This window comes from Quercus lobata, chromosome 4 (genome assembly GCF_001633185.2).
Source record: "Quercus lobata isolate SW786 chromosome 4, ValleyOak3.0 Primary Assembly, whole genome shotgun sequence".
Classification (NCBI taxonomy): Eukaryota; Viridiplantae; Streptophyta; class Magnoliopsida; order Fagales; family Fagaceae; genus Quercus; species Quercus lobata.
Window position 1 is genome coordinate 4393476 of NC_044907.1, and position 72089 is coordinate 4465564.

At 32.3% G+C, this 72089-nt stretch overlaps 2 protein-coding genes and 1 long non-coding RNA gene across 5 annotated transcripts; 2 read left to right on the top strand and 1 right to left on the bottom strand.

Annotated features, from left to right (window-relative positions):
• Positions 1–13923: 13923 nt before the first annotated feature.
• LOC115983394 lies at positions 13924–15355 on the bottom strand. Its single transcript, XR_004090043.1, has 4 exons — positions 15317–15355; positions 14888–14936; positions 14293–14345; positions 13924–14128 (listed from the first exon to the last, which is right to left on the bottom strand). It is a non-coding gene; the product is annotated as an uncharacterized LOC115983394 (long non-coding RNA).
• A 9358-nt stretch (positions 15356–24713) lies between these two features.
• On the top strand, positions 24714–28107 carry LOC115984283 (receptor-like protein 14). Of its 3 annotated transcripts, XM_031107244.1 has the most exons (6): positions 24714–25328; positions 25517–25666; positions 25918–26073; positions 26294–26368; positions 26485–26634; positions 27559–28107. In XM_031107244.1, the coding sequence occupies exons 1-6, from the start codon at positions 24959–24961 to the stop codon at positions 28002–28004; spliced, it is 1347 nt and encodes a 448-aa protein (XP_030963104.1). In that variant the 5' UTR covers positions 24714–24958; the 3' UTR covers positions 28005–28107. The 3 variants fall into 3 exon arrangements, with proteins under 3 accessions (XP_030963104.1, XP_030963105.1, XP_030963106.1); XM_031107245.1 differs by lacking the exon at positions 26485–26634; XM_031107246.1 differs by lacking the exon at positions 25918–26073.
• LOC115984282 (receptor-like protein 15) lies at positions 28022–29917 on the top strand. The gene has a single exon (XM_031107243.1). It carries the CDS (start codon positions 28113–28115, stop codon positions 29769–29771), a length of 1659 nt encoding a protein of 552 aa, XP_030963103.1. The 5' UTR covers positions 28022–28112; the 3' UTR covers positions 29772–29917.
• Positions 29918–72089: the final 42172 nt, after the last annotated feature.

The window sequence follows — 72089 nt, forward strand, 5'->3', positions numbered from 1 at the left end:
ACAATAATCGAATTTGTTTTTCTGCATTGATAAAATCTGTTTTTTGCATTAATTAAAACTGTTCACTGTTTTCTCATAAAAATTTTTCATTCTTTTCTGCATAAATTGTTTTTAGCATTGGCGCAGTTATTGCACTTATATGGTTTTTGTGTTTTTTTTTTTTTAAATATGTAACCATATGAATAATGGACAAACTCCATGAAAGAAAAATGAATGATTCGTATAAATCACCTAATGGTAAATGCCTTGAAAAATTCGAATTTGTAAAAAAGTTTGAATTAGTTGAATGTAAAACTGTTCAATAAGTAAAACTATTTTCTGCATTAAGTAAAACTGTTCAATGTTTTCTCATAAAAATTGTTCACTGTTTTCTGCATAAACTATTTCTAGCATTCTGCATAAAATTATTTTCTGTTTAGTATAATTTAAAAAATTGTTCACTCTCTTTTCTGCGTAAATTATTCTCTGTTCACTGTTTAAAAAATTGTGCATTGTTATCTCATAAAACACCTAGTGAAATCGTGTTTTTTAAATTTAAAAGCCAAATCTGAATACTTTTTCATGTTTAAATTTCACAATAATCATATTTGTTTTTCTACATTGATAAAATCTGTTTCTACGTTAATAAAATTTGCTCTCTACACATCATGTTTACTGTATTTTTGAAGCTGCTTACCGCATTCATAAAATATGTTTTTTCCATTAATTAAAACTATTTACTGTTTTCTCATAAAAATTGTACACTCTTTTCTGCATAAATTGTTTTTAGCATTGGCGCAGTTATTGCACTTATATGGTTTTTGTGTTTTTTCTTTTTTTAAATATGTAACCATATGAATAATGGACAAACTCCATGAAAGAAAAATGAATGATTCGTATAAATCACCTAATGGTAAATGCCTCGAAAAATTCGAATTTGTAAAAAAGTTCGAATTAGTTGAATGTAGAACTGTTCACTAAGTAAAACTATTTTCTGCATTAAGTAAAATTGTTCACTGTTTTCACAAAAAAATTGTTCACTGTTTTCTGCATAAACTATTTCTAGCATTTTGCTTCACTCTCTTTTCTGCGTAAATTATTCTCTATTCACTGTTTAAAAAATTGTTCGCTATTTTCTCATAAAACACCTAGTGAAATCGTGTTTTCTAAATTTAAATGCCAAATCTAAATGCTTTTTCATGTTTAAATTTCATAATAATCGAATTTGTTTTTCTGCATTGATAAAATCTGTTTCTACGTTAATAAAATTTGCTCTCTACACATCATGTTTACTGTATATTCGAATCTGCTTATTGCATTCGTAAAATCTATTTTTTGCATTAAGTAAAATTGTTCACTGTTTTCTCATAAAAATTGTTCATTGTTTTCTGCATAAACTGTTTTTAGCATTGGTGCAATTATTGTTGAAAACAGCGAACAATTTAAAACTATGTACTAATGTACTAATCATCCTAATTTGATGAAAATTTCAAAATTGTTGAACGTACAAAATCGTGAAATCTTAATGGAAAATCGAAATTGTTGAACGTACCAAATCGTGAAAATTCAATGGAAAATTGTATACATTAGATGTACAAATATTCTGGACTTGTTGAGAAATTTGATTTCGTTGAAAGTACAAAATCGTAAAAATTTAAGAGAAAATTGTGTACATTAGATGTACAAATCATTCGAATTTGGAAAAAACAAAATTTAGATGTGTAGATCATTCGAATTTGTTGATTGTATACAATCTTGAAAGTACAGAATAAAATTGTGTAAATTAGATTTCAAATTTTTCAACAAATTCGGAACATTAGTACACAGTTTTCCATTTAATTTTCACGATTTTGTAAATTAAACGAATTCAAACTTTTCAACAAATTCAGACTATCTGTACATCTAATTTACACAATTTTGTTTTGTACTTTCAAGATTTTATACAATCATCAAATTCGAACAATCTGTACATCTAAATATTGTTTTTTACAAATTCGAATGATATGTACATCTAATGTACACAATTTTCTCTTGAATTTTCACGATTTTGTACTTTCAATGAAATCAAATTTCTCAGCAAGTCCAGAATGTTTGTACATCTAATGTACACAACTTTCCATTGAATTTTCACGATTTGGTACGTTCAACAATTTCGATTTTCCATTAAGATTTCATGATTTTGTATGCTCAACAATTTTGAAATTTTCATCAAATCAAGATGATTAATACATTAGTACATAGTTTTAAATTGAATTTTCACGATTTTGTACATTTGACGACTTCAAATTTGGAAACAAATTTGGATGATATGTACATCTAATGTAATTAATTTTCCATTAAGTTTACTCAATTTGTTATGTTCTTCAATTTTCATTTGAATTTTCACGATTTTACACAATCAACGAATTCAAACTTTTCAACAAATTCGTACTATCTGTACATCTAATGTACACAATTTTTCCTTGAGTTTTCACAGTTTTGTACATTCAATAAGTTCAAATTTTTAAACAAATACATACGATCTATACATCTAACGTACATACTTTTCCATTAAATTTTCATTATTTTGTACTTTCAACGAAATCAAATTTCTCAACAAGTCTAGACTATCTGTACATCTTATGTACACCTTCACGATTTGGTACGTTCATTGATTTTCCATCGATTTTTCTAGAATTTCTACATTCAACTAATTCGAACTTTTTTACAAATTCGAATATTTAGAGGCATTTACCATTAGGTGATTTATATGAATCATTCATTTTTCTTTCATGGAGTTTGTCCATTATTCATATGGTTACATATTTAAAAAAACACAAAAACCATTTAAGTTCAATAATTGCGCCAATGCTAAAAACAGTTTATGCAGAAAAGAATGAACAATTTTTATGACAAAACAGTGAATAGTTTTAATTAATGCAAAAAACAGATTCTATGAATGCAGTAAGTAGATTCGAATATACAGTAAACATGATGTGTAGAGAGCAAATTTTATTAATGCAGAAACAGATTTTATCAATGCAGAAAAATAGATTCGATCATTGTGAAATTCAAACATAAAAAAGCATTTAGATTTGGCATTTAAATTTAGAAAACATGATTTCACTAAGTGTTTTATGACAAAACAGCGAACAATGTTTTAAATAGTGAATAGAGAATAATTTACGCAGAAAAGAGAGTGACCAATTTTTTAAATAATGCTGAACAGAAAATAATTTTATGCAGAATACTAGAAATAGTTATGCAGAAAATAGTGAACAATTTTCATGAGAAAACAGTGAACAGTTTTACTTAATGCAGAAAATAGTTTTACTTAGTGAACAGTTCTACATTCAACTAATTCGAACTTTTTTACAAATTCAAATTTTTCGAGGCATTTACCATTAGGTGATTTATATGAATCATTCATTTTTCTTTCATGGAGTTTGTCCATTATTCATATGGTTACATATTTTAAAAAACACAAAAACCATTTAAGTGCAATAATTGTGCCAATGCTGAAAACAGTTTATGCAGAAAACAGTGAACAGTTTTACTTAATGCAAAAAACAAATTTTATGAATGCACTAAGCAAATTCGAATATACAGTAAACATGATGTGTAGAGAGCAAATTTTATTAATGTAGAAACAGATTTTATCAATGCAGAAAAATAAATTCGATTGTTGTGAAATTTAAACATGAAAAAACATTCAGATTTGACTTTCAAATTTAGAAAACACGATTTCACCAAGTGTTTTATGAGAAAACAACGAACAATTTTTTAAATAGTGAACAGAAAATAATATACACATAAAAGAGAGTGAACAATTTTTTAAATAATGCTGAACAGAAAATAATTTTATGCAGAATGCTAGAAATAGTTTATGCAAAAAACAGTGAACAAATTTAATTAATGCAAAAAACAGATTTTATGATTGCAGTAAGCAGATTTGAATATACAGTAAATATGATGTGCAGAGGGAAAATTTTTATTAATATAGAAACAGATTTTATCAATGCAGAAAAATATATTCAATTATTGTGAAATTCAAACATGAAAAAGCATTCAGATTTGACGTTTAAATTTAGAAAACACGATTTCACTAGGTGTTTTATGAGAAAATAGTGAACAATTTTTTAAATAGTGAACAGAAAATAATTTATGCAAAAAAGAGAGCGAACAATTTCTTAAATAATGCTTAACAGAAAATAATTTTATGCAAAATCGTAGAAATTGTTTATACAGAAAACAGTGAAAATTTTTTATGAGAAAACAATGAACAATTTTAATTAATGTAGAAATTAAATTCATATTTTGAAATTAAAATCTCTATATTTTACAATGCTTCTATTTAAATAAATAAAAACATAAAAAAAAAAGCTACTTATTTTTATCTTAATGTTTATTTGTTGTTTATCCCCAAACAAAAAAAAAACAAAACAAAACACAAAAAAAAATAAATAAATAAAATACACGGTACTCGAGTTTGGTAAACTCGAGTACTGTAGAATTTTTTTTTTGCATTTTATTTATAAAAGGTACTCGAGCTTGGTATACTCGAGTATTGTGTTGCATGGTACTGGAGTTTACCAAGCTCGAGTACCACATAATTTTTTTTAATTGCACAAATCCAACTCAGCAATGCCATGGTGGCAAAACTGATGAGGAACTCGAGTTTCTAAAACTCGAGTTCTGGAAAAAGTGGTAGTTTGCCATTTATTTCCGAAACATTGTTTTTTTGCTAAAAATTTCCATAAAAGGTGGTATTTGGCCATTTTGGCCAGGAAAATTCTATCCTAATAAGTATTATGTTCTTGGAAAATGTTTCGTTATGATGGGTTGCCCATGCCATTGACATTATTTGAGGAGACCTAGACTCAACAAAATGAGAAATTATAAGGTTCATGATGGACAGGTGACGTGGTCCATCATTCCACTAAAAAACTCCCAAATGTTTGAAATTGCTGAATTAAAATTTTTTTTAAACAAAAACTGATTACTGACTTAGCAATTTTAAACAAATGAGAGTCTTTTAATGGAATGGTGGACAAGTGATGTGGTCCACCAGAGGACTATATAATTTCTCCAACAAAAGACCAAAACATCAATTGTCATCTCTTAACTTGTATTTATTGCCTTCTTGGAAAAAAAATTCATAATAAATTTAGTCTATATCACTAGTATAATTATGAACTTTGCGTTATTTGAGATAACTTACACCATGACAATTGAACAAAGCGCCAATTATTTTATAAATCATATCTAGTGCCTTTTCGGAAGCTCTTTCATAGTGAATACTAGTCTATATCACTAGTATTATGAATTTTGAATTATTTGAGATAGCTTGGGTCATGACAGTTGAAGAAAGCAACAATTGTCCTTTCTTAACTTATATTTATTGCTTTCTTGGAAAGTCTTTCAACACACACACAATGTAAGTCTATCATTATCCTTGATCACAATACAAGTGAAAAAATTGTGCGATCTAAATGGTGTATTTCTTACGCTGCTATCTAATATCTACCACATTTATATTTTTTCCTTGGGTATTTAGGATTTCTCTTTTCTTTGGAAAATATTAAAAATATTATGCATTTTACTACATAAATTTTTATAAATTAATGTGGTAATAAGTGTGATTGATGGATTTTAAAATTTTAATTAATGAGTGTTTGAATTTAGAATAATCCCGTTTAGCAAATATGATGAGGCTTCATCATTTAAAAAAATTAAAAATTTCTTAAAGATGCCTTGTGGGAAGAAACTAAAGCCACATTTGCTAGCAATTTTTTAAATTCTGAAAATCCAGGGTATTTTCCTTTTGTGATGACCTCTATTTATTTATTCAAATATCATTTATATATCATTATTAAATTTTATATTGTAACTTTGCTTTTAATTTCATTTTCTTACTTTTTGATATACAAAATTACTAATTATATTTTTAAATTAAATTTTTTTAACATCTACCTTTAACTTATTTTTTAAACAATTTTTAATTTACCTTAAATAAAGTGATACACATTGAAAGAAAATTGAAATCTAATTTCCAAAATTGATTTTGGTATTGAGAGAGATATCATTTGGTGTGTGGTCATGTGAAAGATTGGATGACACAATCCATTGTGTGGAAGAGAGACAAAAAAAAAAATTTTGAAATCTCAAGTCATTATAAGAAATTAACTTTAATGATAATTTGATGCATTCATATAATTTTATTTTTGTTAAAAAATTTAGGATTTCAAATGAATTGGGCTTTTATTAATCCCACCATTTTAGAGGCCTTCTTGAAGTGACGAAACTCACATTTTTTTTAATTATAAAAATAATTATAATTTAAAATTTTTGCTGCCCTAGGCAATGGCTTAAGTGGCCTTTGCCCAAGGGCCGACCTGGCTCATTACGCCATTTTTTGTTTTTTTTTTTTTTTTTTTCACATTGGAGATACATCCTTATTTATTTTTAAAATATTCAGAGCATTTTCACCTCTTTGGTGAGAGCACATATCCTTTTAGTCTTTTTTTTCTTTTCACAATGAAAATGAATAATTTTTTTCCACCTTTGATTTTTTATTGAAAAGCAAATTCCATGGTGGTTGGTGTAAAGATATAGTGAGCGCTTGGGAACTGAGTCCGCATCCAGCATTTTTGCGTTTCATGTTTTCCACATTTTTTTTCTTTTTTTTTTTCCCCTGCGTGTGAACAGTAACCTCACATGGATTCACTGTGCAGGAGACAAAAATCACTGTTCACGCATTGTTTATTACTGTTCACAGCACTGTTCACGTACTAAAAAATATTAAAAATGGGTCCCGTGGTACTATTCACACCTTTAAAAATTATTTTGCTACAGTATTTTCAGTTTTCAGTTTTCAATTTTCAATTTCAGCAACAATAAGTTCAATCCAAACGGACCCATAATGTACGTCAGAGTCTTCAACTCTGTGGTCTAAGTTCAGAATTCATAATATGATATAGAATAGCATTTATTATGAAACACTTTCCAAGAAAGCACTGGATACGAATTTATAAAGGTAGTTGGTCTGTTGAGACCTAAGTCCTGGGCATTTAGTTGAGTCCAAGTCTTCACAATTGCCCCAAAGTCTTTGGCCTTAATTTTCTTGAGTTTTGGTATTGTCAATTATTGCAAAGCTGGTACCAACAAAGTAGTCATAACTACATTTTCCAAGATAGTACATTCAAACCAAAGACTTGGCCCTCTTCTTGAGTAGGACATAACTGCAAAATTATAGACGAAGGAAAACAAATCACCTAGGTGATACCAATGCTATGGGCTAGTCATCACTACGTACAAAACATTTTCTATGAAAGTAATATTGAAATCTAAGTTTCCGGCCTTTTCTTGAGTGTGCATCTTCTCAAATAATGCAAAAACTAAGTTTTTGGCATCTTCTTGAGTTAGGGCATTCTCAAATGATGCAAAGTTTAAAATACCAATGCTATGGACTAGTCATCGCTATGAAACTTTTCTCACGAAATTAAAGCACCATTGAAACTTAAGAAGCACGGACACATGTATGGGAATGACATGACAGCACAAAATTTTTCTTAAAAAAATAAGACATGAGTACGGCAGGACAAGCCTATAACAAATTATAAAAAACAATACATTTTTATTTATATTTTTTTATATATATTATTAAGCATTTATATTTTATATAATGTTAAATATATATCAAATTAAGCATTTTTATTGATATTTTGTTTGCTTGCAAAGTATCTTCAAATCGATATGTTTTGATTTAGTGACCATTTGGATGCATCCGACGTCCGGAGTCTGGCAGTGGATCTGTCCATTGTTCATGAAACCTACAAATCTCTTTTTTTTATCAAAACTTTCATAAAAAATTGGTCCCATGGTACTATTCACACATTTAAAAATTATTTTTAGTTTTTAGTTTTCAATTTTTAGCAATAAGCGGTATCCAAACAAACCTTTAATATATATTTATAAATATATTGAAATTGGCAATGTATTTGAGAAGATAGATTATGATTCTACTTTGAAAGAATATTCAATTCTTTTTGTTTTTGTGTCCCAACTGCGTTCTGCATTTTTTTTATATTTAAAAAATGACACAGTTGGGAAAGAGTACTGGATAGTGGATACGAAAGTAATGGTATGAGCTAGTCATCATTAAACCATTTTTCAAGAAAGTAATGGATACGAAACTTGGAAAGCACCATTGACGCTAATTTTTTTGGCTACGGAGTTGAGCCAAGTCTTCTTCAGTATTTTCTCAACAAAAAACACAAGTCTTCTTGAGTAGGACCTGAATGAAAAATTAAATCCGAACGATATAGGAGTAAGTCAATTAAAGTACTTATTTATCAAAAGAAAGTGAATTATCTTTTTGGGGAAACTACTTTAAAAAATCTTAGGTCTCGTTTGGTACATGTATTTAAACACATGTTTTCAATTTTTAAACAACATTACACACATTTTTACGCACTTTTTCACCAACAGTTATTTCTAAAATATACAACCAACGTTACTAGAACAACGCTACCTAACGGCCCCTTAGATTTTAAACTTTAAAGTGTTTATTTATTTAAGTTTGTTGTTTAAACTTTGAAATGCATGTTTCATATAAAATTGTGAGCTTAATAATTAATATATGTCCCGTTTAAAAGTGTGGTGTTCTTTTTTTTTTAACGTACTTTCCCCAATCTTTTCTCCCACCTTTTTAGTTTATATTAATAAAATAGAAAAATATTATCACGGTAGTGGGTGGAAAACTCAACATATGGATGCCAACTCCTAGTTTAGGTCTTCTCAAGTATTTTCAAAGAAAGACCTAGCAAAAAAAAAGTATTTTCAAAGAAAGCATATGAAGAGTTTGTTTGTTTGTTTTTTTTTTTTTTTTAACGTATGTTTTCATTTGAACATTTTTTAAGATGAACAAAACTTAAGTATAGTATTTAGATGTTGTTTCTTAGTTTCCTTTCTTAAGATTTAGTCATGTAGCTGTACTTAACTAAAAATACAATTTCATCTCATAAAAAAAAAATAATAAAATAAAAACTACATGACTAAATCTTAAGAGAAGAGCATATAGGTACTGTATTTAAATTTAGGTACAGTACTTAAGGAACAATACTTAAACACTGTACCTAAATTTTATTATTTTAAGATATATATAGACATTTTTCCATCAATTAGGAATATTATGTAAAATAGTAAAAGGAAAATTTGAAGCTTTAACCAACACGCTATGCATTATTAAAGCAATTGTTCTCCCTCCCACCCCCCCCCCCCCCAAAAAAAAAAAAAAAAAGACAATCAATTGTTTTACTGTGACGTGGACCGGTTTTATAACAGTATATATAAGTAGGATGCTGGTGTTGTATTTTATTTGTAATACTGTGTAATGCTATTTTGCATGGACATCGAGATGGGTATGGGTACGGGATGCAACAATTCTTGAAAAACAAGAGTACAATATGTTAGGTGTTAGACAATTAATTAATATTTATATTTAGGTATATTTTAAAATATTTTTAGACATAATTTATGTTTATTTTAGATTTTAAATTAAGTAATAACAGTAAAAAACTACAATAACACCCAACGAAGCACAATTCTCCATAGTAGAGCACTTGAATTGCCTTATTCACTAGTGGAAAACTATCAATCAATCTATAAGTACTCATTTTATGTACAATATTTAAATTTAATAAAAAAACAAATTGTACCCAGTCACAACAAATGCCAAACAAAAAAACAAATGCTAAACAAAAAAAAACATAAACTTATAAAACCCAGAAAACCAAAAAATATAGTCTAAAAGAGGCTAGTACGAAAAGTTGTTTTAATTTGGTCAAAGAAATAAAATATTTTGATATCATTTCAAAATTATGGTTAATTTTATATTATATATGTACATATATGCACACATATTTAAAAGTCTTTATTATAATTATAAAGTTGGAGTACACGAATAACAAAAGACCCTCCAAGCCTAGTCTGTGCAATGTACTTGAGCCCTCCAATCTCCTACTACCAACAGACTTCTCGGAGTCATGTCTTCTCTAACTTTCCGGATCTCGCAATACGCCCGATTGCATCCGCCAAGCCTCACCGGCTTCTTTTGGCAAATCCCCAAAGCTTCCCAAGTTCCCAAACACTCTCTCGACTCTGAATAGGTGTGGGTTGGTTTGGGTACAAATCTCCTCTTAAGATATGATAATGGGAGAGGGAAGGAGAAGAGGCTAGAATGATTTCTCACTAAGGATGAATAGCTTTCTCTCTAAAAGATGGGTGTGTTGTGATGTAGAAAACCTATATAGGGTTTTTCTCTCTGAATGATCTCTCATACTTTTGTGGGTAACGAGGGTATATATAGTATAGATGAAGGGTAAGAAAGTCACACTTAAAATCCTCCAGGCATAGAGTTTTGCGAGTATCTCGCGAGTTGGCCCTTCTCGTGAGACACTCACAAAACTGACAGCCTGGCACAACTCTTCAGCTTCCAACATATGCTTCTCACGTGACTCTTTTGCAGGTAGGCTTCTTGCGAGACACTCGCGAAATCCACTTGTTCATCTAATACATGCTCGATTCTTCACCAACTTAATACAAAATCCAATACAATAAAATCCCACAAAATACAAGAAACAAAATTAAAGCAATTACAACACTTTTTTTCATGGAATAAAGCCAACATAAAACATAGTTGTAAATCACAACTTTACAACTTGAGTACCTTTCTTTCTCAAATAACAACTTCTTGATCCCATCCACATTTTCCTTCCTTTTCAACCTCTCAAATCTTAAGATCCAATTAAGTGATAACAATATATTAGCTCGGGAACTCGACTCTCTTACTTGGATTCCAACCTTCCAATTAAAGGTTTTCAATTTGTCTAATTGTTCATTTAACATTCTCAATAACACACCTCCCAAATTTCTTCTTACCAATATGATTTGGGACTAATTAATCTCTCTCATAGTAAGTTGGTCGGGCAGTTCCCTAGTTGAGTAATTGGTTGTTAGTGAACAATACAATATTGGAGGCCTAGGTTTCTATTTTAAACAATAACTCTTTTACGGGGCCTCTCAGAGTGCCGCATGATATTCGTCCCAACATTTTAACAATGGAAATTTCAGATAATTACTTACAAGGTCCAATTCCCACAAACCTTAGTCTAATTTTGAAAATTTTAAATTATTTAAAAATTTTGAAAAATGAATTTTAAAGTAGTATTCTTCTTCTTTTGGGAATTTGGTTTTCCTAGAGCGCCTAGACTTGTCTGGGAATAATTTCTCAGGAACATTATCAATACATTTCATTATGGGTTGCTAACAGTTAGAACTTCTCACATTATCAAACAACAACTTCAGTGGACAAATATTTCCTACCAATTTTAATTTGACTAATCTAAGGTTTTTACGTTTGGACAACAATCACTTCTCAGGCGTGCTTCCAATGTGGATGGGGAACATATCATCTTTAGAACATATTGTTATGGCCAAAAATCATTTTGAAGGTCCCATTCCAATTGAGTTATGCAAACTCCTTGATCTTAGATTTCTTGACCTTTTTGACAATAATTTGTTTGGCTGTGTTCCATCTGCTTCAATTCCTCAAGTATCACTTTTTTCCAATTAAATAAAAATTTCTTGAGCGGTCCAATTCCAAGTGCTTTCCAAAATAACTCCAATATACTTGTACTAAATCTTCGAGAGAGCCATCTAACTGGTGACATTCCTAATTGGATTGGAAGCCTCTCAACATTGAGAATTCTTCTCTTGAAAGCGAATTATTTAGGAGGTCAAATTCCAATTCAATGATGCCTTTTGTAGAACATAAACATTTTGGATCTTTCCTACAATAAATTTTCAAGTATGATACCTTACTGCTTGAGTAACATTACTTTTAATGCATCCACCCAAATACCTTTTTCAAGAGATTCATATATAGAGATGTCTAGGTCCAATAGTTTTTCATTTTGTTGGTACACAAAGTCAATAAATATCGAAGATCCAAATAATTTTTTATTTATGTTCAATGATGTTGTGAATGTTGACGTAGGAGTAGAGTTCGCCATAAAAAGTAGAACTTACTCCTACAAGGGTGACATCCTCGACTACATGTATGGAACTGACCTCTCGTGCAACAACCTAGCCAGTAAAATCCCACCGGAACTAGGTAGGATAAGCAGCAACATTCATGTATTGAACTTGTCACACAACAATCTATCTGGACTGATCCCTATAACATTCTCAAATCTAAAGGAGATAGAAAGTTTGGATCTTTCCTACAGTGATTTGAATGGTAAAATTCCACCTCAATTGACTGAAATGACCTCTCTAGCGGTCTTTAGTGTGGCACACAACAACTTATCAGGTATAACGCACAATAAAAAAAATCAATTCATTACTTGTGATGAAAGCAGTTATGAGGGGAACCCTCTCCTGTGTGGGCCTCCATTACATAATGGTTGCACCAAAATGAGACGATCATCTACAGTGCCAGTGGATATTGAGGGGGAAGAAGGTGATAGTTTCATGGACATGGGTATCTTCTACATAAGCTTTGTGGTGGCTTACATAACAGTCTTGTTGGAAATGGCTGCAGTTCTCTACTTAAAACCATACTGACGTAGGTTGTGGTTTAATCTCATTGAAGTGTGTATTGATACTTACCGCTGTTTTGTTGTGGTTCTTTACCGTATGTTGTTCAATTTCAGACTTGCATAGCTAATGTTTTGTTGTGGTTCATTATTGTAAGTTGTTCAATTTTTAGAGTGCATTGCCTTGCATTTTAATGATTACATGTATGTGTGTCACTTATTGTTGGATTTTGAATCCGAAGATTGAATTTTAATACTATGTTGTGCAAAATCTGTATTTGCTGTATAATTTTAATGGACTAAGAATGTTTTTTTTTTTTTTTTTTTAATTGAATAAGTGAGTTGTGCAAAGACAGAGAAATGTACCTTCCCCCAAGGGGCTAGGAGACTAGGTACGAAGTGATAGGTAATGGCAAACAAATCTTAAATCTTGCAAATTCTTTAAAAAAAATTTTGTTAACTCTCTTTTTACTTGACAAAGTTTGGCTTCAATCAAATGGCTACAATTCCTCTTAACATCTTTTTATTAAATGTGAATTTAGAGTCTTTGACAAATCCCACATTAGATTACATTTTCTTCTCATATCCTTTATACTTACAAAATTTCCAAAAAATCAAAGATCAATAGCTATACTATCAACAAATGTTTAAATTTCAAGTTTTTTGAAATATAAGATTATGTATAAAAAATAAATTCATGGATCAAATAAAAAATAACATTTGATTGACATAAAATTTAGCATGTGTTTTAAGAACATAAAAAACATACAATCTAACAATTATAATTTCAAAAATATATAATTATGTTAATTTTTTTTGTGAGTGTTGTAGCCATTAACTCCAAACATGTTTGGAGTCAAATCTTGCTGCCGTGAACTCTACCAAATTGCATCTAACATGCTCATGAATTCACAATGTTCAAAACTAGAACAGGGTCACATCCAATCCCATTGCAAAACAAGCACTCGTCAGATCTGACAGAGCCAAAAAAAAAAAACCAATTGAATAACGTTTGACTTTCTAAAAGCTTCACTACATATTTAACCTTCTATATAGTCAACCTTAAGATTTATTCCATGTGACATTAGTCATAACATAATACAAAACCCACAAATAAATTGACTTGATGTTCTTGACAACGGAAAATATTAAAGAACAATAAATAATATGTACAATAACAACTTCAATACTTTGGATGCAAGTGATCAAATTTAGCCGCCTCAAATAATACCTACCATTGTGATTTGTAAGGAAAAAATTACATACCCTTAACAACACCTCCACACCCCCCCCCCCCCCCCCCCCAAAAAAAAATACTTGGACAAAAACGACCTAGAGTCACTCCTACAAAACTTACAGAGTGGGTGGGTCTTTCAACAATTGATGCTTTTCCTTCGGTTGCCTTTATCCTTTTTTGCTAAGCTTGACTTTCTATGAATTGGCAAAGAAATGAAGCCTTTTTTGGTTTACATTTTTACCCAGATGCTCCAGCAGTAGCACACTTTTCATATTCCCTTTGCTCTTCTCTGGCAAACTCTTCAATCAATTCACTTTGCCTTGGGGTCAAATTCCTACAAAAATCAAGAATTTTAATATACTATGAAAATGAGAGGCTGCAAACACATTCTGTAGTCCACACACTCAATTGAACTGAATCATAAAGGTACGTTTTGGAAGGTGAAAAACCCTGCAAAAACAATGGCTAAGACAAGGAAACCTATGATGGAATGCTAACATTGAAGTGCACATATTGATCACCAAATGAATAAGAGTTCCTCGTCTTGATCCCTGCACAAAAACAACGAAGTCAGAGGGAATACACATAATTTTGACAAAAAAAAATTTACTAATGTTTTTTAGAATCTTAACAGAAAATAAAAAAATTAGCAATATATTTTTTTTATATAAGTAATAAAAATTAATGATATTACACCTAATAACTTGCTTAACTAGGGTAAAATCATTAAATCTCACATTGAAATGATGATTAGCAACAAATTGCATATCTAACACGACTCATATGGACTCTTTAGTCATAGAGGATACCCTTCTGTCAAAATTTCATGTTGATTCCTTACTTTATAAAAAGAAAAAGAATAAATTGTGGCAATAAGAAAAGATCAAATTGACACAAGCTGAGGAAGTTGCTTCAATTGAAATTCTGAGGGTTTATTGATACAAGGAACAAAGTGGCTAAAATGTTAAAGGACCAATTATGTCACACACTATTCTCAATAGAGAGAAGGATGCAAGTGGCAAACCAAAATAGAATCATTTATCACACAAAATTTTCTATAAATGAACGTAATGAGCATGTCTAATTCACCAACCTTTCTTCTTCAAAACTACCATTTGACCAGGCTGGGCGCCAGAGCAAACCTGAACATCATAAAATAGTTAAACCATGATACTATAGGAACTAGAACAAGAAAGAACCTCTACAAGAAGCCAGTAATCTTAGGCTAAAGGCCAACCCCATAGGAATGACATGGAGGCATAGAGAGATGCTATTTGGCTTTGGTTTTCATAGTCCCAACAAAGGGTGGACATGAAAGAACCTCAACAAACAAACCAGATCTCATTATTAACTGACCCAGTCACCATCCTATCTGGGGGTCAAGTCCAATAATCAAGTCGCATGAGTTGCATGAGTAAATTCCAAATGAAATGACAGAACCTCAACAAAGCAATCAAATGAAAATTCCAAATGAAATTTTCCCATTGCACAAGCACTAATCATATACAAACATTAAACAAACCTTGACAACTACATCTCCTATGAGAGTTGGGACCTGGATTGTTCCCCCCAAAATTGCCTGCAATCCAATAAACCCACTAAATTAAACAACTAGACCAAAGATAAAAGTTTTTATTTTTTATATATTTTTTATTTTTTTAATTATAAGTAATAAAGATTTCATTAACAGAGAAAAAAAAAAAAGTACTCTATGCTCACAATGATAAACACAAAACACTTAAAACCAAAAACAAGCAAATCAAATAGAAAGATGAATTGTAGACTCTGAACATCAAAAATCAAATAGATCAAAAATAAAAGTAACTTGAGACAAATGATACATACAACTATAGCTATCAGAAATATTGATCGTCAACTTGCAAAAAGGGACTAGGGTACCAAATTTGGTTATTGGGATTGGCTAATAAGTAAATAAAATTTTCAAGAAACTTACTAATATTAGGAGGTTTTCTTATTCCATACAGAAACAGATAAGTTTCTACAAATGTAATTCAATTATTTTTATCATTCCTCTAATGGATTTTAGATGTCTAATAATTGTAGAAACAAATCAAAAAGTACCTAAAATTTTCTGCTGCCAGAAAATTCCTGAAATATATCTTTAAGAACAGCTATCTTTACATTTATATTCCATCTTTTTTAAAACCATAATCAACCTATAGACCCTAAACCCCTCTTCCATTAATTGCTAACAGGTGACTGAGGAGGTGTTAAGAAACAGCATAACAGGTGACCTTAATGACAATATAAAGATCACCACGTTGATTTCCATCAGGATCTGCGCACCACTTCTACTCACCTTTGTGGTCTCATAATTATCTACTCCTGCAAATGGTAAAGGAGGAGAGTCAAGCACCTATAAAAACTAGCATATAAAAATCCTATAAAACCGATTATTTTTCTTTTCTTCTTAAAGCTTAAAAAACGAAATCTGATTTTTGCTACTTGATGCAAACAGACCTGTAATTATAAAATAAAAAGCCTGCAAGCCCATCCATTTCATTCCCAAATACCTACTCTACTATATCCTAACAAACCATATACAAATTTTAAGGCCTGAATTGATAAGATCATGCATTAGACTTCGCAGCAGAGGAATTTATTCTACACGGATAAGAATAGCTTGACAACAGTACGATATTTTAGCAATACAACCACCAGAGCCAAAAAAGAAACAAAAACATAAATAATTAAAAAAACAAAAAAACCTAAAATAACAAAGGAAATACCTGGCACGATATTCAATTGATTACTTTCAGATTTCGTTAATAATTGCGTGTAAATTCAGATAAAATGCAACATACCTGGGCATATTTCTTTGCATTGGACTCAGTTTCTTTGACAGTGGATATAGATTGAAAATGGAGTCATCTTTTTATAAAGGGATTGGCTATTAAAGAACCCATTGCCATCTGCTGAGTAAATCCACAGGGACTAGAGGAGCTTGAAGGGTCTCCCGTGTCTGAGTCCATTGAGATACCAACATTCATATGTGAACCATTTTGAGATAGTAAAGGTGAGCAGCTCTGTGTCAGTCATCAATATTTTGAGAATTGTGTTGGATGATAACGGAATTCTGAGGAGGACAGGACATATGCATTCCACATGTACCTTGCCCAGTGATCGATTATACATGAAATATCAACATGATTCCAATCACCTTGCATCAAGTCTCCGAATCTCGTCTGTAATCGGCTGTGAGGCTCACCGTAAAACCACAGATGATTACACTTCAAATCAGAATAACGCGCCCTAACCATGCTACGTCGCTTACGACTATTGGTAAAAATGTGGGTATCACAACTACAATAGATTTTTTCATCACGAAGAGAACCGTACAATTTCCCATTCTCCATGACACTGAGGACAAGTAATCTGCACCATAAATGGGCCCTGTTGCATGGAAATCTGGATAGGCAGCAAAACTTCAAGTTAAAAATGGAAAAATAATTTTATCCTCCATAAAAATGTATAGAATAAAATCTTATGTTGGAAACCTTTCCCCGAAACTAAATTAAATCAACCAACCAAGCAGAGCAAAACAACCAAAATTCTGAAAAAATATCTGCCAGCAATAAAACTGCAGAATCATTTGAAACACTTGATTAGTGAATAAAAAATTCAACTTGCACTCTCCGCCATGCCGTTATCCAAGACGAACCCCTCTTAGGCATTTTATCAAACATATAATAGTCTACTTTTCTTTTGTCTCAAAAAACAGGATTATATTCTCTGCGGACATGACCATAAAGCTCAAACACGAGCTTATCTTCAACAACTTCAAGACCGTCAACGGCCGAGGCGCGAACGTCCATGTAAAGAAAGAAACTTCTCATTGATTGAATGTTTACAAAATGAAAAACTAACTACTTCCTATTTATATACACCGATAAAACAGGGGCTAAACTTCCCGCCCAAAATAACTGCTTAACAAACTTTAGCAAACTCCAATCAGTGCTTGACAGCTGTAATACACCACTTCTTCCTTCTGGCAAGTGTTGTAACTGCTTTTCCTTCTGTCGTTCTCTTCTGTTCTATATTCTTCTTATTGCCGTTTAGCTTTGTATGTCGTTTAAGCTTTGTTTTCCCTTTAACAAAGTGCACATATTGATCACCAAATGATAATGAGTTACACTAATACAAATTTTTTGTATATTTTTTTTGTGTATCACTTTATATTCCACCAATAGTAACTTGCCATATATTAATTTTACTTTCCTTATAAAATAATTGGAGTTGAAAATAGCCATTGGGCCTTGTAGCCCAGTGGCACCTGGTGTCCCTATATACCTTGAGCTCAGGAGTTCGAGCCCCCGCATATTTACCTAGCAAAAAAAAAAAAAAAAATTAGAGTTGAAAATAGAAAAAATCATACACATAGCAAGTTGTTATTGGTGAAATATAGAGCGGTACATAAAAAAGTACAAGAAATTTGTATTCAAGTTAAAAGTCTTGATCCCTGCACAAAGTTAGAGGGAAATTTTGAGAAAAAACCAAATTGACACAGCAACAAAGTGGCTAAAATGTAAACAGATCAATTAACGTGCTAGGCAAAGGCAAAGGAATATTAGATCGCACACCAAACGTGGTCGTTTTTGTCTCATAATTAAATTCCTCTCTCATCAAGTTACATGCAAACCTATTCAATGGTAGTATTAATTAGTCGATACATGTGGTTTATACAAGTATTGAGGTTCACCACGACCTTCTAAACGTGTACCCAAAAAAAAAAAAAAACCTACAAAATGGATAGGTTTATCTGTATGCAAGATTTTAAATGTTCTCTGCCTCAATGATAGGCTTATCATATTCTGCTTGCTCTTCTTTGGTATGCTCTTTCAATTCACGTTGCTTTGGAGTTAGATTCCTTCACAAATGACGAGTCGGGTAGTCAATTGGGTTCCTATCAATGTTGTTAATACCTTTTTTGGGAATGCAAACTGGAACAAGAAACCCCCTTTCTCCTTCGAATAAAATTACGGGTCATTTTAGTCTATTTTAGTCCATTCCAGCCTAAATTGGAGTTTGAGCTTGTAGTAAGTTATCAAGCTATATCTTTTTTTTCTTTTCTTTTCTTTTCTTTTTTCTCCCACTTATAAGTAACCCACAAAATACAAATTCCAAAGCAATTGAAATTTTAATTACAATAAAATTTTGGCACCAAATATGGATTGATAGTAGTAAGTAAAAGAGTGATATTAGTTGTGAATCTAAATAAGAACTTGAAAAACTTTGCCAACTAAACTGTTATGAAAAATATTGTAAAATTTTTTGTGTATTGCTATTTTTTTTTTTTTTTTGAGAAGTGTTACATCAAATCCTAGATGTTAAGTTGTTATTGGTTTTAAATTCTAATTTCAACCCACCACAGAAATTATTTTTTTTGCTATGATCAATAACAGCTCGTAATATCATGGTACTTAAGATTTGTTATAAAAATGGTGTGAAAAATGTTATGGATGTACTATTTCTTTCTCTATTTTTTTTTCTTGTTTTTCATTTGATATAAAAATATTATTTTATTTATTGACTAATATTTGGTTTTAATTAATACTATTACAAAAAAAAAAAAAAAAATCATATTAGTTAAAATTTGGAGGCCTTTTATATACTTGGGGCTCTAGAAGACCGCCTTAATTACTTATATAGTATAGCGCCAACATTACTAAAATTATTCCCCCTAACTCCAAGTTCTGGCTCCATACTATGAACATTAGCAATAAAAGAAAAGCTACAAATGCAGACAGTGTCCACTTGGCTTGGCAAAAATTATGATAAAGTGGATGATGATTTTTTTTTTTTTTTTTTTTTTTGGTTGAGAAAAATGGATGATGAAATTGTTGTGCACTATAGTGTACTCCATGCATTTAATGGAAGTGAAGCTGGACCACTTATCTGGTGGCAAATGCGCTAGCAAGAGGCCACATTGCGAAGACAAAATACCTTGTATGGCCAAAGTCTTTTGTTTTGTCTCCATGTATACTTTTATTTATCTTCTTAAAAAAAATGTATACTTTTAATTTTAGTTACATGATTTAGTAAATAATCATGTGATTGTTTTCAAAAATAATAATAATCATGTGATTATTAAATAATTTTATGAATTATATATATTTTTTAATATACATGTATATACAATCTTATAAAACAGTCACAAAATGAGTTGGAATTTCAACTAGATTTTAAAGAAAACTTTATTAGTTAAAATGTTCAAAACTTTGGCCTAGCCCCTAAACATGCTTCCTTATATTTCTTAACCTTTCCCCACAAAAAATAAAAATAAAATAAGAAAGACAAGTCTTAGCTTCCAACAACTAGAGGTCATTCCTCGTGTCTGGTTTGGGTTAATTTGACAAACCATTGACGCCATTGATGCCAAGTCTTCAATTGTTGTTGTGTAGGTAACGTTAAAGGAAATGTTTAGTTACTATAAAATTTATTTATTTCCAAAAAAAAAAAAATTACAAATTGATATGTGATAATGAATCTAATTTATTTATTTATTACCAAAAAAAAAAAAAGCCAATGCCAATAGTTGGAACTAGGGGAATATATCTTTAAGAGCAATCGTAATACAGAGATTAATCAACCATTTTGTTTTCCTCAAACTACAGATAAGAAACTAAAATTTCGGTCAAACCACAGTGGGTAAATTATAATTTATCCTAAATAAAAATTCATGTGGAAAATATGGGTCGCCCTGCCCAAACCGACCCAACCTACAACCTAATTAGCACGACCTGTTTCTTATATGTTTAAAATGGCTCATTTTGACACGGACATGTTTTCAACTCAAACCCGATTGACCCGACCCAAACTGCACACCAGTTTTGCCACATCTATAAGATTCTCTAATTGACTTTAGGAATGATTAGTTATCATTATGAAAGAGAGCATATATTAATAATTAAAAATCTTCCTTATTCATTATAAGGAATTATCACCTTTAATTTTATTTGTGAGTTGTGTCTTTTATGAACTCCCATGGTGTTTGGACCCAAAAATAAATCCTGTCAAAATATTGAAAAATCCTATTAGGCTAAATTTGGAACAGTACTATTCATTCATGCCAAATTTTTTACCGTTTAAAACATCTCATTTGAAGTGGCTTATTTAAAAGTGTGAGCTTAGTTAATATGCCCCACTTAAAAGTGTGGTGTTCTTTTTTTCTTTTTCTTTTTTTTTTAACGTACTTTCCCCAATTGCTTCTCCTAATGTTTTAGTTTATATTAATAAAATAGAAATATATTCTCGTGGTAGTTGGTTGGAAAGTCAACATGGATGCCAAGTCTTAGTCTACGTCTTCTCAAAGATTTTAGAAGAAAGCACATGAATATAGCCTTTTTTGTTTGGTTTTTACATATATATTCCAGAAAATTGTTTTGTTTCTTAACAAACTGATGAACACAGAACCTTAGAAAAAAAACAATCCAAACGTTAATCAGGCTTGGAATTTAGTTGGTCTGGGCTTAAAAAAAAGGAGCTTGGCCCAACCCATAAACATGATTCTACATTCCCCAAAAATAGGAGTAAACCAAAGCTCAGCTAAGTAAAAAGGCAACTCCTAGCTGTCAACAATCTAAGGAAATCGTATCAAAAAAAAAAAAAAAAAAAACAATCCAAGGAAATTTTTAGGTGGAAGCACATTTCGGCATATAGGTTAATTTGTCAAAAAACAAAATTGACACAAGTCATCGTGGTTGGTAGAAATTGGAAAGACACGAAGTCTTCGACTATTGTAGTCTCCAATAACGCAAGTATTATCCAAGAAATCACAATATAAGGTGCAGGCTAGGGAAAGCACCATTGACCCCAAGTCCTTGGCGTCTTTGTTAAGTTTAGCCGTTTAGGTCTTCCTATAAAATGCAAAATTCGTATATTACTAGTGGTGGGTGCAACTTTTTTGCCTGTTGAACGAAGACTAATCTTATAAAAAAACAAACAAGAGGAAAAGGGAGAATGATTAGAGTCCTTGAAATACTGACATATCATCTAATCGAGGACTTACTCATTTGATTTTTTCCCTGAAATAATGAGAGATGAGAAATTGTTCGAAACTGTCCTTGGAATAGCTCTATGAAACACGCTTTGCATTATAAATCTCTAGCCACTTCTTGATTTTGGTTAAATTCTCAAATAATGCAATGCTCTTAATACCAAGGGCATAGGTGATAGGTTAGTCATCACTAAACATTATCTATGAAGAAAGTACTGGATACACCGACAAAGTCTTTGGCTTCTTGTTGAGGGTCTTCTAATTGCAAAATTATTGGCGAGAGGAAACAAATAACAGAAGTCAATGGTTATCACCACAAAGAACTAACGTCCGAACGAACACAAAAGGGGCCGGAGTATAACCAAAAATTAAAAAAATAAAAAATAAATAAACATTCATATTAACAAACTATCAACCAAGACAAATAAAAAAATCATTATTTCTTAATATATTAAGAATTTAAGATGTTGTTTCTTAACACATAACACTATTGTTTCTTAATACACTACAATTAAGGGAGTCAATTTCATATCGAAAGCTATTTCAGTTTGACTAAAGAAACGATATATTTCGATACTAGTTAATATTGTTGTACTATTTCACAATTAACACTATACATATATATATATATATATATATAAACAAAAATTTAATAAATTACTAAAAGGAATGTAAATATATTTATTTTTAGTCATATCTCAACCACCACCCAACAATTTTTTTTTTACTGTCTCTCTAAACTCCCTTATTCAAATGTTAAAACTTAATCCTTCATAAGTCCACACCTACCTAGTCTACGTATTATAGTTTTAGCTCTACTTTTAATTAAGTTTTATCTCTTATTATTATTATTACTATTTTTTTATCTATTTCCTTTTAGTAACGTGGTATTGCCTAAAATAGTACAATTTATGTCACAACTTGTTCACATGACGAGTTTTGAGTAGTAAAAGTATGTTCTCACATAGAACCACCATCATACTTTTATCATTTCTAACTCATAACAAAGACGAATTATAAAACAAATTGTATCATTTTATGTGTCACTGCCATTATTTTTTTGCTTTCATTTTTTTTCTTATACAACGTTTTGCTTTTCTTTTCAGTCTTGTCACTTTTTTTTTTTAAGGAACTTTAGTCCTTTCACTTTGCTTCAATTTATTGCCCTTGACTGACTACTCAATAGACTCAATACTCAGTACTCACTGCTCAGTTTCACATGAGGGTGACTATCTTTGAATTACAAATTCATTTGAAATTTTGAATCCAATGGTGTACACAGTTTCGCTTGTAAAGAAATAAATAAAAGATACAGAATGCTAAATGCAGTACTTACTGAGATAGAGAACTCACACAGTCAACAATTGTGGCTGTCTCACACAGTCACTGCACTCCTGCGACACACAGTCACTGCACTCCTGCCTCACGCGGTCAACAATTGTGGCTGCCTCACTGCACTTCTGCCTCACACAGCCAACCACAATAGTCAACAATTGTGGCTTTGGATTTCTCTTTTTTCTTTCATTTGTCAGGGATTGCGTGGAAAAAAGTAGTGAAAAAGGTCGTAAAAAAGTAGCGAAAGGGTTTGAAACACAGGCAATAAGTTTTTGATGAACACACAGGCAATAAGTTAAATTTTATAAGTGACTTAAGTTTCTTAAACTCGAGTTTTATTTGTAAATTAAAATTGTATTGTTAAATATTTGTTAAATAGTGATAAAATATTAATAATTTTAAAAATAGTAATATTTGATTATATTTGCCCTTAAATAATGGATGTACTTTTTGCTTTTGGAAAAGAAGCACAAGCTATGATTTGAGAAAGTTGCATGTGGAGTGGGTGTAGCTTTCCTGCTTGTTGAAGGGATTAGATAAAAGGGAAATTAGGAGAGAAAGGAAAACGTTGGTGCGTATTAGATAGGGAAAAAGAAGAAGCTAGAAATAAAGAAGTGTCCGAAAGTTAATCACTCAATAATATTAGGTATGTTTGGATTCAATTTATTGTTGCTGAAACTAAAGATTGAAAACTAAAAACTAAAAATACTGTAACAAAATAATTTTTAAATGTGTGAATAATACCGTAGAATCTATTTTTAATGAAAAAGTTGAGATTTGTGGGTTTCATAAACAGTAAATGAGACCCACTAATAGTGTCATAGCAAACAAATATGTGGACGTTGAAAGTGGTGTGGGTCCCGTGCACGTAGCAGACAAATATATGGACGTTGAAAGTGGTGTGGGTCTCGTGCACAGTACACGGGACCCACTGGCAACTGTGTTCACTTGCTTCGGGTTAAAAAAAGAAAAAATCAAAAACACAACGCAAAATTCATCTCAATCCAAACCGCACCAATGTCTAGAAAACCAAAAAATATAGTCTAAAAGAGGCTAGTACCAAAAGTTGTTTCAATTTGGTCAGAGAAATATTTTGAGATTATTTCAAAATTATGGTTAATTTTATATTTTATATATATACACACATATTTAAAAGTCTTTATTATAATTATAATTTTATTTGTCTCACATAATATATTTTAATAATCATAATTATGCATAGATTTTTTTTTTCCTAAATAAGATACACCAGTTGTTAGAATGTTAAATAGAAAATAAATAAAATAGAAAAAAAATTTAAAATTTAAGGGTAAAGCCTACAATACACGGCTGTGTCGGTAGACAAAAGACAAAGTTTTGAAGAGTTGAAAACGTTTATTCAAAATTTTGAACTTTATCAGAGAGTTATTCACAACTTTGTATGGGACCACACCGTACCGGACGAACAACAATGAATTGGCTCGTAAAAACAAATTCTTTCTTTCACTTTATTTTCAGTATCATATAAAATAAATTACCTTGTAGCACCTTTTTTTATTTAGAAAAAATCATCCTCGTAGCTGGGTGGAAAGACACCATAATGCAAACTTAGAAGACTTATTCCAAGTCATGTGAAATAATGGATGTAACTTTTTGCTTTTGGAAAAAGCACAAGATATGGTCTGAGAAAGTTGTATGTGTAGTGGGTATATATAGGAGAATGGTGGTAGTGTTATTTCAACTCAAAATCTATTTTGCTTTGAAGTATAAATCAGAGTTGAGCAAAAACTTTGTCAATCTTATTGTTATAGAAAATCAGAAAAAGAAAAAGTAATGGAGTTGCTGGGACGTTATTGGTGGTGGCCGGTGGTGATAGTTTTGGTTCATTTTGGTATGAATGGTTGTTTTGGTTGCTGGGAACAAGAGAGAATTGCTCTCTTGCAATACAAAGCTTCCACTGTCAGCTACACTGATGAATCTCATTTCACACCTTGGGACTCAGCCGACAAAGAAAGTGATTGCTGTGAGTGGGAAGGTGTCAAGTGCAACCTTACTACTGGCCGTGTCATTGAACTTACTATACGTTTTTCAATGACAGAAAGTGGTGGTTGGTACTTTAATGCCTCTCTATTTCTTCCCTTTGAAGAGCTCCAATACCTCAATTTTGGTGAAAATTTCATTCGTGGTTGGGTCCCAAATGAAGGTATCAAAGTTTATATCCTAAGAAAAGTAGGAAGTATTTAATTTGTTGATATTCTAATTTTTTTTCTACTACACCCTTTTTTTTTTTTAAATAGTCGAGAAAAAATAGCTGTATTTTAGGAATCATTTTTTCCTGTTTTTTGGGAATGTATAGTAGCATATGTGAAAATTGAAGCATCTAAATTACAGGTTTTGAAAGATTCTCTGCGTTGAGCAAGCTGGAGGTGCTTCGCTTGGACGATAATTATTTCAATAACAGCATTCTTTCATCCTTGAGTGGAATTGCTTCCCTAAAGGAACTATATTTGGATGGAAACAATTTTAATGGATCAATCCAAGGTCAGCCTTTCGGGTAAAATTCTCATTAATTTGCAAAGGAATGAAGAGTGCTTAATTCTTGAGTGTGTAAACTTTTTAGTTTCCCTCCAACTAATCTGTTTGACCAAAGTAAATTGTTTGAAAGTATTTTCTTCTTTTTTACCTTTTCTTTAAAAATAAATGTAGATTCATTTATTTTTAAATATTCATTTTGTACTATTTTGTGGGAATATAAAGTCACAGACCTGCAAATTGAATAATCTAAATTGCAGGTTTTGAAAGACTCTCTTTGTTGAGCAAGCTGGAGGTGCTTGACTTGGGTTTAAATAATTTCAATAATAGCATTCTGCAATCCTTAAGTGGTATTGCATCGCTCAAGAAACTAGATTTGAGTGACAACAATTTGAATGGATCAATCCATATCAAAGGTAAAACTGTCATTAATTTGCAAAGGAATATTATTGGAAGAGTGTTTCATGCACGCTTATTGAGCATGTAACATTTCTTATTTCCCTCCTATCAATCATTGATATTTATGCAACTAAAATTCACCTTTTTTTTTCCTTAGCTATTTTAAATAAAAGTATTTACGCAACTGAAGTCCCGTTTTTCTTCCATGATTTTTCATGTACTTTTTTTTTAATGTAGAATTTAAAGCATTTAGCAACTTGGAGGAGCTTGACTTGAGTTTTAATATGATCCAAGACTTCGTGACAACAAAAGGTATATAGGCTGTAAAAATATATGTTCATTGATTCAAATCAAATACTTCTTTTGTATGGTATGTCAATTGAAATTATCACGTCGATGTTTTTGTGATATTTTATTTTGTCCAATAGATTCAAACATCTTAACTAAGCTGCAACTCCTAGACTTGAGTAGGAATGATTTCAGTGCACAAGTTCTTGAGTCATTAACTGCCTTCCCATCGTTGAAGACATTTCTCTTCAATGAAAATTATAATTTGGAGGGATCGTTTACTACTAAAGGTATGTTATACCATTAACATCAAGGTGGCATTGTTTTGCGTTTTTCTTTTCATCACTAGCATAATAGTAGAAAAGCTCTATAAAAACCCTATTCTAAATATTGATAATCAAATTTCTTGAAATTCAATGGGACAAAACTTATTGTCTTTCATAAGTATCACAATTTATTTTTGTCTTGTTAAAATTTTGTATTCAAAATGTTAAAAACAAAGACTATGCAGCGGAGATTTTAATATCGGTTTTTTTTTGTATACATTTCTTGGCCTAAACCAACAATCACATAGGAGCTTCTACATTGTCCAGAGCTAGCAATTCAAACTCGTTCTATATTCCAACTTCAATAACACACAAATAAAATGTTTCTTCAACAGTGTTGCACACGACTAGAATAATGCAAACAAAATCCACACCCTAAGAGCCTTACAACAATATTACAATAGATTCATATTCTAAATTATACTAATCTAAAAAAATACATTTTCTATTTTTCTAATGACTTGTGAATAATTGAAGTTCATTCTTCAAATATTATAATACTTAATTAGTATTATAAATTGATTATAAAAATAATTTCTTATCAAATATTTCAAAATAAACTTATAGTATACACGTACATCAAGTGGGACATCAGCTAGATTTTACAGATTGAAGAGTTCAAATAAAAAAAGAAAAGAAAAAGGTTTTAATATGATTTGTGTAAAAAGGAATTTACCTAAATCGGAAGTAATTGTAGCAAAAAAAAAAAGATTTAGATGTCGTAGAAAAACAGAAAAAATAAAAATGTTTAACATTACAATAGTATTGACAATGGAATACTGTGGACTAAATGGAAGCTTGTCTGCCTCAGGTAGGTTATTTTCACAATGATATTGCTAACGATGATCACAATAGTAGAATCTAATCACTAATTATCTCATTGTACAGGCTGGTGTGAGCTTAGGAACCTCCAAAAGATAAGCCTCGCCGACAATCATTTTGAAGGGGTATTGCCTTCATGTATGGCAAACTGGACATCACTTCACTCTTTGGATCTCTCTGGCAATCACTTCAGTGGGAATGTCCAATCCCTATCTGATTTGAGATCACTTGAGTTCCTTTCTTTGTCAAATAATGAATTCTTGAACCCAATCACCTTCTCCTCCTTTTTTAACCTCTCAAATCTCAAATTCCTCTTCAGTGATAACAACAAAATTGCTTTTGAAACAAACTCTCATACTAGGGTTCCAACCTTCCAATTAAGGATTTTCAGTTTGTCAATGTGTTCATTTAATGGACTCAATACAACGCTTCCCACATTCCTTCATTACCAATATGATTTGCAAGAAATTGATCTCTCCAACAACAATTTGAAGGGGAAGTTCCCCACTTAGTTGTTAGAGAACAATACAAGATTGGAGGTTCTTATTTTAAAAAATAACTCTTTCACAGGGTCTTTCTTGGTGCCATATGAGCATTATCTTCATCCCAACATTAAGGAGATGGATATTTCAAGTAATTGCTTGCAAGGACCAATTCCTACCAACTTCGGCTTGATTTTTCCAAATTTAGAGTATTTAGACCTCTCCAACAATGCATTTCAAGGTAGTATTCCTTCTTCTTTTGGGAATTTGGTTTCCTTGTGGGGTTTAGACTTGTCTAAAAATAATTTATCAGGAACAATGCCAGTGCATTTCACAATGGGTTGCTACTCCCTAGATTTTCTCAAATTGTCGTATAATAATTTCAATGGCCAAATATTTCCTACTAATTTTAATTTGACTAATTTGGGATATTTATATTTGGACAACAATCACTTCTCAGGAAAGATCCCAAATAGCATCTCAATGATGATTAATGGTCGCATAATTGATTTTAGTAATAACAATTTGTTAGGCATGCTTCCAATGTGGATGGGGAACATGTCATATTTAACGAGAATTATTATGGCCAATAATCAACTGGAAGGTCCTATTCCAATCGAGTTATGCAGACTCATTTATCTTGAATTTTTTGATCTCTCAAATAACAATTTGTCTGGCTTTGTTCCATCTTGCTTCAATTCATCACGCATCAAGTTCTTTCATCTGAATAAAAATTTGTTTAGTGGCCCAATTCCGAATGTATTCCAAAACAACTCCAATTTGGTTACATTAAATTTTCGAGATAACTACCTAAGTGGAAGAATTCCCGATTGGATCGGGAGTGTCTCATCATTGAGCATTCTCCTTTTGGGAGCAAATCATTTAGAAGGTAGGATTCCAATTCAACTATGCCTTTTGCAAAACTTAAACTTGTTGGATCTTTCCTACAATAAACTTTTTGGTCCAATACCCCATTGCTTAAGTAATTTTACATTTGAGGCATCAGATCATGATTTTAGTTTGGGAGGTCCTTCAGACATTAATATTGGTGGTCAACCAGTGACAAGGGACAGTTATGCGTATCAAGGGCAAGAAATTGAAGTCCTTGTTCGTGTGGATTCGAAACAAGAGGTGGAGTTCACAACAAAGAGTAGAACTTACTCCTATAAGGGAGACATTCTGAACTACATGTCTGGAGTTGACCTCTCATGCAACAGGTTAGCAGGTGAAATACCACCCGAACTTGGAAGGACAAGCAACAACTTACGTGCAATGAACTTGTCACACAACAATCTAACTGGACCAATCCCCACAACGTTCTCAAATCTGAAGCAAATGGAGAGTTTGGATCTTTCCTACAATAATTTAAATGGTAGAATCCCTCCTCAATTGACAGAATTGACCTCTTTGGCAGTCTTCAGTGTGGCATACAACAACTTATCAGGTAAAACACCAGACATAAAAAATCAATTCATTACTTTTGATGAAAGCAGTTATGAGGGGAACCCTCTTTTGTGTGGACCTCCATTGCATAATGATTGCACCAAGATTGGACCACCATTTACAACACCAATGGATTATAAGGAGGAAGAAGGTGGTAATTTCTTGGACATGAGTATCTTCTACATAAGCTTTGTGGTGGCTTACATAACAGTATTGTTGGGAATTGTTGCAGTTCTCTACATAAATCCTTACTGGCGTAGGGCATGGTTTAGCCTCATTGAAGTGTGCATTGACACTTGCTACTGTTTTGTTGTGGTTCATTACCGTAAATTGCTCAAGTTTAGGCTTGCATAGCCGTGCATTTTACATGTACGTGTGTCTCTTCTTGTTGGATCCTGGATCCAAACTTTGAATTTTTAATACTGTGTTGTGTAAGGCTTGTATTTTGTTGTGGAAATCAAACAAATCGACAGACTTTTTTTTGTTTTCTTACTTTTTTTATTCTAAAATATATGAGTGGTAGATTTTAGAAATATATTGTATTAAATGTATGGGTAAAATATGTATTTGATCTTTATCATTTACACCATATTTCAATTTGGTCTCTAATTTTAGCTTATTAGTTCCAATTTGAACTTATCATTGAAATTACTTTTTTGCCTTATCAATAACAACTCATAACAATCTACCACTTAGTATTTGTTGTAAAAGTATTATGAAAATGTTATGAACATAACATTTCTCATAACAAAAAATAAATAAATAAATAAATCAACTCAAATATATTTAGGATGAACTATATATTTGGTCTCTATATTTTACATGGGCAAATAGCCAAAATAAAAAGTTAGTTTATTGTCACATTAATGGAAACTAATTTTAGTTTGACTATTTGCCATGTCAGCAATTTTCATCTAAAATATAACAACAAGAACTAAATTGACATGAAACTGAAACCTTAAACTTTTCGCAAGCTATTGAGCCTCATTATAAATTCTGCAGATTCGCAGTTCGATCGATCAAAGCTCTCTCTTTATCAGTCAAGCTATTTAGTATTTGAATTCTCTTTTCTAAATTTTGTACGTTCTTGAATCTTGACTTGTATCAACTTGAGTAATGTCTAAAACACTTCAAAGATCCTAAGATCTAATCCTAGACAAGTTTTTGTTCTCAGTTTAGCAACATACAACAAATTTAGAACCTAAACATTTATGACTAAATATTTAGAACCGAACATGTGCTAAGTGTCCCATATAATTTTTAATTTTTGTGCCAAGTGAACTATTGAGTGTAAAATTGAAGATTCCAAATCCAATTAAATTCTAAATTGGATTTTAATTAGAGTCCAATTTTTCACCACAGGTCCATTAAATTTTTTAATTTTTATGGTAAGTGAATTATTGGGTACAAAAACTAAAGAGTCTAAATTTAGTTAAATTCTAAATTATATAATGAGAAATCATTACATATTTTTGAAATTTATGGTTTAAAAAAGGGGTAAGCTAATACTATATATAATTTACACTGTGTAATTGTGATTGTTTTTCATTGTACCTGTATATAAGCACAAGGTTACACACTAGTACGTTTATATATATAGCTAAAGTTGAAAGAAAATTCAATTAGATTCTAAATTAGAGTCAAATTTTGTGCCTCGTGTCCCATCTAATTTTTAAATTTTTTTTGCCAAGTGAATTATTAGGTGCAGTCAAATGCTTTCCTGACCCGGCTCACCTGCCTCTGAAGCTGGAATGCCTTTATAGAGGAGTTTTTGAGATATTTTATTTTGCCATATAGATTCATACATCTTAAGTAAACTGCAACTACTAGACTTGAGTTGGAACAATTTTAGGGCACGAATTCTTGTGTCATCAGCTACCTTTCCATCACTGAAGACATTAGATCTCTCATATAACAATTTGAAAGAATCTTTTACTACTAAAGATAAGTTATACCATTAAATTAACATCAAGGCAGTGGTATTTTGCATTTTTCTTTTTGCCACCGGCATAATTATAGAAAACATAAGCCACAACAAACCTATTTTGAATATTTATAATCAAAATTTTTGAAATTCAATGAAACTAAACTAGATTTAACAGATATATAGCTTTGACTTATTCTACAACCATGCACGAGGACAGACTAATTGTTACTAAGGTAAATGAAAATTTATATATGAAAGAAGCCAAAAACCAATTAAGAAGATAAACAATGCCAACCTATAATCACAAATTAAAAACTTAAATTTGGGTCTGTTTGGATAGAACTTATTTTGTTGAAACTGAAAACTGAAAACACTGTAGTAAAATAATTTTTAAATATATGAATAGTGTCGTGGGATCCATTTTTAATGAAAAAGTTGATAAAAATAAAATTTGTGGGTCCGTAAACAATACACAGATGCACTATTTACAGAAGACTGGTCAAAAGTTGCGGCTACTGTTCACCCATTTTTAATGAAAAAATTGATAAAAAATAAAATTTGTGGGTCTGTGAACGGTACACGGATGCACTGTTCACAGAAGACTGGTCAAAAGTTGCGACTACTGTTCACGTATAATGCATGAACAGTAGGCGCTTGTCGGGGGAAAATGCATGAAAAAAAAAAAAAAAAAAAAAAAAAAAAAAAAAAAAGAAAGGCAGCAAAACGCAACGTGTATCCAAACATTACCTTTGTCAACCAACCTTCCTTTTATGTTACAAAAGAAGTATTTTTCAAAGAGACATTATGAAACATCTATAGAAAAGTGAGAAACAATTAAATTGATTGTGTGTTTTTTTTTTTTCTTTTTAATGCAATTCAGATAAATGCAACATACCGGCACAATTTCCCGGCGCAACTGACCATGCCTAAACCTTTACAGCGAGTACATTTTTCTGGTTTGACTCCAGGGGCAACACCACGTCCACCTGCAAATCTCCAGAAACAGAATAAAATCTTACGTTGGGAACCTTTCCTCCAAACCAAATTTACTCTACCAACCAAACAGAGCAAAACAACCAAAATTCTGAATAGGAACTGCCAGCAGTCACCATACCACAAGGTTCACATGGCACATGAGTTTGAAATGTGCTTCCTTGAACAGTCTCCATGAAGGATAGTTCAAGAGATACCTGTGATCATTAATCAATGATGAAATGCATGTCAAAAGAACCAAATCGAAAGCGTAAAAACAAATGATATGTGCATAAACAGCAAGCAAACCTTGACAACTTCACCGCCACAGAAGAAGTCTTCGAATATCTGATCTCCAGAGTAGAGAATGCCACAGCATGCAAATTAAAATATTGCATTAGATTTCAAAGGTGAAATTTGTTAAGAAGCTGAAGAAAACGGGATCGTTTTGTACAAAGAAGAAATCACTTTAGGTAGTTAAGAAGAGAAATGTCAAGGCACGTGGTTCTCACATGAGACAAAGATTAGTTGATAAAGGCCAATCAGATTAGATGCCGACGCGTGTAAGGCAGGCTTCAACTAATTCTAACTCTGTAACAAACTCGTTAATCCAGGGATCAATAAGTTAGACACGTGTAGTAGTTAGTTTTTCTGTTTTTGATTTTTTCCTCTTCTTTTATGCTCAGCTTGTACGTATAAAAACAGAGCTTGGGCCCGTAGTAAGTTATCAAGCTTTATCTTAATTTTTTTTTTCCTCCCACTTATAAGTAACCCACAAAATATAAATTCCAAAGCAATTGAAATTTTAATTACAAGAAAATTTTGGCACCAAATATGGATTGATAGTGGTAAGTAAAAGATTAATGTTAGCTGTATGGACGCAATTTAAGTCCTTAACCCAAATGATAAATGAACTTAGGCCCAAAAACTCCAATACAATGAATTTGTAGAGAGTGAGTTGGAAAACTGGGTTTTAATGAATCAAACAACAAGTAAAATAGATCCAGATGACAAGAAAATGAAGATAGACTGGTTTATTCTAAATAAAATCCTCATCGGCACAGTCCGAGGATATCAGCTCTTATATATTTCTCTCCAAATTAATTATAAGTTCAGTTCTTGATTATTACAGTGTCCCCCTCTCAATCTCCCGATCTCTTTTTCTTAAGGCCATCCTCCTAATTTATACTATTTCTCTCCTCTTAAAGGCCCGCCACGTGGACAGTAGATTGCTTGGGTTGATCTTTGTCCTATCAGCACCTTCCTGAAATTTATAGGGGTAGCTGTAAGGCTAAAAAATACTATTCAGATATCACTTCCTCATTAATACAGCTAGAGAGTTAGCTACAAAGCATTCAATGCGGTGGTAGCAGCTTTCCCTTAGATATTTCCTAGCTTTCATCCCTCCTGTACGTTCATAATGCACGTCCTAATTAATAGAACTTCCTGCAATGTCACCTTAGATGATAGGACACACATTTTGATATTTGTTTAGTTTGGCCAAGGGGATATTCCTCCTCAGCCCACCTCCTCCAACCTTTACAGTCATAGCTTGGTCGTGAAGTTCAAAATCTTATGTCTTCCTTACTATTGATCTATCCTCGGACAATTGAGTCTTCTCGAACAAGGCCCAAGGCCCAATATATATATTTGGGCCTGCCTCCCTACATTAGTAGTGGATCTAGAAAAAAAACTAGTAAAACTTTGCCAACTAAACTGTTATGAAAAATATTGTGAATTTTTTTGTGAATTGCTTTTTTTTTTTTTTGAGAAGTATTATATCAAATCAAAGGTGTTAAGTTGTTACTGGTTCTAAATTCTAATTTGGATCCACCATTGAAATTATTTTTTTGCTATGATCCATAACAACTTGTAATAACATATGCTACATAAAATTTATTGCAAAAAGGTCGTGAAAAATGTTATTGATGTAGTATTTCTTTCTCTCTTCTTTTTTTGTTTTTCGTTTGATATAAAAATGTTATTTTATTTATTGAATAACATTTGGGTTTAATTAATACTATTACAATAATAAAAATAATCGTATTGGTTAAAATTTGGGGGCCTTTTATTTACATGGGCTCTAAACAACCACCTCAATTACTTATATAGTATAGAGCCAGTATTGCTAAAACCGCTACCTAATTCCAAGTTTTAGCTCCATACTATGTACACTAGCAACAAAAGAAAAGCTCCAAATGTAGATAATGTTTACACTAGGCTTGGCAAAAATTATGATAAAATGAATGATGAGTTTTTTTTTTTTTTTTTTTTTTTTTTTTGAGAAAAATGGATGATGAAATTGTTGGGCAACTAATTATGACAGCTTTGTTTCTCATCAAAAAAAAATTAAGACAATTTTTTTTCCCTAAGGCCCCTTTTTTTATGGTTGGGAGTGGAAAAGTAAAGGGATGGAAAAAATGAGTTTGTATAAATTTACTCATATGCCCTTGTTTAAAAAAGATACCCAATAAAAACAAAAATGTGACAAACAACCCCAAAAAAAAAAAAAATCACCCAAATTTAAAAATCATGTCTAGTTAAACAAATAAAAGAAAAGAAGAAAACAAAACAAAGCATTGTCACGTCCACGCCCTAGGAAATCAGAAGAAAAAAGGAAAAAGAAGAAGAAAGAAAGAGGCAACATTTCAGGAAAGCATAGAAAAAAAAAAAAAAAAACACTTAAACAAGAACTCAAACAAAATAAAAAAAAAAGAAGAAAAAAGAAGCCAACATGCTAGACATGCCCATGTGTAAGTGCACATGCGCATTTTGGGCAATAACAAATGACTCCCCCCCCCCCCCCCCCCCAGTTTACTCTCCATTTTGGGGAGAAAACTTTCTGGTGGGTCCGAGGAGAAAACACCCAAACTTTAACCTTTCTTTTCCCTCTCCCCCTCCCAACCAAACACCCTTCAAAAAGTCAATCACATTTATAGTTGATTCAAAGGTTCTATAAATAAAATAAAATAAAAAAGTCTACAGCCAAAGAAGTCTTCGAATATCTGATCTCCAGAGTAGAGAATGCAGCATGCAAATTAAAATATTGCATTAGATTTCAAAGGTGAAATTCACATCCTTTAAAAAAAAAAAAAAAAAAAGGTACAAATGTAGATAATGTTTACAATAAATCATCATCCCATCCTTAAACCAAACTGTGGACATTAGCAAAAACAGCAAAGCTACAAATGCAAATAATGTCTCCACCAGGCTTTGTTAGAATTATGATTAAGTGTGTGATGAAATTGTTGTGGAACTTATGGATGCAACTCAGAAAGATTTGTTTTTCGATGGCCCAACTTTAAGAGCCCAAATCTTCTATCTCATTCTTCCTACTCTACTCTATACTCCATAGATAAAAACATGTCACATGTCTATTTATATAATTAAATGTTAAATTTATGCCTTATTATTACAATTACCTAAAAAAACCATCATATTCCCACTACCCCACCACCACCTTTGCCGACAGCCACTACAGTCACAGCCAACCACCGCCTCCAACAAAACTCATCACTCTTCCACTTTCATCCCTCCCAAACCCATGAGGAAGATGGCAACTGGAGCAAAAACAAGTTTTCCAGTGAAAAATATATGGCCTCAATACGATGGCAACCCATGGTGTTGTTTGGTTGTACTGATGTGGGACAAGGTTATTGCAGATAATTGCAATTAATGGTTTGTGAGATTTCATGATGATCTTTGTAGGTGAGTCACAGAGATCGTGGTTGGCAGTTTCAAACTCAAGGTACTAGTTCGAACTGTTTTAGGCCAGGGAAGAAGCAAATGTTTCAAGTTTTCTGGTTTGACTCCAGGGGCAACACCACGTCCACCTGCAAATCTCCAGAAACAGAATAAGATCTTACGTTGGGAACCTTTCCTTCAAACCAAATTTACTCTACCAACCAAACAGATCAAAACAACCAAAATTCTGAATAGGATCTGCCAGCGGTCACCATACCACAAGGTTCACATGGCACATTAGTTTGAAATGTGCTTCCTTGAAAAGTCTCCACGAAGGATAGTTCAAGAGATACCTGTGATCATTGATGAATGATGAAATGCATGTAAAAAGAACCAAATCGAAAGCGTAAAAACAAATGATATGTGCATAAACAGCAAGCAAACCTTGACAACTTCACCGCCACAGAAGAAGTCTTCGAATATCTGATCTCCAGAGTAGAGAATGCCACAGCATGCAGATTAAAATATTGCATTAGATTTCAAAGGTGAAATTTGTTAAGAAGCTGAAGAAAACGGGATCGTTTTGTACAAAGAAGAAATCACTTAAGGTAGTTAAGAAGAGAAATGTCAAAGCACGTGGTTTTCACATGTCACAAAGATTAGTTTATAAAGGCTAATCAGATTAGATGCCGACACGTGTAAGGGAGGCTTCAACTAATTGTAACTCTGTAACAAACTCCTTAATCCAGGGATCAATTAGTTAGACACGTGTAGTAGTTAGTTTTTCTGTTTTTGATTTTTTCCTCTTCTTTTATGCTTAGCTTGTACATATAAAAGCAGAGCTTGGGCCTGTAGTAAGTTATCAGGCTGTATCTTAATTTTTTTTTTTTCTCCCACTTATAAGTAACCCACAAAATACAAATTCCAAAGCAATTGAAATTTTAATTACAAAAAAATTTTGGCACCAATTATGGATTGATAGTGGTAAGTAAAAGAGTAATGTTAGTTGTATGAATGCAATTTGAGTCCCTAGCCCAAAGGATAAATGAATTTAGGCCCAAAAAGCCCAACACAATGAATTTGTAGAGAGTGGATTGGAAAACTGGGATTTAATGAATCAGACAACAAATAAAATAGATTCAGATGACAAGAAAATAAAGATAAACTGGTTTATTCTAAATAAAATCATCCTCAGTACAGTCCGAGGAGATTAGCTCTTATATATTTCTCTTAAGATTAATTACAAGTTCAGTTCTTCATTGCTACAGTGTCCCCCTCTCAATCTCTCGATCTCTTTTTCTTAAGGCCTTCCTCCTAATTTATACTATTTCTCTCCTCTCATCTCTGCCTTCCACGTGGACAGTAGATTGCTTGGGTTGATCCTTGTCCCATCAACACCTTCCTGAAGTCTTTAGGGGTAGCTGTAAGGCTGAAAAATACTGTTCAGATATCACTTCCTCATTAATGTGGTCAGAGAGTTAGCTACAAAGCATTCAATGCGGTGGTAGCAGTTTTCCCTTAAATATTTCCTAACTTTCATCCCTCCTGTACATTCATAATGCACGTCCTTATCAATAGAACTTTATGCAATGTCACCATGGATGATAGGACACACATTTTGATATTTGCTTCGTTTGGCCGAGGGCATATTCCTCCTCGGCCCACCTCCTCCAACCTTTACAGTCATAGCTTGCTCGTGAAGTTCAAAGTCTTATGTCTTCCTTACTATTGATCTATCTTAGGACCACTGAGTCTCCTTGGACAAGGCCCAAGGCCCAATATATATATTTGGGCTTGCGTCCCTACATTAGCGGTAGACCTAGATAAGAACTAGTAAAACTTTGCCAACTAAACTGTTATGAAAAATATTGTGATTTTTTTTGTGTATTGCTTTTTTTTTTTTTTTTTTTGAGAAGCACTACATCAAATCCAAGGTATTAAGTTGTTACTGGTTCTAAATTCTAATTTGAATCCACCATTGAAATTATTTTTTTGCTATGATCCATAACAACTTGTAATAACATATGCTACATAAGATTTGTTGTAAAAAGGTCGTGAAAAATGTTATTGATGGAGTATTTCTTTCTCTCTTCTTTTTTTGTTTTTCGTTTGATATAAAAATGTTATTTTATTTATTGACTAATATTTGGGTATAATTAATACTATTATAATAATAAAAATAATTGTATTGGTTAAAATTTGGGGGCCTTTTATTTACATTGGCTCTAAACGACCGCCTCAATTACTTATATAATATAGAGCCAACACTACTAAAATCGTTGCCCTAATTCCAAGTTCTAGCTCCATACTATGTACACTAGCAACAAAAGAAAAGCTCCAAATGCAGATAATGTTTACACTAGGCTTTGCAAAAATTATGATAAAATGAATGATGGATTTTTTTTTTATTTTTTTATTTTTGATAAAAATGGATGATGAAATTGTTGTGCAAATAATTAAGACAATTTTGTTTCTCATCAAAAAAAAAAAAAAAAAAAAAAAATTTAAGACAATTTTTTTTCCCCAAGGCCCTTTTTGTATGGTTGGGAGTGGAAAAGTAAAGGGATAGAAAAAATGAGTTTGTATAAATTTACTCGTATGTCCTTGTTTAAAAAAGATACCCAATTAAAACAAAAATGTGACAAACAACCAAAAAAAAATAAAAATCACCCAAATTTATTAAAAAATAAAAATCATGTCAAAAAAAAAAAAATTCATGTCTAGTTAAACAAAAAATAAAAAGAAAAGAAGAAAAACAAAACAAAGCACTATCATGCCCACGCGCTAGGAAATCAGAAGAAAAAAGGAAAAAGAAGAAGAAGGAAGAGGCAACGTTCAGGAAAGCATAAGAAGAAGAAAAAAAAAGAACTCAAAAAACAAACACTTAAAACAAGAACTCAAAAAAAGAAATAACTAAAGAAGAAAAGAAGCCAACATACTAGACATGTCCATGTGCAAGTGCACATGCGCATTTTGGGCAATAAACCCCCCCCCCCCCCCCAGCTCCACAATTTTCTCCCCATTTTGGGAAGAAAACTTTCTGGTGGGCCCGAGGAGAAAACACCCGAGCCCTCACCTTTCTTCCCCCCTCCGAACCAAACACCCTTCAAAAAGTCAATCACATTTATAGTTGATTCAAAGGTTCTATAAATAAAATAAAATAAAAAAGTGTACAACCAAAGTAGTCTTCGAATATCTGATCTCCACAGTAGATAATGCCACAACATGCAAATTAAAATATTGCAGTAGATTTCAAAGGTGAAATTCACATCCTTTAAAAAAAAAAAAAAAAGCTACAAATGCAGATAATGTTTACAATACATCATCATCCCATCCTTAAACCGAACTGTGGACATTAGCAAAAACAGCAAAGCTACAAATGCAAATAATGTTTCCACTAGGCTTTGTAAGAATTATGATTAAGTGTGTGATGAAATTGTTGTGGAACTTATGGATGCAACTCAGAAAGATTTGTTTTTCGATGGCCCAACTGTTAGAGACCAAATCTTCTGTCTCATTCTTCCTACTCCATTCTATACTCCACAAATAAAAACATGTCACATGTCCGTCTATGTAATTAAATACTAAATTTATGCATTATTATTTCAATTACCTAAAAAAACCATTATATTCCCACTACCCCACCACCACCTTTGCCAACAGCCACTGCGGTCACAGCCATCCACCGCCACCAAGCCCACCGCCCCCAATGAAACTCATCACTCTTCCACTTTCATCCCTCCCAAACTCATGAAGAAGATGGCAACTGGAGCAAAAACAAGTTTTCCAGTGAAAAATATATGGCCTCAATACGATGGCAACCCATGGTGTTGTTTGGTTGTACTGATGTGGGACAAGGTTATTGCAGATAATTGCAATTAATGGTTTGTGAGATTACATGATGATCTTTGTAGGTGAGTCACAGAGATCGTGGTTGGCAGTTTCAAACTCAAGGTACTAGTTCGAACTGTTTTAGGCCAGGGAAGAAGCAAATGGATTCAAAATAGAATGGTGATAAAAGAATTACTCTAACACATTACTATCCTTTAGAAGAGATTTAACTTATCTCTTACCTCATATCACTTGGCTGCCGGCAAAGGTGGGGATGGGACTGTGTGAATATGATGTGTATTTTTTTAATTTTTATTTATTTTAGATACATAATTGAAATAATAGGAGGCATAAATTTAGTATTTACTTAAATAAATGGACATGTGGCATATTTTTATTTGTGGAATATAAAGTAGAACAAAAAGAATGAGACAGAAGATTTGGATTCCAACTATTATGGTGGCAAATGCATTAGCAAGAGGCCACGAAGCAAAGACAGGAGACTGTGTACAATTATGTGACCCCTGTTTTTTTTTCCTTAGCAGTAGATGTGGACTTGGTGGGAGTTTGCTTCCCTAACAATTTTTGAATTCTATAAATGTTGTTTAGCACCAAAACAACCAATGCCCAAATTTTCAGTACAATTAAAACTAAAGAAGGCAGCACTCAAAAAAAAAAGTGTTAAGCAGCACTTATGCAATAAAAGCATTCAAACCGATAGAACCAAAACCAATAGAACAATTCTGAAAGAATGTAGGATTGTGAAAATCACTGGGAACGCCAACCTATAAGATGGTGTGTTTAGACAATGTAAATACAGATAAAGAATAAAGCGATAGGAAATGCACAATTAAGTAGTATTATACTGAGTAGTTTTATTGAGATGCAAATATAAAGGCAAAGTTAACCTGAATATCCGAAATTAGTTAAATCACAATACTATAGAGAACTAGAACAAAAAGGAACCTCTGCAAGAAACCGGTAATCTTAGGCTAAAAGCCAACCCCATAGGAATGACATGATGGGATAAAGAGATGCTATTTGGCTCTGGTTTTTCCTGTCCCAACAAAGGGACAAGGACATCAAAGAACCTCGACAAACTGATCAATACTCTGTGGCAATCACTTATCTCTTGTCACTAGCTTACTCATGCAGTTCTGAAAGCTGAGTTTGTTACTTAGTTCTTGTAAATACAGAATCTGAAGTATGAATTCAGTAACCAATAAGATGAGTTTACACTTTTCAATTCTCTTTCATTGTTACACTCTGCTCGCATTTTCTTTTTCTTCTAAGAAATTTTACAGTGTATTCGACTCTTGGTATTGAAACCCAATCGGGATTAGTTTAAATTTTGTGTCTTGGTACCAGTTTTTATTAAGTCTCTACAAGGACATCGGATATTTTTGGCGCTGAGCAAATAGCGGATCGGGTCGGGTTATAATCACCCGCAGCTCGACCCGAACAAAATCGAACCCGCCTGAAATTTTGATGAAATTATCGGGTCAGGTTGGCTTTTTTTTGGGGGTCCTTTCGGTATTTTTCTATTTTTGGGTCTTTTGCTATTTTTGTGTTATTTTCTATAACATTGGCATTATTACCAAATATCTTTCCAATTTGAAAACTTGACTAAATCACCAAATCTCAATATTTATGACACTTTATCACTTACCAAATTTAAATTTTAAAAGAAAATCTTTTGGCATTAAATTCATTAATGATAATGACCCAACTAATTTAGGAAATGTAATTTGAATTTATTCCACTCCTTAATTTATTTCCTTCCAAAACAAAGTTTAAATTCAAAATAGAATTCAAATTCGAAATCAAAGTCATAAAGATTCTTATCTAAAAGATCTAACCATCCACATCCCATAGCAATAAACAAGAAACAATAAAAATATGAATAATACTAGAGATATAAACTATTTTATAAACAATTTTGCAAACTGCTGATGTGATGAGAGATTATTGGTAAATGAAAAAGTGATATTAATAGTAGGCCTAGATGGAAACTAATAAAAAGTTGGCCACATCAACATTTTGTAAAAATATTGTAAAATAGCTTATGACTATAGTATTACTCTAAAAATATTTAGTACATATCATAGTTGTTGAGACAATATTGCCGAGTTTCCTGTAAAAATATGTCAACTTTATCACAAACATGTATATAAAGAAATCAACACTACTTTTTCTCAAAAAATAGAAAAAAAGAAATCAACACTACTCACCCACAAATAACTCTTCAAATACAAAGAATGCAATCAGAAATATAAAAGTCCCCCACAAATAATTCAGAACTATAGGAAATGTATATCCCTGAGGTGCTAGTTAATTCAAAATCAAATGATTGGAATGCGACCAATTTTTTTTTTTTTTTTATTAATAATTGTTTTGACAACCTATCCCTAACATTACACAAAAAACAAACCTTTTTTCACCTCATGCTGACTTCATCCCTAACATTACACAAGGCTCTTGTTGGGGCAAGCAAGAAATAAATAAATAATAATAATAATAAAAACAAACCTTTTTCACTTCATGCTGACTTGTCACTTCAGGTGAACATCTTTATAACACATTTTCAAAGCTTAAACTCAAGATATAGATGACAGTGCAGGTGTTGTCCTTTTGTAATATGATTGCCCATTCTTTATAAATAAATAAAAAATGATTGCCCATTTTTTTGCTACTATTCCTTAACGTATATATAAAAAATAATAATAATAATTAAAAAATTATGATGAGCACATGTTCTGAAGGATGGACAATGGTGTATTTTGGCCAAAGAAAAAAATAAATAAATAAACAGTAAGAATTGTGAAGTGTGTTGTAGCTCAACTCTACCTTTTTAGTGTTTTTTAGGGAGACGTCCAAGGTTCATATTTCCCACTACCCCTAAGTATTGAATTATCAAAAAGAAAAATTAAGAACTGTAAAACGCTTTTGGGTATCAATTAGATGCTTGTTTCTTGCTTGGAGCTGTCCTAACTTCCCTAAAAGATATATTGTTTCTTTTTAGGTGGGTACTTAGGATTTCTCATTTGATATTTGATGTTCCACGACAGGCCCATCCTGACTTAATACAGGCATTCCAAGTTGCTACAACAGCTAGAGGGTCTGGGAGTTTGGGCACCACTGTCAACAAATCTCTTAATGCTGCCATAATTGGTGATAATTCTCCTCGAGGGAGGGGAGTTGATGAAAGAGCTGCCCGTGCTGTAGCTGAAGTCAGAAAGAAAGCTGCAGCTGGGGGCCTCTTGATACGTCCACAAGGCATTCCTGTGCAAGCTATGCCACCACTTACTCAACTCCTCAATATTATCAATTCAGGTATGACCACTGATGCGGCAGAAGGTGGGGAAACTGATAGATTGAAGAAGGAAGCTAATGGCCATCCTTCAATGGCCCACTAGATTCCAAAAATGATGAATTGACATCAGTTTTTAGCAATTCAGACTACTGTTGGATTGGGCACAAGCTTAGCATCATTAGATGCCATGAAACAAAAAGCAAAAGCAAAAGCTGCAGCCTGAATTGTTGCACAGTTGAGATTATGCTGATCGGTAAGGAAACCCCTTATTTATTTATGAGATTTGGAATGATTTCCAATATGGCATCAGAGCCTTTTGTTTTGTCTGTTTGAGTGATGAACAATCCCGTTTATCCATGGTTCTCAGAAGTTATAAAGGCTATTGAGATGTACCCGTTGACCGACAGGTATTCCTTTTCGTTTTAACCAATAATCAGGATCATATACTCTGGAGATCATGCCAGCAATTTCTCATGCCAATAGATTAAATATATTCTTCTAGGTTCTGACTGAAGAATGAACTTGTCAGTTTTCCTATCTTTTGATTTTTAATTAAATTTTGAGCAATTTTGGGGCATCATGTGAAAGCGTTTCAATGTTTAATATGTAAAACAGTGTGTTAATTTCCCTCAAAAATGAGATGAGCTTATTTCATTTGTTTGAGAATCAGCTCTCTTTTTAATTCTTTGCTTTGTATAGTTTTTGAAATCATTATTTTGATGAAGAAAATCCTCCCTTCATTGGAAAATTTTACTCAACTAATATTGACATGGTACTCCAAATCAATAAAAACAAGATACCTTACTCCAAAATATGACATAGTTCAACGGGCAACTTTCAAATCCTAATGTAGCACTCATCCAAACCAACAGCAGTAGTCACATTCATAGCATTCATTAGCAAAAGTCACATTCATAGGCAGTAATAAATTAAGAACGGTCCCGGTTAGCAAACATGATGCGGTTTCATCATTTAAAAAAAAAAAAAAAAACCTTAGATATGCCTTGTCAAAGCCACATTTGCGGATGATTTTAGAAGCTGAAAATCCAGAGTTATTTTCCTTTTGAGAGATATGCATAATGCGATGAACTCCATGCATAGGAAAATTTAAATTATTTTGTGAGATTGTTTTATGGTGCATCCTCTTATAGCATGTGGGTTTTCGAGTGTGGAGACCATCAAATATGAGAGGGACAGTCTATGAGATTGTTTCATAAGGAAATTTTTTCCCACCTTATTTTGTTTTGGTTGGAAAAAAAAAAAAAAAAAACATTCTCAAAAGGGTGGGTGGAAAGATCTGATAGCCATCAAATATGAGAGGGACGATTCATGAGATTGTTTCATAAGGAAATTTTTTCCCCACCTTTTTATTTTATTTTGGTTGGAAAAAAAAAAAAAAAAAAAAAAAATCTCAGGGGGATGGGTGGAAAGATCTGATAGGATGCGGAGTCTTCAACTATTGTGGTTTAGGTTATTTCAAATAATGCAAAGTTCATAATACTAGTAATATAGACTAGTATTCACTATGAAACATCATCTAAGAAGGCACTAGATACTAATTTTGTTTTAAATTTCATGGTTCTTATAAAATAAATCCTTTATATTATGGAAAATTATTAAATAGTCATGGAGTATAATTGATCTGCACTTCAAATCAATAAAAGCATCATACCTAATTCAAAAATATGGCATAAGCTCAACAAACAACTTTTCAACTCTTCCCCAACATAGCACTCATTTGTATCATCAGAAAAAGTCACATTCATGGAAACAATAAGAAATTAATAAGTTCTTTTAGCTTAGCAAAAATGATGAGAACTTTGTTATTTAAAGAAAAAAAAATTTACTAGAGATGTCTTGTTGGAGAAAGCTATGCAATGTTACTTTTGTGGGAGATGCACAATGAAATGATCTATACAATGAAATTATCTTATAAAATTGTCTCATGGTGCATCATTCTTGTAACATATGGGTTTCATAGATGTATGGGCCTGGCTGCCAGATATGAGAGGGGCACATTATGAGATGTTTGAATGAGATACTCTCTCTTATGCAGGATGGTCTTGTGCAATCTAAGTGGTGTATTTCTTACATGCTATATAATATCTAACTCATTGTGAATTTTACATTTGGTTTTTGGGATTTCTCTTTTCTCTTGAAAATATTAAAAATATTATGCATTTTACTATATAAGCTTTACAAATTAATATGATAATAAGTGTGATTGATGAATTTTAAAACATAATTAACGACTGTTTGGATATATATATATATATATATATATATGGTTTTGGTGATTGACGACACGTTAGTCTGTAAAGACAATATAGTAAAGTCTAGGGTTGTCCCGAGACAATTTGAGGTCTAAGGCAAAAATTTTATTTGAGTTTTTTTTAAAAAAAAATAAATTTTAAAATCAAATATCATTTAATATCATATTTAAATTTTATATTGTAACTTTATTTTTTAATTTCATTTTTCTTGCTTTTTTATATACAAAATTACTAACTATGTTTCTAAATTTAAGTTTTTCTAACATCTACTTTTAAAATTTGAGCTGATTTTGTAGTATCATGTGGAAGCATTTTCAATGTTTGATATATAAAATCAGTGTTATTTTCTCTCTAAAATGAGGTGAGTTTATTTCCTTTTCTTAAGTAAAACAACATGCTTTTAATGTGGTATTATCTTTTTGCATGTGCCTTTTAAGGGTTCTCTTTTAAAATGATGTGTGCCAGAATAGCCCATGGCTAGATGGTGCTTCAACAAAGTTTCCCTCATTGCAAATGAAGTAAGGCAAAATGCTTCAAAATTTTATTGTTTTGAATTTTATTGCAAATGAAGCATGAATGCAATGGAATTTGCTATGAGCATTATGACATTTCACTATTTCAGTACAAATGAACATATGAGAGTTTCAAACTGAACTAAGGAAAAAAAAATAAATTGAGGACTTCCTCTTCTTTATTTATTATAGTTTTAAAAATAATGTTTCTAATCAAGAAAATATTTGTACTACGGAAAATTATGAGGTATACATGGAATATGATTGACAAGATACTTCAAATCAGTTAAAAAAAAATAATAATAATGCAAGTTACTTACCACTGTGGGTGGTAGTCTTGTAATCATTGGACATACTTTCAAGTGGTTTGAAGGATGTCATAGGTAGGTACCTTGTATTTATTTCATATCATAAGCAAAAGTCACATTCGTAGCAACTGTAAGAACACAAGAATAAGCTCTTTTTGGCAAAAATGACGAGGTAAGTATTATTTTTTAAAAAGAAAACAAAAAGAGATGCTCTGTGGGTGGAAGCTAAACTCACATTGCTAACAGTTCTAAAAGATGAAAATAAAGGGTTATGTCATGTTACTTTTGAGGGAGATGCACAATTTGATGCCATAATGCAGAACCTTGTGAGAATATTGTCTCTTGGTGTGTTCTCTTACAAAATTTAGGTCTCATAAATGTCTCTTTAATATCAAACATGATTTTTTTCCCTTGAGTTTTTGGGGATGTTTTTTGGTAAATGTTAAAGATACAACACATTTTACTACACATGATAAATGAATGTGATTAATAGATTTTAAAACTTTTTTTTTTTTTTGGATAGGAAAACACATACTTAATATTAATCAAATAACAATAGAGTTCACATCATGAAGAATTGCTAATTCCAAGAAACTAGTACAATTCTCCATCCACATACACTGATTAACTATGCCCTCGGCATACTTTGCTAACTGTTAATGTATATTATATTATATTATGGGCTTTAGGCCCAATTACCTTTCTTGTATAGCACACTTATACTTGTACTATACTTTACTTGTACCGCACACTTACGCCTCCTATATAAGGCTATGATGTATATTCTCTCATCATGAAATACAATACAATTATTCTGTATTTCTAACACTAACAAATGAGCTGGGGTTTTTGCATTACGTTTTACATGAGAAAAATACACATTATGGAACTCCAAGGAAGCCGAGCTATTACCCATAATCACTGCATCAATCGAGGCCTAGCTGAGGAAGAGTGATTCAACGCCCTAGAGACAATTAACGAATCACCCTCAATTATAAAATTTGAAAATCCAAGCTGCTTTGCGAACTGTAAACCAACTTCAACAGCCTTCGATTCTGCTTCAGGAGGCCCCAATGGTGCATGAATTTGTTTGCACATTGCCGCTACAAATCGCCCATTCTAGTCCCGTACTAGGACTCCCAACTCCCATAGAGTGCAACTCTGCAAACACAGCACCATCAAAATTGAACTTGAAACACAGTGTAGGTGGCGGAATCCATTTCTGATTGTGCTGGACAAACACCTGAGCATTCGGTAATAATTCAACAGCAGCCCAATATTCCTCCAAGTATTGCATTGCCCATTGAAGAAACATCCTTCCATCCTTTTGCGTTCTGCCATAACGAATATCATTCATGTTACCCCACATCGCCCACGCACAAGTCAATAGCATCTCAATGTTTTCCGGTGAACTATTTTCGTCCATCAACAAACACCATAACATCTCCTAAAAAGAACTAAGCTAGTTCATCACGTTGGGAAAAACCAGTTTCGATAAAGACCATAGTTCTTTAGCTCGGGTGCATTTCTAGAAAAAAATGTATCAAATCCTCTGCCTCCATGTCGCAGCCATCACATATATCAACCTACAAAACATTTCTTTTAACTAGGTTAGTTTTCAATGGAAGGATGTCTCGACAAGCCCTCCAAGCAAAGTGCCTTATTTTATGGGGCACATTGATCTGCCATAGACGTTTCCAAAAGCTTTTTTCTTGGCTGCCATCAGAACTTGAAACTGAGGAATCAGCTAATGACATTTGAGAAGCAACCCAGTAGGCTTTTTTTACTTAAAAAGCTCCATTAGTGCTCCAAGCCCAAATCTGTTTGTCTTCTGGTAGATTAGAACTTATAGGGATTGCTTTTATAGCCTCTGCTTCATGCGGCAAAAACAGAGCATGAACGGCATCAACCTTCCATGAAGCCTCTTCCTTATTCATCAACTCTCCAACCTTCATATCTTGTGGCATAAACAACCTGAGAGGTGAAACCATGAAAGTTGAAGGCTTAGGCAGCCATAATAGATTTTAAAACTTGATAAATGAATATTTGATTTTTTTTTTTTTGGTTACTAATGACACATCATTTTATGAAAACAATATAATAAAATTTATAGTATCTTTAGCATTACTCTCTCTTTTCTATAAAGAGATATAAATTTGGCTCGGTTGTCATCCTATTGGGCCAATATCACCACCTGTCCTCTATTTCTAAAATAAAAAAAAATAAAAGAAAACCTCCTTGGTAAAAAGCACATAAACTAGTTTGTTCTAGTTTTTTTTTTTTTTTTTTTTTTCCTTTCCTCAATTAAAATGAAAAAAAATTCTTCCAATTTTTTTTTAGTGAAAAAAAAAAAAAAGACAAAAAAACAAAACACTGGGTGGAAGATACCATGGACGTGAAGCCTTTAGTTGTCATGGTCAATGTAATTATCTCAAATAATACACAATTCATAATGAACAATACTTCAAAATACAAACACAACAATTTTCATAGTTTTTTTTACAAGAATTGAGTTGACAAATTTTTACTGATTATTATCTAATAGACATCACTTTCTCACTACCATTAATAAGTTGCCACCTAAGAGCATCCACAGCAGTAGAGCTAAAAATTTAGCTGTTTGGGATCACAAAAAGTTATTTTATCTATTTTACCTACTCACTTTACAAAACATCTAGTAGTAGTGGGTCTATTTTAGCTTTAAACACAATAAAATAATATATCTACTATAATAAACAACAATCCCAACCACTGCAATTGCTACTGCTGCCACTACCGCCGCCGCCACCGACTCTTCCGCCACCATTGCCATCGCTGCCGCCACTGCCACATGATAGCAAATAATCGTCTAGTGTTAATAAGTGATTTTTTTAACCCCAAATTATACTTATACATTTTTTTTTTTTTTACTAAAACAATTTCTCAATAATCATGATAGCAAATAATCATCTAATAATGTAACTATAATTTTTTTAATCCCAAATTATATATAAATATATATAAAAATATACACACACATACAATTTTTTTTTTTTTTTTTTTTGGGCCTAAAACAATTTCTAATATCTTAACAACTATTTTTTTTTTTTTTTTTTTTTTAGAATACTGAGTATTTTTAACATACATGCATGGGGAGAGAGGAGAAAGCTTTTTAAAGAAACTTACAGTGATGTATATGAAATTATTATAAAATATTGTAAAAGGAACATTTATTATATAAACTACTCGCTAACCTGTGCGATGCACGGGATAGTTAAACAAAATTTATACACATTCACTTTTATTGGTACAATTATTTGAAAACAATTTTAACTAATACCCAAATGTAAGTGACACATTGACTTACTATTTAGAATAGTCTTCTGAAGAATTTACACACTGTGCAACTGAGCCTTAATTTCTCATCAACAGTTAGAAATATAAACTGCAAATATATAAATAAAGACCATGACTTGAGAAGGACGCATTAAACTTCAAATTAGAGTAGTAATGTTACTTTCTCAATCTTTGCTCAATTGTAATAATAATATAGAGGAAATTCAAAACATGGAAAGAAAATAAAAATTACAACAATTAATTCCATTATCTTTCATGCTATACTTTGTAATTGTACGGAATTAAGTCAACTCAATTTAAGTAGTTGTAATAAAATTGGCTTCTACTTTCTCTATTCTATAGAGATATGAACATATTGGATTTCTCAAACAATTACCAGTATTGCAATAAAATGATTTATTATTGAAAATAAGAAACAATTAAGCTCATCCCTTAAAGATTTACCTCTTGTACTTGGTAGTTTCCATCCAAACTTTAAAATAGATTATTTGCTTTACCTAGATGTTTTCCTTGTGGTGAGGACAAATAAAATGAGACAGGTGCTGCATGACCTTCAAAGCAAAAATGCTTTCTTCTAGTCAAAAACAAAACTCGTCAAGAGGAGTAAGAGAGAAAGAAATTACTCAATGAAAAACCATGGTGAATGCAGAAACGATTTTTGAACTTCTAAAGATCCACACAAATTTTAGCCATAGGTGCAAAATGCCAAGTTAAGGAATATAAATATTGATTCACAAGTGCAATTTTTAAATAGAAAATAGCAATTTCATGAACAAAAACCCTAGCAACCAAATAGAAAAACTATAACCTTGATTTGATTTCTCATTTATTAATGATGGTGACTGGAGAATAAGTTGATTTAGTCCATAAGAGTGGACAAAATATAATAGATAATAAAATTAAAGAGATAAAATTTTTGGAGGACAAAATATTATAGATAATTTAAAAGAATTTTGGTTTAATTCCTGAACACCGTAACTCCATAAAATTCATACTAATAATAATATTTTATGATTGCACAGGCTATTTTTTTAGAATGGTTGATCTCAACATTGGCGTGCATTTAATCTTTCACTAAAAGCAAAGGGAAGTAGATCATGTGCATACATCTTTATGAGCAATTTTTGCAAGTTAGGTGTAACAAACGTGTAATCATTTTGTCCTATTCCTACCATCTAAGAACATATCCTCTCTTCTAAGTTGATGATGCCAAGTTTTAACATATCCTCTCCTATTTTTTTTCTTTTTTTCCCCAAAGAAATAAAAGGACTTTAAAGACATGTCCAATTTGTTAAAATGCAAGTGCTTCAAGCCATAAAACAATTTAATGAAAATTGCAACTCCATGAATTGAATTTGCAAATGGTATTAACTATTGGCTATTAATGCGATATTAAGCCGTACCACATTGAACATGTTTCTCTATCAAAATATATAAACAAACTAACCTTACAAAAGCTGAACTTTATAAGCTAAAATCTATACTGTGCGTTGTAGATCTTGAATGCTATACTGTGCGTTTAGGGCTTCCTACATCTGGAGAGAGAGAGTTTGCAGAAACCAAAGAAAATATCTCTATAGCTTAAGAAACACAATATACTAAAATTAAAGAGAGAAAATTTTTGGAGGACAAAATATTATAGATAATTTAAAAGAATTTTGGTTTAATTCCTAAACACCGCAACTCCATAAAATTCATACTAATAATAATATTTTATGATAGCGCAGTTAGAATTTTGGTTCTTGAACACTGAATTGGAAATTGATTATATGAGTATTCAATGGTGAACAAAATACTATGTATTAATTAATATATAAACAAAACTAACCTTGAATGCTATACCGTGCGTTTAGGGCTTCCTGCATTTGGACAGAGAGAGTTTGCAGAAACCGTGGCTTTATATTTCTTAACTTGAGAGAGAGGTAAGGTTGCTAGGGTTTTGAGGAGTTATAATGTTTTTATTTTTATTTTTTATTTTTTAAATATTGTGCTGATGTGGAAAATTGCAGTGCCAGCAGAGGCTTCGGTTTTTATATATATATATATATATATAGAATATTAACTCAACAAAAACCAAAAACCCAAACCCAAACCCAAAGGCACACATCCCCAAACTTAATAATTAAACGCACCCAAACACCACCCATTCCCGCATTCCCGTTCCCATACCCATACCCACCCTCTCACATTCTCTCTTTAATTCAATTCATAGCGCAAATCTAGGAAATTTTCTCAACAGGTTAGGAAATTATGATTTTCTTTTTCTTTTTTTGATTCGTTGTTTGAGCTGTTTTTTTGTTTGAGATTTTTTTTAGTGTATTTTGTTCTGTTGTGTTTCTAAGGTTTGTTATGCGATTGTGATCTAGAATCCGAGTAGAGCTTGTTATGGAGATTTTTAATTTTGGTTTTCTTTTGACAAATCTTGCTTTATCCTCTGTTTGGTTGCTGAGATAATGAAATGAAATCATTGAATCTTATGTATTTTCTTGCATTTTTCCCAGCGATTAAAGTCAAGCTGAAAGATTTGCTTTTAAAATAATAATAATAATAATAATAATTTTAACCTTCAGTTCAGTTGGACTATTAATTTTTTCTGTATTGGATTTTTGTGATTTGCAGTAGAAGCTTGACGAGGAGGATGATGGGTGAGAGATTGAAAGAGAGGTGAGAGTTTTGTTTTTGAAAAAGAGATAATGAGTGAAACGGAAGAGGAAAAAAAGAAAGAAATATTAGTTTAATGAAAGTTGGGAATAAAAAATATTATTTGCTTTACAGCCTGTGCTGTGTATGAGTGTATCCAAGAGTTAGACCCTTTTGAATATACACCACTATAAGTTTCTTTAAAAAACCTTATTCCCTCTCCCCATGTGTGTGTGTGTTAAAAATTCTTAGTATTCTCCACAAAAAAAAAGAAAAAAAAAAAAAAGAAGAAGAAGCTTTGAGCTACAGTGAATATCTATTTAGTAGCTAACAAATTTTAGCTATAACACCATTACTGTAGCAAGTATTTTAAGTATTAGTGGTGCTAAAAATAGCAATATAGCTATTTAGCACCACTATTGCTAGTGCTCTAAATAAGTGTAAATTGTTTTTGTAAAATTATTTGTCTACGTAAACTCTAGGTCATAAGGAAAATTCTATCCTAATAAGTATTATGTTCTTGGAAAATGTTTTGTTGTGATAGGTTGCCTATGCCATTGACATTATTTGAGGAGACCTAGACTCAACAAAAGGCCAAAGCATCAATTGTCATCTCTTAACCTGTATTTATTGCCTTCTTGGAAAACATTTTCACAATAAATTTAGTCTATGTCACCAGTATTATAAACTTTACATTATTTGAGATAACTTACACCATGACAATTGAACAATGCGCCAATTATTTTATAAATCATATTTAGTGCCTTATTGGAAACTCTTACATAGTGAGTACTAGTCTCTATCACTAGTATTATGAATTTTGAATTATTTGAGATAAATTAGGTCATGACAATTGAAGAAAGCGACAATTGTCCTTTCTTAATTTGTATTTATTGCTTTCTTGGAAAGTCTTTCAACACACACACAATGTTAGCCTATCATTATCCTTGATCACAATACTAGTGATATAGACTAGTATTCATTATGAAAGACTTTTCAAGAAAGGATTATACATGTTAAGAAATTGCATGATCTAAATGGTGTATTTCTTACGTTGCTATTTAATATCCACTGCATTATGATTTTTACCTTGGTTTTTAGGATTTCGCTTTTCTTTGGAAAATATTAAAAATATTACGCATTTTATTGCATAAACTTTTATAGATTAATGTGGTAATAAGTGCAATAGGTGGAGTTTAAATTTTGATTAATGCATTTTTGAATTTTTCTTTGGTGATTTGTGACACAACAGTTATTAAAGACAATATAGTAAAGTCTAGGGTCAAATTGAGACAATTTTATGCCTGAGGTGACAGTTTTATTTGAGACATTTTATTTTATTTTATTCAAATATCATTTAGATGTCATTATTAAATTTATATTGTAACTCTAATTTTTTAATTTCATTTTTCTTGCTTTTTTGTATACAAAATTTCTAACTATGTTTCTAAATTTATGTTTATCTAACATCTACTGTTAAAATTTGAGCTGATTTTGTAGTATAATGTGGAAGCATTTCAATGTTTGATATATAAATTAGTTTTAATTTCCCTCTAAAATGAGGTGAGTTTATTTCCTTTTCTTATGTAAAACAACATGCTTTTAATGTGTTATTATCTTTTTCATATGCCATTTAAGGGTTTTCTTTTAAAATGATGTGTGCCAGAATAGCCCATGGCTGGATGGTGCTTCAACACAGTTTCCCCCATTGCAATGAAGCATGGCAAAATGCTTCAAAATTTTATTGTTTGCTAGTTGTTTCCTTTTTCTAAGTTTGATAGGATTTTTTTTTTTTTTTCCAGGTATATAGCTTCAAATTTCACTGTTCAGTGAAATCCCATTTTCAAGGTGTAATTTTACTCTTTGATACAATAATCAAACCATCCTTCCTTCAGTAGTAATTCCCCAAAACAAACCCAATAGAAGCAAAACAAATTAGAATTGCTATAAAATCATCTATATTTTTACCAAAGGTTAAGAGTGTTCCCTCTTCCATCTAGAGAATACCTATATATGCATTGGCTTTTTGGCTTAGGCTGCATGAATTCCTTACGTACTAGGATTGCATATGACAAAGCTCCAATAGATGATATAGAATTGATCTATGATGGAGTTTGTTTTGTGTTGCTGTTTTAGATGCGCATTATGGGATAATAATGGAGAAGGGTGAGGGTTTCGGTTGAAACTTAAGAAATAACTTGCATCTTGAAAATGGAAATTCTAACAAGGCATTAAATAATTTAAATTGCTTCTTCAAGATTGCATTTTACTTGCTATCATAACTTGAATATTTTATTTCATGAAATTTACAAAAGGAAACCTAGATTAGTAAGCATGCATATGCAACGGAATTTGCTATGAGCATTATGACATTTCACTATTTTAGTAAAAGTGAACATATGAGAGTTTCAAACTAAACTAAGAAAAAAAAAATTTTGAGGACTTCCTCTTTTTTTATTTAGTATAGTTTTAAGAATAGTGGTTTTGATCAAGAAAATATTTGTACCATGGAAAATTACAGGTATTCGCGGAATACAATTCACAAGATTCTTCAAATCAGTTAAAAAAAAAAATGCAAGTTACCTACCAGTGAGAGTGGTAGTTGTTAGGTTCTAAAGACTTAGGATTTTATGTATTTAGAACTCTAATTTGTATTGTTGGCAAACCATGATCAAAACAATGTGTTTAGAAGTGTTTTAGTTTTGCTCAAAGTTGTGCATTTATGTAAAGTTGGAATCGAGCTAATGCAAGAAAGCATTATGCATTTCGGCCTGGCTTAATCGATCAAAGCTTAGGCTCAATCGATCGAAGCTTGGGCAGATTGTTTTTTCTGCAAAATTTCCAACTCAGCCCTAGTTGTTTTAAAACGTTTTTAGGGTTTCAAATTTGTCCTAAGTATAAAAGGCAAATCCTAGCCACGTTTTAGTATTGCTCATATTGCGGTTTGTGTAAATCTCTTGTGAGATCTAGAGGAGCTTTCCTTTACACAAACCTAGGGTTTTCAATGAGGAGATTTATCTACACTTTGATGATCAACTCAGTTGCTGACATTGAAGCCCAAGACAAAAAAACTCAAGTTCGGGATAAAAACAAATGAGTTACAAGCTGGTTGGTTCGATTGATACTCGATTGATGCTAGGGATTTTCGATTGATCGAAAATCGCATATTAGCAAAATCAGCAAAACGTAAAAAGGCCATAACTTATTCGTTTGAAGCCCAAATTGTGAGCCGTTTTTTCCAGTATTTAAAGGACATTATAAGCTAACCCTAGGTGGGGTTTTAAGAATTTTTAGAGAGATTAGAGTACATCTTGTGCCTCTTTTGTAGATCTAGGGTTTTCGAAAGTTCAAAAACGTGTATAAACACCTTTGAACGTTTGGACCCCCAAATTACAACTTAACCAATTCAAGCATTATGTCAAACAACAAGTGTGCGGAAACTTAACATAAGCTATAATATGGAATAGGTAAAAACTATCTAAGCCGAAACAAAACACAATCCACAGCAGATAATAAAAAGGTAAAGATAGAGAGGAAGGAAGATGCAAACACAAAGACAACACGCGATGTGTTATCAAAGAGGAAACCGAAGCCCTCGGCGTAAAACCTCTCCGCCGCCCTCCAAGCGGTAAACAATCCACTAGAAAATACAGTTTGGATACATGGACAGCAATAGAGCCTCCAAGCCTAATCTACCCAGTGCACCTAAGCCCTCCAAGCTTCTTGCTCCAACGAGGTTGCGCCGAACTTTTTTCTTTTCTAGCTTCCCGGATTCCGCTACTAGACCGTAGCATCAACCAATGAAGATTGGTTCCTTCCTAACTGCTTCCCAGAAATCCAAACAGCTGTCTCACAGTGATGATGATGGTGAGAATCAAGTTTGGTATAATGCCTCTTAAGGATTTGACAATGGAGAAGAAGAGAGTTGAGGAATTTGAAGAGACTCTAATGTATAGATTGTGGGTGAATCAATCTTGTTTTTCTTTAGGGTTTCTCTCTCAAAATTCTCTCTGAAAGCTCTCTTACAATCGTGGGTAAAAGGGGTATTTATACTGGAGTGGGAGAGGAATGTGAAACATCAGGTTTTACAAAACAGGGGTGGCTCGTGGCTTGACCTTGCGGCTTGACTAAGTCGCGAGATCCAGTCGCGAGATAACCATATGGCCAGTTGTCCTGTTTTGTCCTGTAGTGCTCCAGCTTGCATGACTATTCACCTTCTAGCATGCTTGACACGTGTGCTGCGTCTGGCGGCTTGCAACCGCGAGTCACCTACGCGGCCAAGCCGCGAGTCTCTATTTTCTTGCACACTCTTGAGCAATCTTCACTCTAACTCACTCACTACCTTTACATTAAACCCACCTAAATACAGGGTTACTAAATGCTGAATTACAAGTAAATTTGGCATGGAATAAAGCCAATTAGATGGTTGAATAAATTCAACCTTACAGTTTTGTACCCAAAAGCTCTCTTATGTCTTCTATCGGTGTTATTCCTTGTTGAATCTCAAGATCTGGTATTGTAGAAGTTGCTGCCTTCTCTTGTCATCAAAGGTGTTGATGATCTAAACCTTCAAGGGTGGTCTTAAAGTCACAAACAGGAAAGTTTGTGTTGCTAAACCTTTGAGTGGGATCTCAAAGTCACAAACGGGGGTGTTTGTGTTTTGCAAAGGCCAAAGAAAGAAGGAATCCGTAGATTCGAAGCTTGCACATAGTCGGGTCAGTAAGTTCTACTGGTGGGTAGCAATAAGAATTCGAGCGTGGGGGCTTGTAAGTCTTATTGTATGAACTTCGATTCTTTCTAATGGATTTGCTTTTTACCTTGAAGATAGCTAGGTTAAATCCTCCCTAGGTTTTTTTACCGGTTTGGTTTTCCTAAGTTATCATATCATTGTGTTATTTATCTTTCCGCTACTATGCATGATATGATTGTTTGATTGTGATAACCTAGACTTCTAATTTGTACTAAGTAATCACTTGGCTAATTACCTAGGTTAATCTGATTGTGGTTTTAAGGGGTCTAAAAACCAACAACTGGTATCAGAGCAGGTTGCTCTTTTGTTTTAGATCTTTTGATCTAAGAGCTGATCCTTCACCCCTTTTGTCATGGATAATTTGAAGTGTCTTTCTGATCATGTTTCTGCTCATGCTTATGTTGATTTTATTGATGCTTGTGAAACTCTTCATAAGGAATTTTTGAAATCTATGAAAATTGCTAAGAAATTCAAGGAAGAGTTAAAATTGGCTAATCTTGAAAAAGAGGAATTGATTGTTAGATTAGATGAATCTAATAAAAAGAATGAATTTTTGAGAAATCAAATTTCCTCTCAAGATGAGAAGATGAAAAGCTTGGAACAAGAGTTAGTTGAATCTAAAGTTAAAATTGAAAATTTGACTAGTACCAAGCTTGCTGTTGATAACAGAAGTGTTTCTGTTTCTCTTAAGCCTAAAACAGAAAAAGTTTATATCCCTCCTTTTAAGAGGAATAATAAAGAAAGGGCTTATTTTGCTAGGTTAGACAAAGGTAAAAGTTCTGATGTTGACGCTGAAGTTTCTAAACCTAAGTTTAAACCTATTGTTAGAGAGTATAATAAATCTATTTTTGTGCCTACCTGTCACCTTTGTGGTGTTGTTGGTCATATTAGACCAAATTGTTCTTTGTTGAGGCAAGAACCAAAGCCTGTGACCGGAAACTCCACTAGGAATACTGATATTCCTAAATTTGTTCCCGTTTGCCATTTTTGTGGTGTCCGTGGTCACATTCGTCCTAATTGTCATAAATTGAAATTTAAGCATTCTGTGTTTCAGTCTAGGATTTGTGATGATATTTCTCCTGCCATAAGTCCATATAAATTGTTTCATATTCTTTTGAAAAATTTGAGCTTGTTGGCTTGTGAAAGGAATTTGCAGGATTTCAGTCTCTCTCAGAAGATTGGTGTAATTCCTCAAATACACTGTTCTTCTCATGGATCTTCACCTACAAAGTCGAAGACTTGTGCTATATGGGTGAGAAAAAATTCTCTAAGGTGAGTGTTGCTGACTTGTCCCTGATTTAATTTTTTCAATTGTTTGTGGACATGTCTTGTTTCTGTTTTTGGTTGTTTTGTTTCTTTTAGAATGTTTTTTATTTAATAAAAAAAAATCCAAAAACATTGAAAAATTTTCAAAAAGACAAAAATATTTTATTTTGAGTCTTGTTTTATTTTTCTTGAGGATTACATGAATTATGATATCTCTCTCTTGATTTAAAACATGCTTGACATTGTGGAGAAACTTGAATAGTATGTGTTCTATAAGTGCTAAGCTATTTCTAATTCTGTGTGAGTATGTACTAGTTTGTATATGTACTCATGGGTTAATTAAGAAATTGATATTTCTTGTTTGTGTACCCTTTATAGTTTAGTTAAGCACTGTCATGCATTGCATTTGCATTGTTCATTTAGCATAATGTGTGCTTTTTGTTTTTGGTCATAAATTTTTTAAAACCAAAAAGATTTTTGTGTTTTGTATTTCACATCTTGGATTTATAATCAAGGATTGGTCATATTATCTTTACATAACAAGTTTATGTACCTTGTTTAGCTTGGATGAGCTTCTTGTATTGCACTTTACTAGTTTGAGCTTTGTAGTGCATGTTGTGTGGGAGATGTTTATAGTTTTTGATCACTTTGTCTTGATCTTGAAGTCACATGTCTTTGACTGTTGAACTTGAACCTTTTGAGAAAGACATAAATAACCATTTCACCATTGTTCACTAGCCAATCATGAACACCTTAGTGCATATCATAAGATTTTGTGCTCGAGAAAGTGTAGCACATGCACGAAAAGAACATAAGGTGAAGCCTCGGTTTAAATTGCTTAATACTGCAAATTGGTGTGTACTATTAGGCTTGATGCCAAAATCACATGACTTAAAATTGGTGTGTATATTATGAGGCATAAATTCAAGAAACTTACATGATTGCAAGCTTATGGTCTAGGAGATGTGGGAGTTATATGATGTAACTCTTTAGGTGATAGTCTCTTCTAAATTCTTTGTGATGAATTTTGTAGACCTTGTGATTAATTATTATTCACATATCACCTCACATGTATCTCATGCTTTTGCTAGTTGCACACACTACACAATTTACTCTTTGCTAAACTTTATACATGTTATTGTGTGTGTTTATAGTCTAACCAACCAAGTTTTGCAAATACTTTGAATTTTGTGCAAAATTAATTTGTTGCTTGAAAATTTATGGAGAATGCAAGAAATTTTATTTTTGGGAAATTTGGGTTTAAAATTCTTGTTTTTGAAAATCACATTGTCACATACTCATGCATATTGCTCTTAAATTTCAATGCTTTGAGTCAATTTTGAATTTTTTTCAAAAAAACTGTGTTTTTCCTCAAATTTAGTGAATCTCTGCCCATTTCGATCGATCCATTCTATTTTTCGATCAATCGAAAATTTTTAAATATGTTAGAGAGATCCTCTGTCTGTTTCTATCGATTGAAATTGATTTTCGATCGATCGAATTTTTTTAAAATTGTTTTGTCAAAGTCTCTATCTGTTTCGATCGATCGAGGCTATTTTTCGATCGATCGAAACTCGTGAATCATGTTTTTTAAAAGTCAGATTGGACTTTTTCAAATACACTTTTTCAAAACTTTTCAAACTTTCCTCTCTCTCCGACTTGGCTAGGCTCCACTAAGGATTTTTTGTTGTTTTCCTCCGAAATTTTTGCAAGGTTTTTGTCTCCCAAGGCCGATAAGACCCTTATACCCTCTCTTTTGCATTTTATTTCATGTTTTCATACATTTTTCTTGCATTTCATTGGTTATTTTCGGAACTATTCATGATTGGGGTTTTTGATGTTTCAATCCTCTTTTTCTGAAATTGATCATTGGGTTTTCTCTCTATATTGTTATATTCATGATATATGTTGGTTAATTTGATCAATTTGGGGATTTGTGAAAAATTGAAAATTCTAGGGTTTGTAATTGATCCAAATTGGGGATTTTGTTCAAATTGGGTTAAATTGATGAAATTGGCTTGTTAAATTGATGTAATTGGTCATTATTTTCTGAAATCTATCTCGTAAGATGATCAATTAGTCAATATCTTTCAAATTGATCAAGTGGTTTTCCAAATTTTGGGGTTTTTGTGTTAATACCTCTATGTTCAAGCCAATTTTGTGATTTTGAACTTATTTGGACTTAATTGCACTGCATTAGGACATGCATCATGCCATTTAAATTGTTCATGCATCATATAGATTTTTATTCTATATTTTTTTATGTACTAACTTGCAGTCTACCCTTGGTTTTTTTCTTTTGTGTTTTTGTTCTTTTTTTCTATGTTTTGGTCCTTATCCTAGCACCATGCCTAGGAAAACTAGAGCCTATAGGATCCCTTCCACTTCCTCTGAGTCTCCCTCTAGGAGTGAGATGTTTAGGAATGATAAGTGCAGAGAGGCCTTTGATACTTTGAACAGTAAGCGTAAGATTTGGGCTGAGTGTGCTGTGGTTTTAGATGAGATTGATCCGGCCATTAGGGCTAAATTTGAGTCTAGAGGTTGGTTGCTTCTCTTAGAGATAGATCATCCACCCCCGATTGCCCTGATTAGAGAGTTCTTCTCGAACCTCTCTTGCCACGTCTATGATTCCAACACCCTTGTTAGGAGTTGGATATGAGGTGTTGATTTCACCATTACCCCTCGGGTAGAGGCTGAGGCTCTTGGGGTTCCAGTTGTTCGGGAGCCTGACTATCCCTATGATGAGTCACCCTCTTTAGATGTTGTCATGTCATACATCATTAGGTCATCTATCCAGTGGGGTTTTGATCCTCGGATCACGTCCGCTGAGCTTACTGAGACTGCCTATCTTTTCTTTAGGATAGCATGTCATTCGTTGTGGCCTATTTCTCATTTCCACACCATCCCTCTAGAGCGATGTGTGTTTTTGTATGCTTTTGTTTCTGGTGTGTCGATTAGTTTCCCTCATTTGTTCCTTCGTTCTTTGAATGAGGTTCATAAGAGTTCTGCCGTAGGGCATGCGCTTATTTATCCTATTTTCATTCATAGGATTTTGCTCTTTTTAGGTATAGATGGTTTTCCGTCTGGTGAGCCTATTCATGTCGTTGCTCCCATAGGTGTCACATTTCTTAGACAGAGGGCTGCTCACATGCGAGCTGTTCCTTCGCGTCTTAGGGGTACGTCATCTAGTGTTGTTCCCCCTCCTCCCTCTTCTATAGGTGTTGATGCTGTTGAGACATCGGGTGCTGCTGCTGCTGATGCTAATGTTCCTCCACTGACTACTTCGGATGATTCAGACATTCGACGTACGTTGGATCATGTCTTGACCGTTCAGGCGGCTCATGGACAGATTTTGGTGGACGTGCTCGATGAGATCCGTGCCTTGCATGCGGAGTTGGCACAATTTAGACCACCTCCCTTTTGATGATGGAGTTTGTTTGCCCTTTAGCATTCCGTCACAAAAAGGGGGAGTACTTTGTAGAGTTTTTGTTTTCAGGGGGAGAGTATTTCTTTGGTTGGAGCTTGTGGAGTTTAGATTGTATTTAGGTGCTTCACATTTTATTTTACCTTTTTAGCTCTTGCCATGTTTTGATGGGATATTCATGTTAGGGGGAGTATTTTTGTTGGTACTTTATATGTTTCTTGTTGCAAACTATTTATTGATTTATATTTATGAGTTATTCATTGATATATGTCTTTATTGTGAGTTGTTTGAAATTAGGAATTTAATTTGTTTACTTGTACTGTTTCCACACATGCGGTTATGCATTTTGTTTAGTGTTTCAGGAAATATACAGGTTGATTCAATTGAGCTACTGTCTACACTTGCAATTGATGGATAATAGTTAGGATTGAATTTGTTTTATGAGAATTATTTTTGTAAAGGGCTTTTATTTTGTAAACTTTAAGCTTCTAGTTGTGTTTTGTCACGGATTGCCAAAGGGGGAGTTTGTTACGTTCTAAAGACTTAGGATTTTATATATTTAGAACTCTAATTTGTATTGTTGGCAAACCATGATCAAAATAATGTGTTTAGAAGTGTTTTAGTCTTGCTCAAAGTTGTAAATTATGTAAAGTTGGAATTGAGCTAATGCAGAAAGCATTATGCATTTCGACCTGACTCGATCGATCGAAGCTCGGGTAGAATGTTTTTTCTGCAGAATTTCCAACTCAGCCCTAGTTGTTTTAAAACGTTTTTAGAGTTTCTAATTTGTCTTAAATATAAAAGGCAAACCCTAGGCACGTTTTCGTGTTGCTCTTATTGCGGTTTGTGTAAATCTCTTGTGAGATCTAGAGGAGTTTTCCTTTACACAAACTTAAGGTTTTCAAGGAGAAGATTTATCTACACCTTGATTATCAACTCGATTGCTGACATTGAAGCCTAAGACAAAAAACTCAAGTTCGGGATAAAAACAAATGAGTTACAAGTTGGTTGGTTCGATTGATACTCGATTGATGCTAGGGATTTTCGATTGATTGAAAATCGCATATCAGCAAAATCAGCAAAACGTAAAAAGGCCATAACTTATTCGTTTGAAGCCCAAATCACAAGCCGTTTTTTCCAGTATTTAAAAGACATTATAAGCTAACCCTAGGTGGGGTTTTGAGAGTTTTTTATAGAGATTAGAGTGCATCTTATGCCTCTTTTGTAGATCTAGGGTTTTGTACCCAAAAGCTCTCTTATGTCTTCTACCGGTGTTATTCCTTGTTGAATCTCAAGATTTGGTATTGTAGAAGTTGCTGCCTTCTCTTGTCATCAAAGGTGTTGATGATCTAAACCTTCAAGGGTGGTCTTGGAGTCACAAACAGGAGAGTTTGTGTTGCTAAACCTTTGAGTGGATCTCAAAGTCATAAACGGGGGTGTTTGTGTTTTGCAAAGGCCAGAGAAAGAAGGAGTCCGTAGATTCGGAGCTTGCACGTGGTCGTGTCAGTAAGTTCTACTGGTGGGTAGCAATAAGAAGTCGAGCGTGGGGGCTTGTAAGTCTTATTGTATGAACTTCGATTCTTTCTAGTGGATTTGCTTTTTACCTTGAGGATAGCTAGGTTAAATCCTCCCTAGGTTTTTTTACCAGTTTGGTTTTTCTGAGTTATCATATCGTTGTGTTATTTATCTTTCCGCTGCTATGCATGATATGATTGTTTGATTGTGATAACCTAAACTTCTAATTTGGACTAAGTAATCACTTGGCTAATTACCTAGGTTAATCTGATTGTGGTTTTGAGGGGTCTAAAAACCAACAGTAGTCTTGTGATCATTGGACTTACTCTCAAGTGGTTTGAAGGGTGCTATAGGTAGGTAACTTGCATTTGTTTCGTATCATAAGTAAAAGTCACATTTGGAGCAACCATAAGAACTCAAGAATAAGCTCTTTTTGGCAAAAATGATGAGGTAGGTATTATTTTTAAAAAGAAAACAAAAATCCTAAAAATGCCCTGTGGGAGGAAGCTAAACTCACATTGCTGGCGGTTTTAAAAGATGAAAATGAAGGGTTATGCCATGTTAGATGCACAATTTGATGCCATAAATGTGAGATGCACAATTCATAATACTAGTCTATATCACTAGTATTATGAATTTTGAATTATTTGAGACAACTTAGGTCATAACAGTTGAAGAAAGCAACAATTGTCCTTTCTTAACTTGTATTTATTGCTTTCTTGGATAGTCTTTCAACACACACACACACACAAAATGTAAGTCTATCATTATCCTTGATCACAATACTAGTGATATAGACTAGTATTCATTATGAAAGACTTTTCAAGAAAGGATTATACAGGTTAAGAAATTGGGCAATCTAAGTGGTTTCTTACACTGCTATCTAGTATCTATCATATTAATATTTTTTCCTTGGGTTTATAGGATTTCTCTTTTCTTTGAAAAATATTAAAAATATTACGCATTTTACTACATAAACTTTTATAGATTAATGTGGTAATAAGTGTGATTGGTGGGTTTTAAAATTTTAATTAGTGAAAGTTTAATTGTTTTTTTTTTTGGTGATTTGCGACACGAGAGTTCGTAAAGATAATATAGTAAAGTCTAGGATCGGACCGTGACAATTTTATACCTAAGGCAACAATTTTATTTGAGGCCTTTTATTTTATTTTATTCAAATATCATTTAGATGTCATTATTAAATTTTATATTGTAACTCTAATTTTTTTTAATTCCATTTTTCTTGCTTTTTTATATACAAAATTACTAACTATGTTTCTAAATTTAAGTTTTTCTAACATCTACTTTTAAATTTTGAGCTAATTTTGGAGTATCATTTGAAAGCATTTCAATGTTTGATATATAAAAAAGTGTTAATTTCCCTCTAAGATGAGGTGAGTTTATTTGCTTTTCTTATGTAAAACAACATGCTTTTAATGTGGTATTATCTTTTTGCATGACTTTACGGGTTTGCTTTTAAAATGATGTGTGCTTCAACTCAGTTTCCCCCATTGTAAATGAAGCAGGGATGCTTCAAAATTTTATTGTTTGCTAGTTGTTTCCCTTTTCTAAGTTTGATAGGATTGTTTTCGTTCATATTTGAGGATAATCAATCCATGCTGTTTAGACAGAATCTATTTTCATTAGGTCTGGAATGCTTTGATTGAATGCAACTTCATGTTAAGTTGGCACCTGTCATTATGCTGAGGGAATGGTAGGTATACAACTTTTGATTTCATTGCTCAGTAAAATTCCATTTTCAAGGTGCAATTTTACTCTTTGATATACTAATCAAACCGTTCAATGTTTTCTCAAGTGGCACATTCTTTGTTAAGAGAATTGAAATATTCTCAAGTGCCACATTAGAGATAATAATAAATTAAATTTTGGCTTTTTATTTCATTTAGTTCAATGTTTTAAAACATTTCACAATAAAAAATAAATATTCTCAATTTGTTTCCTTTGGTTCAATGTTTCAAGACTTTTCCTCCCTCACACATACAAATTCTTTGCATTTCAATTCACCATTTCCTACCTTAAATAAAGTGATACAAATAAAAATCTACGTATAGTTATTATTATTAAAATATATTATGTGAGACAAATAAAATTATAATTATAATAAAGACTTTTAAATATGTGTGTGTGTGTGTGTATATATATATATATATATAGAATTGGGTTCAAGTTACACCTGGTGTAACTCTAAGCAATGTTACACCACTCAGTATTTTTTAATTGGATGCGAATATTTACAAATCCACCATTAGATTATATTATCTTTTTATATTTTTTATGCTTGAAAAATTTCAAGATGATCAAAAATTAATATCCATGTCATCAATCAATTGTTAAAATTCAAATTTTTGTAGTTTAAAATAATGCATAAAATATTAGTTTATGGATCAAATGGTAAATAGCATCCGATTAATATTAAAATTGGCATGCATGTTAAGAACATATAGAACATGTAATTCAACGGTTGGATTTTCAAAATATTAATTCAATAACAAGTTATTGGGTGGTGTAATATTGCTTAGAATTACACCAGATGTAACTTGAACCCAACTCATATATATGGTATATATATATATATATATATATATATATATATAATTAACCATAATTTTGAAATGATACCGAAATATTTTATTTCTTTGACCAAATTGAAACAACTTTTGGTACGAGCCTCTTTTAGACTATATTTTTTGGTTTTCTGGGTTTTATAAGTTTATGTGTTTTTTGTTTAACATTTGTTTTTTTTTGTTTGGCATTTGTTGTGATTAGGTACAATTTGTTTGTTTATTAAATTTAAATATTTTACATAAAATGAGTATTGATAGATTGATTGATAGTTTTCCACTAGTGAATCAGGCAATTCAAGTGCTCTACTATGGAGAATTGTACTTCATTGGGTGTTATTGTACTTTTTTACTGTTATTACTTAATTTAAAACCTAAAATAAAAAACTTATGTCTAAATATATTTTAAAATATACCTAAATATAAATATTAATTAGTTGTCTAACACCTAACATATTGTACTCTTGTTTTGCAAGAATTGTTGCACCCCGTACCCATATCATCTCGATGTCCGTGCAAAATAGCATTACACAAAATTACAATTGCTCAAATAATGCAAAGCACTTCTCTTAAAGCTATTCCAAGTTTCCAATTATCACCAATCATCAATACTATGTACATTATTGAGTTGATAAACTTTCAAACACTTTTTCATTCCTAACTTCTTCTTTTTACCTATCTAATACATACTCACGTTTTCCTTTCTCTCTTAATTTCCCTTTTATCTAATCCCTTTAACAAGCAGGAAAGCTACGCCCACTACACATACAACTTTCTCATATCATATCTTGTGCATCATGGTGTCTTTCCACCTGACGATCTTTTCTAAATAAAAAAGGGTGCAAGAAGATAATTTATTTTCTTTTGATGAATAAATACTTTGATTGAGGGAAGTAAATTAAAAGAACCAATTAATGTCCATGTTGATATAGTTTCACACAAAAGAGGTTTCAATTTTGGTTGATTTCATAATGTTGTTGCACTTTGTTATAGGAATTTACCAAATTCCTAGATCTTTGAGAGAAAAAAATAAAAGAAAATAGAAGAAAAACAACACATATTTGTTTTTTTCCTATCTAATTCATTCATGTTTTCCTCTCTATCTTAGTTTTTGTCTAATCCAATCAACAAGCAGCAAAGCTACATCCACTACTAATACAAAGGTAGGCAAGGATGGAGCCAAAATTTCGAATTAGTAAGGCAAAGTATAAGAAAAATAAAATCCAAAAAAAAAATTCAATTTAGTATTAATAAACTAATAACAAAGAACAAAGACACAAAAACATTGTTTTGTACATGGTACATTACTAGACACAAAATACTATTATTTCTTACTACATTATTAATGAGATCAATGTAAAATTATAAGAAAAAGGGGGCCAAGACTTTTGAAAGAAGAAGCCAAATATAAATTTGTGGAGAATATACTTTTTCCTTTTCCCTTAAGGTCGAGGCCCAGGCCCTTTTGGATCCCACTTGGCTTCACCCTATACAAAGGAGCTTTCTCAGATCATATCTGTGCTTGTTTTCAAAAGCAAAAAAGTAACATCCATTATTTGGTGAGATGACCAAGAATCTTTTATTTTTGTTGTTTTTTTCTATGTGAGAAACAAGATGACCAAAGACTAAGACTCTGCATCGTGGTGTCTTTCCACCCACTACAATGACAACCTTTTCTAAATAGAAAAGGCAAAAGAAGATATTTTCTTTTCTTTTGATGAATGAATACATACATTGAGAGAAGAAAAAAGAACCAATGACTTTGTGGATATACTTTTATGAAAGGGATTTAACTTTTGGTTGATCTCATAATATTTTTGCTTGAGTCCCAAGATGTGAAATTATTTTCATCTGTAAAGTTGATCATGGAAGCTTTGAGTTGTAACAGAGCTATTCTCTCTTGCTCCCAGCAACCAAAGCATCCATTAAAATCCAATTGAACAAAAACTAACACCACCAAAAAGCAAAAACATCTCAACTCATCTAATTTTTCTTTTCCTGAATTTCCGTGACAAAAATAAGACAAAGTTTTCTCCAAACAGAGTGTTCTTTAGTTAAAATAGCCACAAGCATGCTACATATATACTTACATCAAACGGTCCACGTTATAGTATTGCTGTTGGTCTAATAATGCAAAGCATGTTCTTTGTGGTGACTATTATTTACTTACTTCCGTTATTTGTTTTTGTTGGGAAGATAATAACATGGACAACCATTAATTGAGCATTTAATATAACATATAGAGACATTACTTGACCCAAAAGACTATTTCAAAAAAGTTTGGATTTACTTCTTAAAAAACAAGTTTGATGTCTTTGCAAAATTTAAGAAATGGAAACCAAATTGGAAGGGAGGTCAAGTGTGTTAGAATTGATAATGGCATTGAGTACATGAATAAGGAGTTCTTGAAGTTTTGTGAAAAGCATGACATCAAGAACATGGTCAGCTTTACTATAGAAGCGAATGAGGCGGTCGCTTAAGGCCCCCAAGTAGAAAAAGACCTCCAAATTTCAACGAATAGAGTAATTTTATTTTTTATTGTAATAGTATTAATTCAGCCCAAATATTAATTAATTAATTAATTAGCCAAGTTATTAATTAATCAATTTAACATGCAAATGCGTGGTAACACAAACAAATCACCAACAAACTAAATATGTAGCAGAAAATAAATAACACGGTGATTTGTTTATGAATGGGGAAAACCTAACAGTAAAAACCTCACCAGGTGATTTTCAAGTCACCACTCCCGAAACTCTACTATTATCACAACAAGCGATTATAAGTAAAGGAATCCAAGTACCTTACCAACCTATAGTTGAATCCTTACCCCAATACCCAATTGGACTTGTTCTGTAGTGACGGTTCCCCTTTCAGATGCACAACTCCCAGTATGTGACTAACCAATTGCGTGGATCCCAGTACGCGACTTCAATCACCAACTAAGAAGGTTGTTAGTTGTAAAGTTCTTCAGTTCATTCACACGATGAAGATCAAGAAGATGCTTGGTCACAAAACCTTACGGTGGACATACACAGCAACTTCTTCAAGAGAAAGAGATGAACTAGGGCAAGAACTTCTGCTCCGGTCACAATTTGCTTGAATAGAGTTTGCTCAAAACTTGTGCAACTTGTGAACACTTTGACGGCCCTTAAACTGATCCTTTTATATTTCTAGGGTTAGGAGAAAAGAAAGCCCAAAGACACATTCACGGATCCCAAGAAAATCAGATTAGAATTCTGACAATCTTAAATCTCGACAGATAGCAGGTGTCGAGCACACTGAATGAAGAACAGCTTCCTTAAGCTCGATAGATGCAACTGTCCAGCTTTAATGATTTTGCACTCTGAACTTGTTTTCTTGAACAGACTTGAAAGCTTCAATTCTTGATCTTGAAACAAGGTTTCTTGAAGTATTTAAAATATTCTAAATCTACCCAAATACAAGTAAAGTGCGTTTTGTCAAAAGATAATCCAATTACATAAAATCATGACATATGTTCTTAACATGTGAAACACATATGTCCTAACATAAAATAATATTTTTTTATCAAATGAAAAACAAGAAAAAGGAGAGAGAAAAATGATACGTCCTCAACATTTTTCACTACAAATCCTAGGTGACAAGTTGCTACTAGCTGTTATTCGTAGGCAAAAAAGTAATTTTAGTGGTGGGTTTACAAAATTTCACAACATTTTTCACAACAGTTAAGTTGGCAAACTTTTACTAGTTTTCATCTAGATTTACCACTGACATCACCTTTTTACTTACAACTATCAATTTGACACATCAACAGCTATGAAAAGTTTTGTCAATTTTTTTGTGTCTATAAATTTTTTGAAGAAAACAAATTCTACGTGATTAATTAGTAATTTTGTATCTAAAATAAGATAATAGAATTTTAAGTAATATTAAATCTTTTTTTCTCAAAAAAAGTCATTTAAATATATAAAAAAAATGTCAAATTAATTTTCACCTAAAGCCCTCAAATGTAGCAAACCGCCCCTAATCAAGAGGTATTTTATTGTACCTAGAACACCTCAACAAAATGGAAGAGCTGAGAAACTTAACAGAACACTTAATAAAATAGCTAAATGAATAAGGCTGAATGTTGAGCTTCCTAAATGGTTTTGGATTCGTGTAAGACAAGACTACTGCTTCCTACTCTAAATAGAATTAGGAAGCACAAATCAGCCTAGCCTAATATGAATATATGGTTATGTGACTATGTTTATGTGTGTAAGAAAGAACGGTGCTACAAGCTCTAGGGAAAATAAAATAGGGTGTTCTTTATTCTTTGTGAGAGAGAATTAAGGCTGTATTTGGGGTTTTGGTATTGTGAAAGTGCGTGTGTACTGATGGTTTTTAGACCCCTTAAACAATTGATTAAACCTAGGTAATTAGCCAAGTTGTTACTTAGTCCAATTAAGCAAGTCTAGGTTATCACAATAATAAAGATCAAATCAAGTAAAGCAGCGGAAAATAAATAACACAAGATATGATCACCTAGGAAACTAAACCAGTAAAAACCTGGGGAGGATTTGACCTAGCTATCCTCAAGGTAAACTTGAATCCACTATCAGAAAGAATCGAAGTTCATACAAAAGGACTTACAAGCACCCCCGCTTGACTTCCTAATGCTACCAACCAGTAGAACTTACTGACACGACCATGTGCAAGCTTCGAATCCACGGACTCCTTCTTTCTTGGATTCCCACCAGCTACAAGCACCCCCGCTTGTGTATTCTTTAAGCTTTAATGGCAGCAACTGTTTTGATCATCAAGGTGTAGAGAATATCTCCTCCTTGAAAACCCTAAGTTTGTGTAAAGGAAAGCTGCTCTAGATCTCACAAGAGATTTACACAAACCGCAATATGAGCAACACTAAAATGTGGCTAGGGTTTGCCTTTTATACTTAGGACAAATAAGAAACCCTAAAAACATTTTAAAACAATTAGGGCTGAGTTGGAAAATTTTGCAGAAAAGCAATCTGCCCGAGCTTCGATCGGTCGAGCCTAAGTTTCAATCGATTGAGCCAAGCTGAAAGCCACAGTGCTTTCTGCTTTACACTCAATTCCAACTTTACATTGACATACAACTTTGAGCTAACTTTAAACACTTCTAAACACATTGTTTTGATCATGGTTTGCCAACAATACAAATTAGAGTTCTAAATACACAAAGTCCTAAACTTTAGAACCTAACATGTACTACTGTTGTAATCTCCTTATTTTATAGTGGGAATTTTCTTTGTTATCGTCTATACACATAGGCAAATTGTCAAAGCACATAAATTCTCTATGTCTAATTTTTTTTTTCTCCTTTCTTTAATCTTGCATAAACGATTTATTTTCATAGAAATTTTCTTTCTTTTATAATTTGAAAATTTGGTCCTACACAAAAGGATCTAAACTTAACACGAAGCCAAAGACTTTGCCGTCAATGGTGCTTTCTCAAATTTTTATCAAGTACTTTCTTAGAAAATATTATTTTGATGACTAACCCATACCCTTTGTATTATTCTATTTGCATTATTTGAGTAGACCTAAAATCAAGAAGAGTCCAAAGATTTAGGCCTTAATGGTACTTTCCTAATTCATCTCTAATAGATTCTTGACAAATGTTTGCTATGGATGACTAGCCCATACCGTTTTATTAGTTTTGCTGTTTTTGCATTATCTAAGATGATTTGGACTCAACAAAAGGCCTAAGATTTGGCATCAGTTGTGCTTCCCCAAGTCAACTCACATTTAGTGCCTTCATAAAACGTATTTCAAAGTGAACACTAGTTCATGACACTGATATGATGAGCTTTGGTTCAAGAAGTCTACATACTCAAGAAGAGACGAGATCCTTTGGCTTCAATAGTGCTTTCATAGAAAATGTTTCATAGTGATGACTTGAGAATACCTAAAGTCCTAAACTCAAGAAGATGCCAAAAACTTCGGTGTCAATGGTGTTTTCGTAATTTGCATGTAATACGTTCTTGCAAAATGCTTCATAGTGATGTTGCACTTGACACCTTCCCACTCGCAGCAATCACTCTCTTTGTCGGCTGAGTCTTGTTCATCCATTATCTGAGATTAGTTGGACTAAGACTTCGCAGTTCACAACATGGTGTCTTTCCACCCAGCTATGATGATGATCTTTTCTAAATAAAAAAGGTGCAAGAAGATAATTTATTTTCCTTTGATGAGTAAATACTTTGATTGAGGGAAGTAAACCTTACTAATAAAGTTTCACACAAATGAAATTTGACTTTTGGTTGATCTCATAATGTTGTTGCACTTTTTTACAAAAATTTACCAAATTCTTAGATCCATGAAAGACAAAAATAAA

Coding starts and splice junctions, on each gene's coding strand:
- LOC115984283 (XM_031107244.1), top strand. CDS start 24,959: ATGGAGTTGCTGGGACGTTATTGGTGGTGGCCGGTGGTGATAGTTTTG. Junction 25,667..25,917: donor TTTTAATGGATCAATCCAAG/GTCAGCCTTTCG, acceptor TCTAAATTGCAG/GTTTTGAAAGACTCTCTTTG. Junction 26,635..27,558: donor GGGATCGTTTACTACTAAAG/GTATGTTATACC, acceptor CTCATTGTACAG/GCTGGTGTGAGCTTAGGAAC.
- LOC115984282 (XM_031107243.1), top strand. CDS start 28,113: ATGGATATTTCAAGTAATTGCTTGCAAGGACCAATTCCTACCAACTTC.